The 72089-nt window shown below is 34.7% G+C and overlaps 3 protein-coding genes and 3 non-coding genes across 6 annotated transcripts; 3 read left to right on the plus strand and 3 right to left on the minus strand.

Annotated features, from left to right (window-relative positions):
- The first annotated feature begins 10713 nt into the window (after window positions 1-10713).
- LOC121210170 (small nucleolar RNA R71) lies at window positions 10714-10820 on the plus strand. Its single transcript, XR_005905298.1, has one exon. It is a non-coding gene; the product is annotated as a small nucleolar RNA R71 (small nucleolar RNA).
- Window positions 10821-16474: 5654 nt separating this feature from the next.
- LOC107923039 (CASP-like protein 1E1) lies at window positions 16475-17910 on the minus strand. Its single transcript, XM_016853249.2, has 2 exons — window positions 17548-17910; window positions 16475-17040 (listed from the first exon to the last, which is right to left on the minus strand). Exons 1-2 carry the CDS (start codon window positions 17766-17768, stop codon window positions 16701-16703), a joined length of 561 nt encoding a protein of 186 aa, XP_016708738.1. The 5' UTR covers window positions 17769-17910; the 3' UTR covers window positions 16475-16700.
- Window positions 17911-40551: 22641 nt separating this feature from the next.
- Window positions 40552-40623, plus strand: TRNAE-UUC (transfer RNA glutamic acid (anticodon UUC)). The gene has a single exon. It is a non-coding gene; the product is annotated as a tRNA-Glu (tRNA).
- A 1579-nt stretch (window positions 40624-42202) lies between these two features.
- LOC107922839 (stress response protein nst1) lies at window positions 42203-43732 on the plus strand. Its single transcript, XM_041081086.1, has 3 exons — window positions 42203-42572; window positions 42663-42772; window positions 43165-43732. The coding sequence occupies exons 1-3, from the start codon at window positions 42389-42391 to the stop codon at window positions 43462-43464; spliced, it is 594 nt and encodes a 197-aa protein (XP_040937020.1). The 5' UTR covers window positions 42203-42388; the 3' UTR covers window positions 43465-43732.
- A 1541-nt stretch (window positions 43733-45273) lies between these two features.
- Window positions 45274-49279, minus strand: LOC107924496 (protein TRANSPORT INHIBITOR RESPONSE 1). Its single transcript, XM_016854980.2, has 3 exons — window positions 47973-49279; window positions 46640-47135; window positions 45274-46370 (listed from the first exon to the last, which is right to left on the minus strand). The coding sequence occupies exons 1-3, from the start codon at window positions 48437-48439 to the stop codon at window positions 45576-45578; spliced, it is 1758 nt and encodes a 585-aa protein (XP_016710469.1). The 5' UTR covers window positions 48440-49279; the 3' UTR covers window positions 45274-45575.
- An 8648-nt stretch (window positions 49280-57927) lies between these two features.
- LOC121210336 (small nucleolar RNA R71) lies at window positions 57928-58034 on the minus strand. The gene has a single exon (XR_005905450.1). It is a non-coding gene; the product is annotated as a small nucleolar RNA R71 (small nucleolar RNA).
- Window positions 58035-72089: the final 14055 nt, after the last annotated feature.

Here is a 72089-nt window from a genome sequence, read left to right on the forward strand (position 1 = left end):
TAAATAAGAAACATCTCAGAATAATAAAGAATACAAAACATAAAGAAAACCCAAAACTCCTGAACGGGAAATTGAGGAGAGATCTTCAGTCTTGATGATGAATCCGGCTTCTGAGATGGATCAATCTGCTTCCTTGGAGTAATTCCTTCCTTCCTCCCCGTGTGTCCTCTTTTCTTCCTCCTCTAGGGTGCATTTATAGGCTTTGGAATGCCTAAGAGCCCTCAAAATTAGCCTTTTCCAAATTGGACTCAACTTGGGCTCGGTAGGGACACGCCCGTGTGACATGCCCGTGTGCGATTACTTCAGGCTGTGCTCGAGCCTGTCAAATTGACACGGCCGTGTGGTCTGCCCATGTGAGGAGGTCCAGGCCGTATTGATTTCGTACTTTGGCTCATTTTCTCTGTTTTGGCTTGTTTCTCATTCCTTTCGCTCTCCTATGCTCTCCTAAGTATAAAATATGAAATTAAAGCATTAGGAGCATTGAATTCACCAATTCTAATGGAAAATCATCCATAAAATGCGTTAAACATGGGGTAAAAATATGTATAAATTACGGTTTATCAAATACCCCCACACTTAAGCATTTGCTTGTCCTCAAGCAAAATTCCCAACTTATAATCAAAATAAATTCTTCTCAATTTATAATTTCTATTGATAATATCTCAAAATAATTCATAGGTAATTATACACTGAGAATTCAACTAAAAGAACATAAAAGTTTCAAACATTCCAAGTTGAGTATTTAATCATGCAAAGGTAGGTGTTTCCCCTCATCTAAGTAATTACCTTTGATTCAGAATATCACAGAGTTTCACATCCTCACTAAAGATTCACTCAAATCACTCGAGGTGTTTAAGAACAATAATTGAAGCACTCAATAGTCAATAATGAAAAATTACTACCATAGGCTTGCATGAAAATCAAATCTCCACCATTATAAATTGAGATGATACATCAATCAACAGGTCTGTAGAGGGTTGTAATGAGGCTTGGTTAGGGGGTGTGGTCACAAGCTGAAAGAAAGGGTTAAAATCGAGATTGAATTGAAAAATCACTTAACTAGAAAAAGATTTAATATCACAAGCGTACAACAAAGCTTCTTCTCAGAGTATGGAATTAAGATACTGAAGCTTACAAACAAAAGATCACTACTAATATGTGGACATTTTTTTTATATCAAGTTAAATAACATAGACTAACTATTAAGAACAAGACATAGCTAAGCAATTTATTAAAATCAAATCTCGACAAAAATAGGGATCAAATTAATTTAGGGGATTTCAACACTAATAGGTTAAGGGTTAATATGAAGGGTAATACAAGAAATGGCTTGTTAGCTCAACGGGGTTTACTAAGGTTTAATCGTGGAGGTAGGCTTTTCATGGCATGAGTGGGTTAATCCTAAGTGTCTTGACATGCTAACAATTCAATACTGACGCACTTAAAGCAATAATAAAAGTGAGCATGAAAGAATTAATAGATGCTCAAAAGGCTCAAAAATCTCACAAAAATTATGGCTTTTTGATGTTTAAAACTTGTGAATTCCAACTCAAAGTAATACCTAAACTTTAGGGAAACAACCTAAAATTTTAAATTCTTAAAAATCAACTTATCATACTCGATTCTCTAATGTCTTAAGGTTTAAACAATCAATGCATAAATGTCTATGTTTTAATTCAAGATATATCAATAAAAATCATAAATCAATTAAAATTTATCCTGAATATGATATGAAAGCTTTTCAAAAGAACAAGGCAGTCATTCAGGGATTTCTCTAATAATGAAATGAATACCCCCCCACACTTAAGATGTACATTGCCCTCAATGTACAAAAATAGATATAAAAATATAAAAATAAGATAGGGAGAGAAGTGAAACTTCCTGTATGATGAATTCCTCGAATTGGAGTTTTGGAGAGTAATCGGTGCGAGAGTGGAGGAGGATACTCCGGCGGTGGTAGAGGTTCATTAGTCCATAAGTCCTGCGCCGAAGAATATTATATCTAGTGGTAGCTATGGTCGTGGTCGATCAGGACATGGCAGTCGTGGAGAACCTTTTCCGGTGGAGTTTTTAGTTCCTATGTGATGATGAGCTTAAGAGCTCTATATAACTGTGATAAAATCAAGAACTTTTTAGGGGATATTAGGAAGAATAATTACTCATAAAGAAATAACCGAAAATGATAATTAAAAATAAAATTCTAAAATCTAATAAAAATAAAAAGTAGTTTTAATAAAAATTAAAAACATAAACTAATAAATAAATATTTTTAAACATCTTCATCACTAGATGGGTCGCGAGGTGGGACTAGCGGTGAGATATGTAGGTGCTGACAAATCTGCTGTAAAGTAGCATCAATGTTATCAAATCGTTGAAAACATTGCTGCTCGAATTGAGTGAGGCACTCAGAGATGTCAACATATGAAGCCGCCGCATGAACTAGACGAGAGGGTGGTGGTGGCTGATACGGTGGGTCCTCGTGCTATGGAGGGACATCATCAGGAATGTCCTCGTAGGCCTCCTCCTCGGTTGATTGGGCGAGACGATATTGAGGAGGGTAGGTTTGTAACACCCCCTACCCATATCCATTGCCGGAATAGGGTATGAGGCATTATCGGAGTTTACTGAACATTTTCAGATAATTTCTAAGTCATTTATTATTAATATTTTGAAAATAATCATAACGTCTCTCTACTGGGCCCTCGAAGCCCAAAACATACATTAGAAATCAACCGAAATAAAATCGAGATCATAGAAAAAATTTTCGCAAAATCTTAAATTATATTTTTATCTAAGTATTTACCATTTCAATGCTCCTTATAATTAAACATGTTACCATTCAGTCAATAGCTTGATACTTGTCTAAACGTCAAACAACAACATTGTTAGTATTCTTGCACATATTTCATATAAATTCAACATTGATATACCTATTTTCTCAACATATCACACTTGAGTTTAATAATAGTCTCAACTTACATAATTTCCTTGTATTAACATATCAAAGATAATTATATATGTACATGTCACAAAATATATTATTCTCTTACTGTTTCTTCATAAGTATATATTATTCATTTCGTTATATCAATAGTTCATGCACCATCATTTCCTTATATTCTATGTATATTTATTTCGGTAATAGTTCGTATTAAACTCAACATAAATTAAATTCCATGTACCTATACTTATTTCATTTATCCATCTTCTTCATTATTTCATACAACTATTTTGTACATATATTTCCATATGACCAATTCCTGTAAACATTTCACACAACCATTTTGTATAACCAATTCATATAACCATTTGCCATCTGGTACATATTACCTGAATATTAGTTGATCAACAAATATCTTGGCGTCTCTCTTCCACAATCTTGTTTATCTTCGACATGATGCCATAGTATCTTTCAACTATGGTCTTACTCGTTTTCTGTCATGTTGCCATGGTATCTTTCCACCATGGTCTTATTCATTTTATGTCACGTTGCCATGGTATCTTTCAACCATGGTCTTACACATTTCATATCAGGTTGCCATGGTATCTTTCAACCATGGTCTTACACATTTCATTTCAGAGAGCACACTCCCGCGAACCTCATCCTTACAGTAGGATTACCAGTCCAGGCTAAATCCTCTGTAATATAAACTCATAGAGTATTGTCGGGATTACCAGTCCAGGCTAAATCCCCTACAACGACAATTACTCTAATGAGCTTGGATCTGAATTACCGATCTAGGCTAAATTCAGACCCTAATTCGGATTACCCGTCCGGGCTAAAACCATTTTACACATATTCTTCGGGAGGGCTATATCAGGATAGGATCACCCATCCGGGCTAGATCCTTTTTACCGTCTAGAGCCATTTAACGGAGAGCTCATAAAAAGCCATATCAGAAAGCTAATTCAGGCTATAACGGGAAACTCAATAGAGTCGAAATCAGGTAGTTCACAAAGAACCATATCGTAAAGCTCACGAAGAGCCTATCGGGAAGCTCCGAATGGCCATATATCGGGAAGTTCAAGCGAGCACTATCGGGAGGCTCACAAAGAGCCTATCGGGAAGCTCACGAAGAGCTGTATTTCGGGACGCTCTTAAGAGCTACGGTGTGTCCACAACACATGCGGATCACAACCTATCGGGACGCTCCGAACAGCTATAACGGGAAGCTCGCAAGAATCATATAACGGGGAGCTCGAGAGGGCTAATATCGGGATGCTCTTTCGAGCTATGGTGTGTCTGCAACATATGCAGAACTACAACCAATTTGGGAAACTTACATCCATCGATTTTCCTTTGTTCAACGGGATGTATCATTTTATCGGGTATTATCAAATATATCCATATCAATTTCATATGCATGACAAAAATACAATTCACAAGTATGATATTTAATTCAAGCTTATAATTATGCATAATTCTGTTACACGAACTTATCTGACTAAATTACAAAAATACTAAGATTTAGGGACATTTTGATAAATTTTTTTCATTTTCCTCGATTTTTCACCCGATCTTAAATTGACAATTTCATTCAGTTTATTAATTTAGATTATAAAACAATTCATTCTCTTCAATCTGGTCATTTTTGACATTTTTACAAAATTGCCCCTGAAGTTTTACTTTTATTCAATTTAGTCCTTAAGCCTAGAACATACAAATTAGCCATGCTAGCTGAATATTCATATATATTCTCCTCCTCCTCTCCATTCCACATCCTTAAAGTTTATAACACACTTGTAAGTAACATCATTTATAATTTTTATTATTTATTTTTATGAATATTTAAGCTGTCCATCTGTGTCATAGTCACTAAATTATTTATATCTAGAGCTATAGAAGTCAAAATTAATATCTGCTAATTTTTCCTGAAACTAGACTCATATATCTTCTTACCATAAAATTTTCATAATTTTTGGTTTAGCCAATAAGTACAGTTTATTCTTTAAATTTACCCCTGTTCTGCTGTCTAAAAGTTCTGACCCTTCTTCACTAAAATTAATTATCTCCTTGTACAAAATTCAAATGATATTCCCATTTATTTCTCTTGAAACTACACTCATTCAGGATTCTAAACATATAAATTTATGCCCCTAAATAATCCAATTTTTTTATGATTTTCCAAAGTCAGAACAGGGGAACCCGAATTCATTCTAACCTTGTTTCACAAAATTCATCATATCTCATGATTTACAAATCCATTGTTTACATCGTTTCTTCTATGAGAAATTAGATTCAATAAGCTTTAATTTCATATTTTTTTAATCTTCTAATTCGATTTCTACAATTTATGGTGATTTTTCAAAGTTAGCCTACTGCTGCTGTCCAATATTGTTTTAGTGCAAGTTGTTTATTACCATTCTTCCCCCGAACTTTAATAAATAACAATTCCGTCCCTACTCAATTAGCCTCTCAATTGAGCTTATTTTTCTCAATTAACACTTTATTCTATCACCTTAAACTACTTTACAACTTTTGGAAACCATAATTTCGGCACTAGACTTTAATTCCAAACATTTTCACAATTAGGTCCTAAAATCAATTTCCGTCAATTTTACTTAATAAAATTATCTTATATCAAAATTAAAGCTTCAATACTATGTTTATTCATCATATGCTTCCAGCACTCATCCATAATAATTTTAAATTAGCCTTTCAACATAAAACTTATGAATTACTTTACAATTCAATCCTTATTTCATTTTTAACTTGAATTTCTATCAATTAAACCCTTATTTCATCATTTTACTTAACATGAACATTATCTAGAAATCTAATAACTTTCAAAATATCAACTTAATTTTATCAAAATCTTGTTCCAAAGCTTCTAAAACAGCAAAATTAAGTAAAAAAGGCTAAATTGACTTACCTATTAAACTTCCAAGCTTCACACCTTCAATTTTCCCTTTTCTTCTTTCTTTTCTCTTTTTCTTTCTTTCCTTCCCCTGCTCTCTGTTTCGTTTGCTTTGTTTCTTCCTTTCTATTCTCTTTCTTTTTTTTATATATATATATGCACACATGTATTTATACTTAAATAGTAAGTATTATTTATTTATTCATGTGTATATTATTAGTACATTTGTATCCATTTATAACCATACATTCTTCATTATTTAATATATTTATCATATAAAATATTATAATATAATTATTTAATTAATAAATATCTTTTATAAAATAATAAATATCTATTTAATATCTAATACATGTTTTACAAATGTATGTATTTTTATCCATACACTTGTATATTTTATTTACTATACATTTATCTTTGTACTAATTTATTTATCATATAAATATCTTATAATATAATTATAATAAATTAATTTAATATCATTTATTAATAAATATATATATTTTATAATTTGAAATCTAAGTAAAAATCTTAGATTTTTACTTTATATGCCGCCTCACTTATGCTAAATGGCTTAATTGTCATTTTGGTCCTTTTTATTTTCTTTTAATCTATAATTAAACTTTCACACTTTATTCAATTTAATCCTTTTATCAATTATCCTTAATTAAGCTAAATTCACTTAATTAAACTCTAATTAATCATTCAATTAACTTTTTTAAATATTTTTGATAATTATTTACGGATCTATTTTTCAGTAACGGAGACTCGAAAATACACTTTTTCCGATAACCGTAAAATTTGGGTTATTACAAGGTTTCTTGATGCTTTTCGATCATTCTTATGCCAAGCATGCTTGAGATGCCTTGTGGAGACATCTGGCCAATGAGGGTTAAGGATGATTCTTGAGCTGCGGTGTTGAGAAGCCCGAAGTGTCGAGCCAACTGAGTAACATAGAGGCCAATGGAGATGACCCCCTTCCTATGCCACTCCGTCTGGTGCTGAATTGCGAGGGCGATGAAATAGGCAAGGTCGATGACGTGGCCGTGCGACATACACCATAAAAAGTAGACATCGTGAGTGTTGACAACTCCAATGCTCTATCGTCGTCCTGTAATTGTGTGAGCCAAAATGGCGTGTAGGTACTTCAGAGATGGAGGGAGAGCCGATGCCTTGGAGTGGCTAGGATTGTAGGTGGCCCCGCATGGTACTAGTGCGTCCCAGCACCGTGAAGGAGAACGACAGATGTGGCGGTTGAGAGCATGTAAGTCATTCTCCTCCTTGAATTCCTTCGTATATAAACCCAGCGCCGTACCGAATTCTGAGACACTGAGCTGGCAGACTAATCTGTCTAGGCGAAATTGGACCGTACCGGGATCATCGTAGTTCGTCATTACGGTTTAAAGATGGAACGTTGAACATAGTTCCATCGTGATCTCGAGGTATGTTGGCTCGATGATCCCAAAGAACAGCTCCCAAGGGTCGGTGGTTAGGAGGGCCCGAATCCCTTCAGCCAACTGAACTTATTCTATCGCAGCCTAGTCGATGCAGTGGATCGCAATTAAAGGTCGGTCCCGGAGTATTTGCAATAGTTCTTCTTGAGGCCCAATAGGGAACCTCAAAAAATGGTGACAAACTTCCGCGGTAGGACCCGAGGAAGATGACGCTCCCTTTCTTTTCTTTGAAGCAGGGACAGTGGCCTTTTTACCACATGAAGACGACATTGTATACCTGCAAGTGGAAACATCAATTCGTGTTGATGAGTAGACAAGGAAAAAAAATTTGTGACTAAATTCGAAAGAAAAATGCATAACTATGTTTAGCCACAACTACTAAGTTTAACTAAAACAATAAGTTCAATGACCTATTTTTGTGGCATTAGCATGGTGATATAAGTAAAAATGGCAAAGAATGGAATGCAACATACTATATGAATGAATAGAAATGTCAACACAAAAGGCATGATTATTTCAACTATCCTAACCATGAATATTCACTTCTAAATAATTAAATAGAGTAAAGAAATCATGTAATAAGTAAGAATTTGAACATGAAAAAGATGATAACTTATTCTATAAATGAAATTTGTGTGATAGAAAGATGAAAATAACATGAAAAATATAGATTACTATGATAAATAACATTATAAATCAGTGAAATAAAAGAGAAAGGAGTAAACAAATGCTAAAGGAAAGAGATTGAGCGTCGAGAATGAAGTTGGGAACGGCGCACGGGCGTGGCAGGGAGGGCGTGTGGACTTATAGTGGCTAGGGTTAGGGTTTTTGAGTAGGGAAGACAATGAATAGTACAGGGTATTTATAGATTTTGAGGCACACGGCCAGGTAACACGCCCGTGTTCCCCAATTTCAGTCCGTGTGATTCGCGAATTTTGAATTGGGCACTTCTGACATTTAGTACACGCCTGTGTTCCTTGGGCGTGTGGGTGCACAAGGTCGTGCCGTACGGCCGTGTCTGGCGTTTTTCACTTCTCCCACACCCGTGTCAATCTAACAGGTTTGACCATGGGTGCTAGACATGGGCGTGTCACACGCCCGTGCTGTTTTAACAGGTTCACCCATGGTTCTTCCACACGGGCGTATCGCATGCCCATGTTGTTTTGACAGGCTCGACCATGGCCATGTCGCACGACCGTGGAGTTTTATCGTAGCCCGTGTTTGGGAAAATTGTTTCCCTATTTTTATACGGCCCTAAGCACACCCGTGTGCTTGGCCGTGTCTTTGTAGAAATCCTGTATTCAAGAGCTCCGTTAGTAAGTTAGGTGTTGAAGACTAAATTTTAAAGAAGTTAATACAGTTAGTGCTCGGGTTGCCTCCCGAGAAACGTTTATTTATAGTCTAAGCTCGACTTACCTCTCCGTTGAATAATCATGGTGATTTGAGGAGTTTATACTCCTCATTCTTGCTATCAATCTCATCAAAATAAGGATTTAAACAGGTGTTGTTTACCTTAAAAGTGCTAAACTTGGGATGACTCACCTTGACTGTACCGAATGGAAAAATACTGAGTATCATAAGAGAGATTCTTCATTCGGTGTGGTAGTGACAATGTAGGGATCTGCGGTATCTAATAAGACTCTATCTCCAACCTTAAGTTGATTTGGAAAGGTATTGAGCTCGTCCTGGCGTAGTTTTGGTTTATCGTGTGTTCTCGGTTTATGCGTCCACCATTCATCTAGCTCCTCGATTTGTAACCTTCGATCTTCATGAACAGGTCCTCTACTATTGCTTGAGAATGACTCATGTGCTTCCTTCAGACTCATTTCCTGCAAAGTAGGTTGTACCATATTGTTAGTTTTAGTAGAATGGGAGAAACAATCACCTTCAATTTTTGATGTGTTGCCAGAATTGCGAGCTTGAAAAGTGATTGTTTCATCTCCCACACGGAGTGTGAGTTCACCTCTGCCAACATCAATAATCATTTTAGCAGTTGCTAAAAGAGGCCTTCCTAAAATTAAATGAGTGTTGCTATCCTCTTCTATGTCTAGAACAATGTAGTCCATGGGAAATATAAATTTATCGATTTTAACTAGCACATCTTCAATATTACCCCTAGGAAATTTTATAGTTTTATCTGCTAATTGAATGCTCATCCTAGTCTGTTTGGGTTTCCCAAGACCTAATTGTTTGAACATTTTGTAGGGTATGGCATTAATACTAGCCCCTAAATCAGCTAATGCATTATTAACATCTAAACTACCAATTAAGCAAGGAATTGTAAAACTCCCTGGATCTTTTAGTTTGTTGGGTAGTTTATTCTGGAGAATAGTTGAGCAAACTGCGTTTAGCTCCACATGTGATGCCTCATCCAAATTCTTCTTATTTGCTAAAAGCTCCTTTAAAAATTTCATTGCATTTGGCATCTGCGGTAGGGCTTCAATAAACGATAAGTTAATATGTAATTTTTTAAGAGTTTAAAGAATTTAGCAAATTGCTCATCTGAGTTGTCTTTCTTTGTCACGTTGGGGTATGGCACACGAGGTTTATATTCAACATTCACTGGTTTGTTTTTATTATGACCTACCTCACCTTGACCTTTGCTTACCATAGTTTCTTGCTTTGGTTCTGGCTCAAGCCCAATGACCCATTCTTCATCTTGAATATTAATCGCGTTGAATTGTTCCCTTGGGTTGGGTTCAGTATTACTTGGCAAGCTACCTTGTGGTCGTTCGGAGATTAGTTTGAAAAGCTGGCCTATCTGAGTTTCGATCCCTTGGGTCGACGCTTGTTGATTTTTAAGTGTTGTCTCGGTGTTCTAGAAACGAGTGTCTGACACTGATATAAACTTTGAGAGCATCTCTTCAAGGTTCAGCTTCTTTTCCTGTTGGTATGGTGGTTGTTGGTAGCCTAGAGGTGGTCTTTGATTTCCTTGGCCTCTCCATGAGAAATTTGGGTGGTTCCTCCAACCTGCATTGTAAGTGTTACTATATGGATTGTTTTGAGATCGAGAATTATTACCCATGTAATTTAACTACTCATTATCCATGTTGTAGCCATAAGGTTGGTATTCCGAATTGCTTGATCCACCTCCACTTGCTTCGAGCTGCATTACTGGGTGAACCTGTGAAGAACTAAGAAAACCATTCATTTTCTTATACAAGAGTTCTACCTGATTAGAGAGCATGGTGACCAAATCGACGTTATAAACACCGGCTGTTTTCGTTGGTTTTGTCCTCATGACTTGCCACTAATAGTTATTCAGTAACATCTCCTCTATGAACTCATAAGCATCTTTAGGTGTTTTATTATTGATGGTTCCGCCAGCAGCTACGTCAACCATTTGCCGAGTCGAAGGATTCAGGCCATTATGGAACGTTTGAACCTGAAGCCAAAGTGGTAACCCATGGTAAGGGCACCTTCTCAGTAAGTCCTTGTATCTCTCCTATGCATCGTAAAGAGTTTCTAAGTCCATCTGCACAAATGAAGAGATATCATTACGTAATTTGGCTGTTTTAGCCGATGGGAAATATTTTAATAGAAATTTTCGGTCATTTGTTCCCAAGTAGTGATTAACCCGCATGGTAATGAGTTCAAACACTGTTTAGCTTTATTCCTCAATGAAAAAGAGAATAACCGAAGATGAATGGCATCATCAGAAACACCATTAATTTTAAATGTATCGTATAGTTCCAAAAAGTTTGCTCAGTGAGCGTTGGGATCCTCATCCTGCAAACCATCAAACTAAACAAATTACTGTATCATTTGAATAGTGTTAGGTTTTAGTTCAAAAGTATTTGCAGCTACAGCAGGTCTAACTATGCTTGATTCAGTTCCTGTTAAAGAAGGTTCAGCATAATCATACATAGTGCGTGGAGCAGGATTTTGATTAACCGCAATTACAGGAGGTAGCTGATTGTCTTGGTTTTCAGCCATCTCTTCGGTTGGGGGTTGAGTATCGTCCTCTTGCTCATTCTCTGTGTATCTTAAGCTTCGCCTTATTTCTCTTTGGTTTCTGCGAACTGTGCGATCGATTTATTCATCAAAAAATAGTGGTCCTGACAGGTTTCTTCTAGTCATACTATAAAAACCTGCCAAGAGAAAGAAAAAGTAAATTAATAAATAAAAATTAAATTAAATTGAAAGAAAAATAAATGGCTAAAGTAATAAAAATTGAGCGTACCTAATATCTTGGTTCCTCGGCAACGATGCCAAAAACTTGATCGCGTTATTTCGTGATAGGTTTTAAATATTTATAATTAATCATTCTTGAAGCTAGCTATTATCGCGATGTAGGCAAGTGTGCCTATCGAACAGTTGTATAGTTTTAGCAAGACCGGATTGTCAAACCCAAAGGAACTAAAAGTACTAGTAATGACTGTCTTTTCATTATCTAGCCTAAGAATAAAGAGGTTTTGTTTTAACTAACTAATTATCTAAACTAAGAACTCACAGAAAGTAGAATTAGGGAATTGCTTTTGGGAAAATCGATTGATTAAGACAATACCTAAGGAAAAATCCACCTAGACTTTACTTGTTATTCTGGCTCCGAATCGGACGATTTATTCATTTAACTTGTTCCGTAGAGATCCCTAAGTTATGTTATTATCCTTATTCAAGACTAATAACGTCAAATCCCTAGGTTGAATAATTGAGACCTTTCTCTAATTAACACCCTAGGGTTGTATCTATAGATCCCCTTATTAGGTTTCACCCTAAATCGGCAAAATCTTGTCACCCTATGTCTAGGCACGCAAACAACTCTGCTTAATTATGACAAATATACTCTTAGACAGGGTCTATTCCTCCTCTGAATAATAGCTTATCTTGAATCGGTATCTTGGGATATCAAAACAAGAATTAAAAACACATAATTAAGAACTAGTTAAATATTTATCATACAATTCAGAAAATAATAACAAGATTCATCTTAGGTTTCATTCCCCTTAGGTATTTAGGGGTTTTAGTTCATAACTAAATAAGAAAACATCTCAGAATAATAAAGAATACAAAACATAAAAAAAACCCAAAACTCTTGAACGGGAAATTGAAGAGAGATCTTCAATCTTGATGATGAATCCGGCTTCTGAGATGGATCAATCGGCTTCCTTGGAGTAATTCCTTCCTTCCTCCCCGTGTGTCCTCTTTTCTTCCTCCTCTAGAATGTATTTATAGGCTTTAGAATTCTAAGAGCCCTCAAAATTAGCCTTTTTCGAATTGGACTCAACTTGCGCTCGGCAGGGACACGCCCGTGTCCGATTACTTCAGGCCGTGCTCGAGCTTGCCAAATTGACACGGCCTTGTGATCTGCCCGTGTGAGGAGGTCCAGGCCGTGTTGATTTCGTACTTTGGCTCATTTTCTCCGTTTTTGGCTTGTTTCTCGTTCCTTTTGCTCTTCTATGCTTTCCTAAGTATAAAATATGAAATTAAAGCATTAGGAGCATCGAATTCACCAATTCTAATGGGAAATCATCCATAAAATACGTTAAACATGGGGTAAAAATATGTATAAATTACGATTTATCAACGACTCTACAGAAATATTCGAAGAATTTTTGGCGATTTATGGATCCCAGTTGAACCTTAGGAATAGATAGGATACAAATGACATGTCATTAGGGATTATCATGTTTTGGGTGTTGGTCTCGTACGTCCTACCGGTGGCTGAGTTTTTAACATGTGTTGCAGTTACTTTACAGCTTGTGTGAGTAGTACCGTGTAGCTACGTCTTGACTGACAGCTTGTGTGAGCAGACCCAGCTTTGGCTCGAGAGAAAGCATTGATATGAAATATGAAATCATAGTGGTTTTGACCACGTGTCGGCACATAGTGTGCGAGATACCCGTGTATCCGATATTATTCCAAGTGGTTCAATGGACACAGTGTTGTTACGAGAATTATATGAGTTCAATACGAACAAAGTATTTATGTGAAATACGGGAAGTGGTATATATATTTGACATATGAATTCATGACTAACATGGTTGATAATTATGTGTTAGGCTTTTGGGCTAAATTGAGTTGTATTATGCCTAAATTTTACTTACCTAAATTGTGGTTTATTGGTAAGTTGTATTTTTAGTTATACGAACTTACTAAGTTTAATTGCTTAGTCTGTTTTTTTTTCGTGTTTTATAGTGATTCAGAAGCTCGTTCAGATTGAAAGTTGTCAGAGATTACACCACACTATCAAACACTTATTTTGGTACTTTTGGTTATATATTTTGGTTTTAATGGCATGTATAGGTCTTTTTGGCTAGTGGTAGCCTATATGTTTTGGTCATGTATTTAGCCATTTGATTTGGCTTGTATTTGGTATATTTTGTTATGTATATATGTGTAAATGACCTTATCATATTGGCGTATGTTTATCATGTGAGTATGTGTTAGTTGTGAATTGGTATTTTGGGTATCATTTAGTTGATCTTGATAAGTGACATATATGTTAAGTTTTAGGGACAATGATACATATATTTGTTTGACCATTTAGGTAGATTTTGGAGACATATTTGGCATGTTTTAAATGGCCAATTGAGGTAACTATAAGTATCATGGTTGTATATGTTGATATTACAAGTTTTAAACTTGATTTTAGTTGGTTTTGAATGCCTTTTTATGTCATGGTCATATGCAAATTGTTGTGTTTTAGGTTGGTACCAAGTTGGGTGAAAAATATAGCTTGGAAAATGGCCTATTTTTGTCCACACGAGCAAAGACACAAGTGTGTATCTCAGGTGAAATAGTTGTGTGTCCCCTGTAACTTCTAAAGAAGGCAAGTCAGTAGCCTCACATGGCCTAGCATACGGGCATGTGGCTTGGTCGTGTGGCACAAATCAGTATACCCTCCAATTTTCACACGGCCTAGCACACGAGCATGTAAGATTATTTCGAAGAGCACACGGTTGCCACACGAACGTGTGGTTTGGCCATGTGACCCAAGTCAGTGAGTTACACGGACATGGACACGGGCTAAGACACGACCATGTGTCCCTATTTCAAATGCCCACACTACTTGAGACACGGGCGTGCCTCTCGATCATGTGAGACACACCCCTGCACTTTGGAAAAAATATCAATATTTTTTGAAATATTTTTTGAAAAATTCTTTGAGTACTCGGTTTAGTCCTGATTTGTTTTTAATGTCTATTTTGGGCCTCGAAGGCTCATATTAGGGACTATATAATTAATTATGAATGGTTTTTGAATTGAATATGAGATGAACATGAAATGTATGTTTGTTCGATTGTAAGTTCGGTAATGCTCTGTAACCCTGTTCCGACGTTGGATACGGGCCAGGGGTGTTTCAACTTACAAATTTTATGTTTATGTTTTAGGTATTATTGGAAAAATGAGTTCACCAAGAGGGACTATGCTAAGGAAGCAGCGATCCGTGTTATTATGCATATAGTGGACGTTTTCGGATAATGGCATATTGTAGACTACACCTTGTGAGTTTGTCCTTAGCAAACTTTTGATGTTGTAAGAAGATATAATTAATCTAATGTATTGTGTTATTTATTTTTAAATACTTTTATTTGTTTCTTTAATGATAAAACACTGAATAAAATAATAAGAGATAAGTTTTAAGTCAAAAGTACAAGTCGTCTATTTTGAAAATTTTTATAAGTATTTGTGTAGTAAAATCGAGATCTAGACACGGTAACTCGAGTCGGGTTAAGGGCGTTACAGACTCTCTTAAGGTGACCCAACTTCCTACAAAGCGAGCACGGTGGATATTTTTTCTTTCCACTTTCTCTTTTTTACTTTTCTTTATTATCTAACCAACTCTTTTTTCCGATCTGATTTGAGAAGCTTGAGCTTTCTTTGCCTTTTGCCTGAAAAGTTTCTTCAACGTGCCCCTTTTCTCTACTTGTCCTTTTTTGTTCTTAAGCATACAAAACATTGATCAGTTCTGGTTGTAAGATGGTTGACAGATTCCTCTAATCTGTCAATGAGGATATCTTTGATTCATATCTCTCAGGAAGTGTGGCAATCACCTTCTAAACTACTTGTCTGTCAGCAAAATGGTCTCCTAGCAATCTTATCTGGTTCACCACTGCCATAATTCTATCTAAATATTGCTTTACAATCTCAGCTTCCTTCATCTTGAGCTTTTCAAAATCTCGTCTAAGATTGATCAACTATTGCTACCTTGTCCTCTGCTAACCCTGGAACTCCTCTTTGAGCTTATCTTAAGCTTGTTTAGAAGTGTCACAAGCCATAATTCTTATAAAGATCTTGAAACATCATTTGGCAGGCAAGACATTGCCTTATGCTTTTTTGCACATTCCTCATTTTGTTGTCTCATTTAAGAAAGTGTTGGATTTGCTTTCAAAGTTGGTGGTACTATTTCAGCATTTACGACTTTCCAAAGATCAAAGGCTTGAAGATAAGTCTTCATTTTTACTACTCAACTATGGTAGTTTTCACATGTGAAAACAGGGGGTGGAGGTGGTGGAAAGCTTGCTGAAGACATTTTTATAGAAATAGAGGTTATTTTTTCTTTTTAAACAAAACAAAGGTCCTCAAAGATAATTGGTTCTAGATACCAATTTTTGGATATTTGATGAAAAATGGATTAAGATAGAAAGCAAAAACAAGTTATGATCTTCTGTTTCATTACTTGACTTATAGTTTACATGTACAGCAATGCTTAAATAAGCTAAAAATAATATTAAATAATTACAACTTGGCAAGTCTTGGAACTTGTACAATACAACTTGCCTATCTATTGGCTGATTTTAGTCTAATCAACAACCAAATCAGCTTGTCAAAAAGTTTTATCATTTCGAAGTAAGTTGGCAACTTCTAGAGAAAGGGCTAACATGTATAAGATCACCTAACAAAGCTCACACCTTAGGTGAGCTCGCATCTTTATTGAGCTCACAACTTTGGATGAGCTCGTATCTTTGCGATATGTGTTCGTCATTGCATGGATAAATAGTGTGTAGCTTTTCTAGTCAATGTAGCAATTTATGGAAGTTTTAGACAGAAATCAATACTTTGGGCTAGGATAAATTGATTATAGACATTGCAGAATTTTTGTTTTATTTTTTTTTTGGTGGCCAAAGCAGTATTTATGCATTACATATTGCCGAATTGGATCCTTTCTAGAATGACATTCATGCAGATTAATAAAGAATGGTTGGGGGAGATAGTGCGTCTTGTACTTAGAATATTCCATTTTCACTCACTGTAATAACTAATGAGTTACACCAACCGGCTTGGCTTCAAATTTAACACCATCCACAGCTAATTAAATACGCATGTACTACAGCTAGCTAACCAACTTTTTTCCTACTAAAAGTTAATGCTAAAGCTACATGTGGATGCTAATTAACATCAATACCAGTAATGGCTCCCCATCGACCTCCTTCACTCCCTTCATCTACCTTGATTTCTTGTGAAGGTTGAGAAGGGCCACTGCCACCAGCCAAAAGAAAACCAAAGATCCAACCAAAGATAAGGTTATAGCAGCAGTCATTTGGTGACAGAAGCCACCGAACGAATTGCACACCTTCCTCCACTGCACATGCGAGTTACCATATTGGCCTAAGATACCAACAGCGATTGCAGCCCCATTAGCAGACAAGAGCAACCCCATTATCGCCATATCTAGAATGACGACAACTAATCCTGTCTTGTCTTTGGATGTTCGGACTGCCATTGATGCTACCAGTGATGCTGCCGCGTATGAAAATGCTATGGCATTTGATACGAAGAAGTATCTAATAAAAAGAAATAAAGCTGAGTCAGGCATATATATATATATGTATATGTTTGTTATCAGAATGGAGTTTCTATATATGATGTGGAGTGAGCCAAAACAGGAGTGATTATTAATTTGCATTAAAAAAGATGGCAAAAAACTTTTTTAATTGGAAGCTTCCTCATGGATATCATGGTCAACCACAGGAGAAAATATGAATATTTCATTGAAGAGATCCAATGGGATTTTTTTTAAAAGAAACTTCCGATTTTGAGTAATGTTTAGTTTAGAATGTTGACAGTCATGCTGATAACATTTACCTAATAAGATCATCAAGATTTATGACTAAACACTGAGATCTAATATAAGAAATATGCTAGATGATCTACCTTGGGCTAGTCTACTTTCTTTTGACTACTTAGAAATTGGGAAGTAATTTTTTTTCAGAAAAGAACATCAGCAGTCACAGGGACATATACATACATATATAATCTTGAACGATGGAACTGAAAATATGAAAACTCACACAAAGGCAGACATGTAGTGCCACTTAGCAGTGACAGGGACGTGCAAAGTGGGCAAAGTTTTGGTGATACTTATAGGAATCGTCTTGGTCTCCTTGTGGGCACCCGTCAAAATCGCTGCTACCAACGTAAGGAGTAACCCCAGAACCCTCAATAATCCATCACAGTATCTAATTCTCCTTGAACTCTCTACCACCTTCAAGTTGCTCCCAACTCCTTCCATGTTAATCTCAAAACAAACAAGGAAAAAGTTCAGAGAATGAAGAAGGGGTTTTAAGGTACTATATGCAAAGACTTGTTGTAAGGGTTAAAAAAAGTAAAATATGGAGATGTTTCAAAGGTGTGGGATAGTTAATGGCGTGGAAGTTGGAATAAAGGAGGAAGTTGAGGGTGCATTGAAGGCAACTGGAGCATATTATATGTATGCATTAAAGGAGGTAGAGTGAAATACTGAATTTGGTGTTTAAGAAGATGGTACTGGTACGTAACACCAGCATCAAAGCAGGTTTCGCAAGTCCATTATTACTATCTATTACTTAAATTGCGCCATGATACAGGTGGTCAGCGTCAGGGATCGATCCGGCACAGCAGCCAGCGCATATCGTCACCTACATGCCTTACATTAGATTTAGATGCTAACCAATGCAATGGAGTATCCGATGACACAACGGAGACTGCCTATTACTCGGTTGAGAGCAAATAATGCCACCTACTTTTGCTTCATTAGCTTATCAAAGTGATTATTACTATGCATTTTAGAGATCTGATTTTGCAAATAATGAAAAATGGTACTAATATCATTTATAGTTTGCAGTTACTGGGCAGTATTATCATCTCTTTTTTTCTATGATTAAAAATGGTACGAATATTTAAATTCATAAAAAAATTTGTATGAATCTTTAACGCACTGTCAATGTATGAATTTTATACATCATCAACAAATAATAATACAACATCTCATCACTAGTAAAATATAAAACAAAAAAAATAGTAGAGGACTTATAAATAAATACCAATAACTATATTTAAATATAAATTCAAAATCCAAAACTCGATATAAATCATAAACTCGAAACTGAATAAAAAATATAATAGTTATAATTAATTTTAATTATGCTTAAATATTAGTATTTACTTATAAGTCCACTATTTTTTGCTTTACCCAATGATGATATGTCATGTTGTAATTTATTAATGGCTTATGAAACTTATGTACTTCCAATGCTTCAAACATTATTCTTTAAAAATATGCAAGGTTGACCAACAAGTCTTAGGTATAATAGTAAAGCATATTTTGCCCTCCCAATAAGAGAATTTAGGTTCAATACTTGGATATGATATGGTTAAGAGAGATAACCATGAACCTTGAAAGTAGTGGCGAAGTCATGGGGTTGGCAAGGGTCTTGATCCCTTCTAAAATAATTTTTTTTTATTTAGACCCCTTTATAATTTATAAAATTTTAAATTATTAATAGTAAAATTACACATTGACCCTCTAAAAATGATAAAAATTTGATTTTAATCCTTTAAAAATTATAAAGATATAGACTATTAAAATGGTGAAATTGTATTTTTATTATCGTAAAAATATAAAATTTAATGTCGTCCCTCCCAATAACAATTTTCTAGCTTCGCCCCTGCTTGAAAGGGTCTTCATAGGCAAGGTCGTGGTTAGGGGACTGGCAGGGGCCCTACCCCCTTCAAATGAAAAAAATTTCCATTTAGGCCTTTTAAAATTTTTAAAACTTTTAAAACTTTTAAAATTTTAAATTAGTAAAGGTAAAATTACACTTTGGCCCCCTCTAAAAATGATAAAATTTTGATTTAATCTTTTAAAAATTATAAAGATATAGGATATTAAAATTGTGAAATTACCTTTTTACTATCATAAAAATTATAATTTAATTTCGGCACCCTCAAAAATTTTTTGGCTTTGCCACTACTGCAAAACAGGTTTTTTGCGGCGTTTGAAATGCCACTAAAAATCGAATAGATTGAGTGGCGTTTTTAAGAAAGCGCCGCTAAAGATCGAGCATTAGCGACGTTTTTAAAAAAACGCCGCTAAAAGATTAAGCCTCATCTTTTAGCTTCAGTGGCATTAGCGGCGCTTTGTGAAAAACGCCGCAATAGCTTGAGTTTTAGCAGCGCTTTTTAAAAAACGCCACTATAGATCTAAACTATTTTAAGGTTTATGGATTATGGGTTTAAGGGTTAGGGTTTAAGGTTGATGGTTTATGTTTTATGATTTAAGGTTTGGATACTATAATTAATAGGTTTAGGGTTTAGATTAATTAGTATTTTTTAATTTATATATTAAATAATCTCTTATATAATTATAAAAGAGATAATTTTAATTTTAATATTTTAAAATTATAACAAATTATTTATTGAAAAAAAAAGTAACAGATTGATATGGATAGGTAATTATCTATTTTGGATAGGACCAAATTATAACAAATTAAATAAGGTCTTATTTTTATTTTGAATTCGATTTTATTTTGATTATATCTAAAATCGACTTTATAAACAATATAAATTAACTACACTATTCACTTAGCTATGGGAAAGTTAATTTCATTTTAGTTACTTAATCATGAAAAGTTACACTTTGATAACTAAACTATTTAATTAGAAGTTTTCATTTAATTAAGTTACGAAGCTGTTAAAATCAATGTTATGGCTTTCTTTAAACACTAACCCCTAACCTCTTAAGTCAATAACCTTTTAACCTCCAGACCCTAAATCTCTAATCATAAACCCCTAAAACTATAAACACTGATTAATAACTCTTTAAACAGCAAACCCTAAATCTCAAATCATAAACCCTTAAAACTATAAACGATAAACCTTAATCCTAACACCTGAAACCCTAAATCTCAAATCATAAACCCTTAAAACTCTAACCCTTAAACCCCAACATCTAAATCCCAATTCTTAAACCCTAAACCCTAAAACTAACCTTTAAACCCATAAACTATAGATCATAAATCCCAACCTCTAAACTATAACTCATAAATCATAAACCCTAAAATCTAAAAATAAATTTCATATGGATATTAAGTATATATATAATGATTTAATGTAAGAGCAAAAAACAAAACACAAAAAAAGGGAAAAAAAAGTGAAATGGCAAAATGATTGCAAAATGTTACCGTTTTTAAGCTTTATTTTATATGTTAATTTAAAAATTATAAAAATCTTCAAAAAATTAAAAAATTAAAAACTTAAAAATGTAATATTTAATATTTTAGTTCATATTTCAGTTAAAAAGTTTAATATTCAAAATTTTAAAAAAAATTCTGGAAGATGATAAACTCAATACAAAAATTTTGAAAGAAAAAATAAAAAAAAGTTAAAAATGAAAAAAAAATTAAAATTAAACAATAGTGGCGTTTTTTTTTTATCAAAAACACCATAAAAAGTTTAGCTATAGTGGCGTTTTTGGTGAAAACGCCACAAAGACCAATAATTTTTGGTTACCCGCTCATTACTCCATCTTCTTCTCATCTCTGTCGCGCGCCCTAAATCCCCAAATAAAAGTTTGTACTTATTCCTTTTTCCCTTTTACTCTGAAATTTTGCCCCCAAGTTCGCCCCTCTTCTCTCCCTCGTCTCTGCAAATCAGTTTTTTTTCTTCTCATCTCAGTTCTCGCCCATCGCCGTCTCCTCTGATTTTTTTCAGATCTGACTTGTATTCCGTGTCGAATCGTGTTGACACAGGTACTGCACCCCAAATTACCGAGTCAGGGTAACGAAGCTTACCATCCCCTCTTCTCTCTCTCATATTTACAAATCAGGTTTCTTCATTCTCTTCTCATCTCAGTTCTCTCCCACCACCTCCGCTGGTTTTTGCCGAATCTGACCCGTATACTGTGTTGGATCGTGTCGACACAAGTACTGCATCCCAAATTGCTCCGAGCCTGGGTAACGAAGCCTATACTTATGCCTATAATTATGTTTCTCATAGTGTTGTCTTGATTCATTGGCTTTTTTACTTTGTTTGGTTTTTGATATTTTGGATGCAGAGATGGTTCAAATGGCTCAAATGGTTTGTGGCTTTTGTCGTCAATTGCGTTCATATCCTGAAGGAACTCAGCAAGCTAAATGTTCATGTTGTGAAACAGTCAACTTTGTACTTGAAGGTTTCTTTCTCCTTCTCATGTCTATCTCTTGTGTCTAACATAGCTATGGGTTTACAACCCTTCAAGGACTCTTCAAATACATTTATGTCAGACGCATAACCATATTCTATGCTCACACCTGAGTCTGAGTAAGATAGATTGATTTCACTAATTTTAGGCTTGAATTTTACGTTCTTCAAAGAAAAAGTTTGCTTCCTTCATCAACTGTCATTTTATATGGTAGCAGACATTGATACCTTTGATAGCATTCTGTGGTGTATAGTTTTTATTTTATCTTATATTCTGCAGAATGTTGATTTCACTGATTTTAGGCTTGAATTTTACGTTCTTCAAGAAAAAATTTGCTTCCTTCATCAACTGTCATTTTATATGGTAGCAGACATTGATACCTTTGATAGCATTCTGTGTTGTATAGTTTTTATTTTATCTTATATTCTGCAGAATGGGGATGATTCTGTAGATCAAAAACTGGAGAATGAAACAATGGCAGCTTTTGTAAGTTACTTTTCAAGTTCCCCGACACTTATATGTATCACAAATAAACTTTAAGAGTATTTCCTTCTCTTCATGGTTGTTTAGAGCAGGCAAATATTATTCTTTTTTAGGGTGTATTCTGAGTTTTGCACTCAAATTGATTTGTTTGCTTTGGACCATTGTATGATATTCCGAGATAGCGGAAAAGCATGGGGATTTTCTTATGTTTAGTTATATAGATATTGCAATGATTTAACCGATTTTGATCCTGATTTTACTGATTTTAATTACATTGTCATGCAGGTCCAGGCTCTACTTCAACAGATAGTGAGTTCTTATTTTGAACTATTTTGGTATTCTATAAGGAATTTTAGAACAATAAATTTTAAACAGATTTAGCTAATACTACCCTTCCATTACATATTACAGCAACAAAGGTTCCAAACAATGTCTGACTCCATCATTACGAAGAATATCCTTTTCATCTTATCTAGTTGTTTCTATGCGAAGGGATGAGTTGCATAAGTAGTTTCTATAAAGCATTAGGGAAGTTCTGTTTTGTTGATCTTGTGGTTGTTTGGTGGAGGTTTTTAAGAATTTCACTTTTGCAATAAGCAAAATGTGAAAGCTTTTTTATTTGCTTACACCAAGGTTTTAGTCTGTTTTTACATTGATATTATATATACATAATTTTTAAAGAATATTTATAAAAAACAATATTATTCAAGTAAAACAATGATAAATTAAACCGTGTAACATCAAACGAAATTTATATATTCATCATTTTCAGTTGATTTTCTGTATTATTTTTATATATACAAGTAATTGCATTGTTAATAAATTAAGGTTTATTTGATAGAAACAATATTTTTGAGTTATGTTAGGGTGGTATTAATAATTGCTCTTTAAGATAGACATCTATACTATTTATAAAGCCCTTTACTAAGTTGGTATCACCCATCAACTAAGTCTCAATTCAGTTAAGGAAAAATATTTTAATGTCTCTTCACATTTAAAATAAATTATATTATTTGAGGGTACTTTAATATTTTAATATATGCATATGATGATATTTGAACCCATACTAATTAAGTTAGTAAAATCTTAAATTTATCATTTAACTAAAGTTTTATTTTAGCATTTTATACATTCTAATTTTATTATGCTTACTTTATTAATTTAAATTTCGTTCTACTTACAATAGAATCTAATTTTTTATTTTAATATAGTCCATATTTAACGTGTTATTATTAATTAGTTTAAGCACAAATATATATTTTAAAGACATGATTTCCACTTGCATTAATATTCAATTTAAAATGAAGTGAAAAGTGTACCTTGGAATGCATCAGGTTCTCTTCTTGCGACATGTGGGCAAGATAAAACTGTTTGGATTTGGGAAATCTTGCCAGGGAATGAATTTGAGTGTATTCAAGTTTTCAAGGTCATACTCAGGATGTGAAAATGGTTCGGTGGCATCCCACAATGGATATTTTGTTTTCCTGTAGCTATGATAACACTGCAGTATAAGCTAGATGGATCTCCTTCTTTAACAAGACCATAGAAATCTTGGTTGTTTTTGCAAATTTCATTATATGCCAACAAGATTAAGAAATGTGATCAATTTGTGATACATTTACTTTTCCTTATGGGTTTGACGGTCAGAGGATGCTGATGGTGATTGGGACTGTGTGCAAACTTTAGGTGAATCTAGTAAGTACTAAGCCTAGAACTCTTTCTATCTGTTCTGTTTCAGTTCATTTTCTTGTTCATTGTATTGCCTGACATGTACTTTTATATGTACCTATTAAGTATTGTGGTGATGTCTTTGAAATTTTATTATACCTTAAAGATTTTTGTCCACTAGTTTATTAAGTTTTCGGACTACTAAAAACTCTTGTTCCACTAGTTTATGGTCAGTGGTCACTGTTCCACCGTTTGGTCGCTTGCTTATTACTAATAGTAGAATTTAACCAATCTGATATTTGTTTGCGAAAGAGATTAATTATGCATTTTCTTCCATTTTTGTTACTTTGAATTTGGTATGAGCTTTTTCTTTTTCTTTCTTTCCATAAATGTAAATGTGCTTAAAATTTATCTAAAAATTCTCATCGACATAAATTTTCATAAATTGTATTATCTCTCTGTTACTGCAGTACATCGAAGATGTTAAATCTGGGAAAGTAAAGTTTCACTATGGCACCATTAATAAAAGGTTAAGTGTTCTCTTGCTGCTTTTACTAGGTTAAGAAGCGAATGAAGAAGCCTATCTATGTCTACTACCAACTGGACAATTTCAACCAGGATCATCAAAGGTATATCTTTTCTACCTTTACTATAAGTTTTGCGCTATTGCATGCTGGCTGATCTTTAAAATGATGTTAAGGATATCATTTATTTCATTAGCAAACATCGTGCAATATTTTAACTAATACTATTAGCATTTACCATATGCTTTTTTTCACTATAAGTTTTATTGCACAGAGGTATATCTATGTGCTCTATTGCATGCTGGCTGATCTTTAAAATGATGTTAAGGATATCCTTTTTTTCATTAGCAGACATCGTGCAATATTTTAACTAATACTATTAGCATTTACCATACGCTTTTTTTCACTATAAGTTTTGTTGCACTGAGGTATATCTATGTACTCTATTGCATGCTAGCTGATCTTTAAAATGATGTTAAGGATATCCTTTTTTTCATTAGCAAACATCGTGCAATATTTTAACTAATACTATTAGCATTTACCATATGCTTTTTTTCACTATAAGTTTTGTTGCACTGAGGTATATCTATGTGCTCTATAGATATCGTGCAATATTTTAACTAATACTATTAGCATTTACCATATGCTTTTCTTCACTATAAGTTTTGTTGCACTGAAGTATATCTATGTGTTCTATTGCATGCTGGCTGATCTTTAAAATGATGTTAAGGATATCCTTATTTTCATTAGTAGACATCGTGCAATATTTTAACTAATACTATTAGCATTTACCATATGCTTTTTTCCACTATAAGTTTTGTTGCACTGAGGTATATCTATGTGCTCTATTGCATGCTGGCTGATCTTTAAAATGATGTTAAGATATCCTTTTTTTCATTAGCAGACATCGTGCAATATTTTAACTAATACTATTAGCATTTACCATTTGCTTTTTACATGAATCCATATGATTTTTGGGTTTTATGGAAGTTTGTATCTCTTAAACTGGAATAACAACCATCAGTATGAGTTTCTATTAATGTCCTCTAGATATGAAATCAAATTGTGTTGAATCAAATTGTAAAACCACCGGAATGTTTGTGTCCTCTTAATATCAAACTCTAGAGTCTAGAATCCAGGCACCTCAGTGTGGATAATAGATTGTAACTAGATTTTTCTGCCAAAGTGACGAAAAATTTGATTATTTGGTTTTGCATCCTTTAGAAATTGAAGGTGTGGCAGAGGATTCAATCTCTTCAAGCTGGAAAAGCCAAGGGTTAACACTTCTTCAAGTGGAACGCTATTTAATGTTGCATTCCATGGTCATTCATCTTAGTCGGAACTTGAATTTTGTGTTATGGAAACAGGGATTTGTAGCTACCTTGTGTACCAGCTTCTTTAACCATGATGGTTAATTATTACGAGTTTTGTAGCTTCTTTTATAATTGGCTTAGCTAATATAGATCAGATGAGCTGTGAGTTAGATTGCCCATTTATTTAAACATAATATTTAAATTCTAAATTTAAATTCATTAATTTAGTTTTAAAGTTAAAATTTTAATAGAAAATTTAATTCAATAAATATTTTTTTATTTATCCTTAAAAGTATATAGTTTAAAAGTTCAAATTTCAAAAATAAAACATAATATAATATTTATCATAGAAAATAAATATTATTTAATTCAAAAATATTTTTTAAAGTTTATATTCTTTACCGGCGTTTGTAAAAAAGCGCCGCTAAAAGTCTGTTATATAGTGGCGTTTTTAGAAAAAGCGATCCTAAAGGTTATGTTTTTTACGGCTCATGACCTTTAGCGGCGTTTTGGGAAAAGCGCCGCTAAAGGTCATGGTCTTTAGCAGTGTTTGCGGGAAAAGCGTCGTTAAAGGTCAAGGTCTTTAGCAACGATTGCGGGAAAAGCGCCGCTAAAGACCATGACCTTTAGCGGCATTTGCTATAACGGCGTTTTTTTCGGCGCTTGTGAAAACGCCGCTAAAAGTCTGTTCTCCTGTAGTGCACCTCTGTTCATAAACCATAAAACGAATATGAACGATACCTTAACTAAATTTGGGGTTTTAGTTGTGTGAAGTCTTGAAATTTCTAGTGTTCAAATTCAAGTTTACCCTATTGAATTTAACTTGGCTTATATGACATGTAATAAGACCATTGGTCATGTTATGAAATAGTTCATAGGTATTTGTAAGGTATATGTATTGTGCATTTGATATTATGGTTTGGGCAACTAGTTAAGATATGCATGTTTAATCCTAAGTTTGTGCATAAATGGTCAAGCATGAAATGGTAAGTTGGTCATAAATGAAGTATGGCATGTTGGGTTGAATATGATATGGTAAGTTTGGCTTGAGTTAAGTAAGACATTTCAAGATATATTGTGAGTCATTTGAAGCATGTTTTGACTTGTATTTGTAGTGAAGGAAATGAAATGTGAAAGTGTTGTATTGTGGTGTCAATACGGGCACATTGATAAGTTATTTAGGTGTTTGGATGGATAAATTGTTGTCTTTAGTGGTAAGGTGACTTTTTGGCATGAACAGAAGTTGCTAAGATAAGATTTTTACCATTATTGGGATAAGTATCAATACTTGACCAAATGAATAGTATACAAATAAAACAAAATGCCAAAATAGCATCGATTTTCAATTGAGTATCGATACTTTTCATAAAATATCGATACCACCAACTAATTATCATTACCATTGCTTTTCAAGGAAAACATAATTGAATTTTGGTATCGATTTTTATAAAGGTATCGATATCAACTACGAAAGTTTCATTTTAGTGTTAAAACTTATTGCTTTTGAGATTTAATTCTATTATATGACTAAAGTTCATAAATAAATCCTGATAAGCTATAAAAGTAATATATTTTAATCTCATTCTTAATGCGTTTTTGGATGATTAATTATGCAAATTAGTGAATTTGATGCTTCTAATTCTTTAAATTCATGTTTCTATACTTAGGAAAGCATTTGGGAGCGAAAAGAGTGAAAAACAAGCCAAAATCGGATAAAAGGAGCTGCTTTAAGGATCCACATGCCAATAAGCCAGCTTGTGTTGATTCCGCACTCTGCTTCCCAAATATGCGAAAAAAACTCAATTTTTAGTCTTTCTGAGCATTCTAAAGACTATAAATACCAATTAGAATAATAGAGAATGGAGCAATCAGAGAAGATCGAAGAAAACACTCAAAGAATGCCATCGGTGTAACGCCCCAATTTTCGGGAATTCTGTGAATGTTGGCATAGGTTTAATTATGTTAGTGGGCCTCTAGAAGGCTCAAGCTTAAGATAGAACCCGGCAATTTTAGTTAATTTTTGTTCCATAAGAAAAAGGGGGTGAAATTATGAAATAGAACCTATGTGAAAATGTTTGAAAATGCTATAGGCTAAATTGAAGTGGCCAAATAAATAGGAGTGCAAAATAGGAGGATTTGCATGACAAACCTCCCATTTTACATGAAGTGGCCAGCCATCATGTTGTTGTAGACAAAATGTGCACTTGATATCCATAATTTATGGTACAAATTGATACAAATTGATAATGGGTTAGGTAAATGTTCCATGATAATGGGTTAGGTAAATGTTCCATGATAGGAATTTCATGTCTTTTATATTAAAGAATTAAATGGATGAAATATGAAATTTTATTAAAAGAAAAAGGGGTGAAAAGAACAAAGTTTTGTCCATCTTTGTTCATCATAGCCTAAAGTTAGAGAAGAGAAACGAGAGGAGAAAGTTCTTGAATGTTCGGTCACTTGGGGAAGAAAATTGAAGGTAAGTTCATGGTAGTTTGCTTCTATCTTGATGTTCGTGAGTTCTTCTTGATTCTACCTTAACTCTTGAAGCATATTTTGGTTTTATTTGTGTTGTGAGCATTTAGTCATGAATTAAAATGAAGGAAATGGTTGTTGTTTCATGTTCTTTTGATGAAAAATGGAAGATAGGTGAAGTTGAGCCAAACAAATGAGCATGCACGTGCCTTAAATGCTAAGGGGAAAAATCGGCTAACATGTTGTGCTTTAAAATGATGAAATGGAGATTATACTTAAGTAAAATCATAGATATGTGATGATTGATTGGTGATATACATGTTTAAATAACAAGCATTCAAGTTAGGTGTGAAAGAGTGATTTGGTAATAAATCTGCTTGGGACAGCAGCAGTAACGTGATTTTAGAAAATCACCATAAATTGTGGGAGATGAGTTATAAGCTGAATAAATTATGTAATTAAAGCTTAATGAGTCTAGTTTCAAATGGAATAGATGAGAACATATTTTGAATTCTGTACAATGAGAAATTTGATTCGTAATGAAGAGTGGTCAGATTAGTCAAACAATGAAACATGAGAAACTTTAAGAAAAATCTGGTATTGATTGGCCATACCAAAAATTCTGAAAATTTTATGGATAGAAGATATATGAGTCTATTTTCAGGAAAAATTAACGGCACTTGATTTGGAGTTTCGTAACTCCATTTATAAATAATTTAGTAACTGTTGCTCAGGAAGACAGCTTGCAGTGAAATTATGATTATGTGGTAAACATTGACAAAAATTTGTTCATGAGTTGCTTATTGTTTTCTTATAAGCTTACTATGATCTGTAGGTGTGGTTGGCCGAATATTGTAAGGGGTTAATACATAGTTCGTATTTGAATAGTTAGATTAATGTGTTAGTAATCCAATTGTAGGCAGTTCGTGTGTGGATCTCGTCAGCATATCGTCACAAACAGGTGTGTAACTAACACCCTCTTTCTTAGTCTGGATCGGCAAAATTCGAAAACCCGAAATGCCGAAAATCGGTATTTTGTAGATTTGCGAGTGTGCGAATGCTCGTGAGGTAAATCGATTAATGTTTTTGGTAAACTGCAAAATTTGGACTGCAAATTGCATAATTTTTGTGCCCTCGATATTTTTGGGCTTAATGGGCCAAAATTGGAATGATGGGCCAACGGGCCCAATTCGGTAAGAACCCTCGGTACATGATTCTGTTAGTACGTGAAAAGTAGGAATATGCATGAAAAACCCTAAAATAAATAAATTACTGAAATACCTTTAAAAGTAGAAAATTTACAGTTTTACCCCTAGTAGATAAATTATCGAAATACCCCTAGGGTTAAATTGACCTAAATGCATGTTTGACTGTTGTTATTTACTGCATGCCATGTTGTTATTATCTGATGCATGGGATTGGGATATTGATGGAGGAAGTACTGAAAGTGGCTTGTCCACGTACTAGAGGCTTTGCCTCAATTTACTGTTAACTGAGCAGCAAGGCTGCAACTGTGGAGTGTTGGGCTGGGTGGGTTGAGCTATTCCCCACATGGAGTGTAGGGCTAGTACGGGTGGAGTGTAGTGGTTGGTGGGTTGAGTAGTCTCCCCAAATGGGCTTGCATATGTTATTGATGTTGCATGTCTTTTGAAATGGGCCTATGGGCCATACTGTTATCTGAATAAAGGGCTAAGGCCCAGTTTATTGTAATCTAAAAAGGGCTCTGGTCCAGTACCACTGTTACCTGAATGGGCTTAGACCCAATAGGCTTGAGCTGACATGGGCTTTGAATGGGTTTTCCTTACACACTGAGTTTCCCCAAACTCACCCATTTTATTTTCATCCACGTAGGTAATCCCCAACCATAGTGGGCTTGGAGCTGTGAGGGAATTCGGAGTGGCCACCCGTTCTGAAAGTTTGATTTTCTTCTGGTGAACTAGACATCCTTTTATTTACGTTTGAAGTTTTGGGTTTTTAAATGTAATAAGGCCGCTTAATTATTTTTTATGGTTTTAATATGTATTACTAAGATAGGTATTACTTATTTTAACTGTTGAAATTGGATAGCTTTAGGGCGCGTTTTCAAAAACAACAATTGATTTCAAAATAACACGACAACAAGCAAAGCTTCCGCAATGAAAGTATTTTCCAAAATTAATCACTTTTCCTAAAAATGACTTAATCAAATCGGTTTCCTAGAAATATCCATGACGTTAAGGTGTGGTAATGGCGGTATGCATGTCTAGGATTGGATCCGAAGGGAGCTTGGTACTTAAGCAGTCCGATGGACTCACCACCTCTTTTCCGGTTTCCTACCTGGTGCACAGCTTCCATTCACTTTAACCTATAATGAAATTATCTTTTAAAACACTAAGTAAGTTTTTCTAGATCAATAATATAAAATGTTTTGAACGCTTCGATGTGGCATGTCGGATCCGGTCATAACGTCTGGGCCGGGTTTGGGGTGTTACATTTAATGGTATCAGAGCCTAGGTTACAACAACTCAGCTGTGGAATGGGTTTACAAAAATAAATATTTTCGAAAACGAAAATTTTATAAAGAATGCGAAAAACTCGATTTTCAAAATTTAGATATTTAGAAGGTGACATTCCGAATCTCCGGCTCAAGTCTGTAAGTATTACTCTGAACTTCTCTGAATATTTTTCTGAATTATCTGTCTGTACTAAAATCCTGCTAGGATACTCTAGATAGGATGATACTGAAACCATAGAAAAATTTGATAAGAGACTGAAACTGTAGCTAGACTTCGATTCTGCGAAAACAAACTCTGAATTACTATCTGATTCATAAAACATCTATAATAAACACTGGAATATTGAATCAATGCATAAAAAATCGTAATCAAGATAATACGATATGAGTATAAGAGTCGTTCGTGGAAGAGGCCGTGGATAGGGCCGAGGAAGTGCTCGAGCGAGATCTTCGTCTTCGAGACATATGCCAGCGGTGGATGCACCGGTACCACCGGCAACAGAGGTAGAGTCTCATGACCGCGGTGTCGAGGATGATGCCCTGTCACAGGCAATGCTTCGTGTTCTAGAAAGGGTTACCGGGGCAAGTACGGGCAATGGAGTTCGAGGATCTATTTCTGAACGACTTCGGGCTAACGGAGCGGAGATCTTTAGAGGCGTGTCTGGTATAGCCCCGAATATGGCGGAATATTGGTTGGAGGCCACAGAACGGATTATGGACAACTTGGACTGCTTTGAGAAGATTGTGAGTGGGGTATCTGTACTAAGTCCTTTGGGTCACTCGGTTAGGGTAGACAAACTGTATAGAGATGTACCCTTAGAAACTCAAGGTAGGATTTTCCCTGGAGATCTGATAGAGTTACCGTTCGGAGAATTTGATCTCATTTTGGGAATGGACTGGCTTGTTAAGCATAAAGCGACCCTGGATTGTGCTGCTAACCGAATGGTGTTAAGGACCACAAAGGATGAGGAGGTTATGGTGATAGGTGAGCGAAGGGATTATTTGTCCAATGTGGTGTCGGCATTAAGAGCCGAGAAGTGGATTGGGAAAGGTTGTGAGGCCTATTTGGCATTTTTAAGTCAGTCGAAAGAGGAGGGACTGACAGTGGATAAGGTTAGGACCGTAAAGGAGTTCCAAGATGTTTTTCTAGAGGAGCTTCCAAGATTGCCTCCGAATCGAGAAGTTGAGTTTGGAATAGATTTGTTGCCTGGAACGGCCCCTGTGTCCATCGCACCGTATAGGATGGCACCTATAAAGAATAAGTATCCACTGCCAAGGATTGATGATCTATTTGACCAGCTTAGAGGAGCTTCTGTATTTTCCAAGATCGACCTTCGATCTGGATATCATCAGTTAAGGGAGAAGGAACTCTTTGTAAAGTTTAGCAAGTCTGAACTTTGGTTGAGGGAGGTAACCTTCTTAGGACATGCGGTCTCTGCTGAGGGGATTAAGGTGGACCCTTGGAAAATTGAAGCGATTTTGGAGTGGAAGCCGCCTAGGTCAGTGTCGAAAATACGGAGTTTCCTAGGATTGGCAGGATACTACAGAAGGTTTGTGGAAGGTTTTCCTGTGATGGCAGCACCTCTGACAAAACTCATAAGGAAAGGAGTACCGTTTGTATGGACTGAGAAGCAGCAGGAAGCTTTTGAGAAGTTGAAGAAAGTTCTAACTGAAACACCTGTGTTGATTCAGCCAGAGTCTGGGAAGGATTTTAGTGTGTACAGTGACGCATCACACGTGGGTTTGGGCTGCGTGTTAATGCAAGAGGGTAAGGTGGTTGCATATGCATCACGACAGCTTAAGCCTCATGAGGGGAACTATCTGACTCATGATTTAGAGTTGGCAGCAGTGATATTTGCACTTAAGATTTGGAGACATTACTTGTACGGAGAGAGGTGTATTATATACACTGACCATAAGAGTCTTAAGTATTTGTTGACTCAAAAGGAGCTGAACCTTAGGCAAAGGAGATGGATTGAGTTACTTAAGAATTATGACTGTTCGATCGAGTATCACCCAGGCAAGGCTAATGTGGTAGCCGATGCTCTAAGTCTTAGAGCTGTATCTGATCTAAGAGCAATGTTTGCTCGTCTAAGTCTGTATGATGATGGAAGTCTGTTGGCTGAGTTGCAAGTGAGGCCAACCTAGGTGGATCAGATTAAGGAAAAGCAGTTGAACGATGAGTCTTTGGTCGCTCGTTTCCAACAAGTTAAGGAAGGGGAAACTTCTGAGTTTGGGTTAAATGGCGAAGGAGTTCTGTGTTTCCGAGGAAGAATTTGTGTTCCAAAGGACTCTGATTTGAGGCAGACAATATTGAAGGAAGCTCATGGAGGACTTTATGCCATGCATCCTGAAGGGAACAAGTTGTATCACGACTTGCGAGAATTGTACTGGTGGCCTGGACTTAAACGAGAAGTAACGGAGTTTGTAGGGAAATGTCTGACATGCCAGCAAGTGAAAGCTGAGCATCAATTACCTTTTGGACTGTTGCAGCCAGTGAAGATACCACTTTGGAAGTGGGAGAGGGGAACCATGGACTTTGTGAGTGGGCTGCCCTTGACACCATCGAAGAAAGACTCAGTGTGGGTGATTGTGGATAGGTTGACCAAATCGGCCCATTTTATACCTGTATGTACTCACTTTTCACTTCAAAAGTTAGCCAAGCTGTATGTGGCGGAGATTGTACGACTTCATGGAGTCCCAGTTTCGATTGTCTCTGACCGGGATCCCAGATTCACATCTCGATTTTGGCAAAAGTTGCATGAGGCGTTGGGGACGCGATTGAACTTTAGTACGACTTTCCATCCCCAAACTGATGGTCAGTCAGAGAGGGTTATTCAGATTCTGGAGGACATGTTGAGGGGATGCGTGATTGACTTTCGAGGTAGTTGGGAGGATTACTTGCTGTTAGCAGAATTTGCGTACAATAACAGTTACCAGGCGAGTATTCGAATGGCACTATATGAAGCACTATATGGACGAAGGTGTCGTACACCTAATTGTTGGATTGAACTAGGAGAGCGACAAATTCTTGGACCAGAGTTGGTAGCTGATACTGAGGATAAGGTCAGAATAATTAGGGACCGGTTAAAAGAAACATCTGATAGGCAAAAGTCGTATGCAGATTTGAAGCATAAGGAGATTGAGTACTCAGTAGGTGATATTGTCTTCTTAAAGGTTTCTCCTTGGAAGAAGATATCAAGGTTCGGTAAGAAGGGCAAGTTGAGTCCGCGGTTCATTGGGCCTTATCGGGTTTTGAAGCGAGTAGGCCCAGTGGCTTATCAGTTGGAATTGCCTCCAGAGTTAGACAGGATTCACGATGTTTTTCACGTCTCCATGTTAAGGCGTTATCGTGCTGACCCTGCTCATGTCCTGCCAGTTGCAGAAATTGAAGTTCAGACTGATTTGACCTTTGAGGCGGAGCCTGTGCAAATATTGGCTCGAGATGTTAAGGTTCTCAGAAGGAAATCTGTCCCATTAGTGAAAGTACTTTGGCGTAATCATGGAAGGGAAGAAGCTACTTGGGAATCAGAAGAGACTATGCGTCAACAATACCCTCAACTAGTTGGATCAGGAAAATTTCGAGGACGAAATTTCTTTAAGGAGGGTAGAGTTGTAACGCCCCAATTTTCGGGAATTCTGTGAATGTTGGCATAGGTTTAATTATGTTAGTGGGCCTCTAGAAGGCTTAAGCTTAAGATAGAACCCGGCAATTTTAGTTAATTTTTGTTCCATAAGAAAAAGGGGGTGAAATTATGAAATAGAACCTATGTGAAAATGTTTGAAAATGCTATAGGCTAAATTGAAGTGGCCAAATAAATAGGAGTGCAAAATAGGAGGATTTGCATGACAAACCTCCCATTTTACATGAAGTGGCCAGCCATCATGTTGTTATAGACAAAATGTGCACTTGATATCCATAATTTATGGTACAAATTGATACAAATTGATAATGGGTTAGGTAAATGTTCCATGATAATGGGTTAGGTAAATGTTCCATGATGGGAATTTCATGTCTTTTGTATTAAAGAATTAAATGGATGAAATATGAAATTTTATTAAAAGAAAAAGGGGTGAAAAGAACAAAGTTTTGTCCATCTTTGTTCATCATAGCCTAAAGTTAGAGAAGAGAAAGGAGAGGAGAAAGCTCTTGAATGTTCGGTCACTTGGGGAAGAAAATTGAAGGTAAGTTCATGGTAGTTTGCTTCTATCTTGATGTTCTTGAGTTCTTCTTGATTCTACCTTAACTCTTGAAGCATATTTTGGTTTTAGTTGTGTTGTGAGCATTTAGTCATGAATTAAAATGAAGGAAATGGTTGTTGTTTCATGTTCTTTTGATGAAAAATGGAAGATAGGTGAAGTTGAGCCAAACAAATGAGCATGCATGTGCCTTAGATGCTAAGGGGAAAAATCGGCTAACATGTTGTGCTTTAAAATGATGAAATGGAGATTATACTTAAGTAAAATCATAGATATGTGATGATTGATAGGTGATATAAATGTTTAAATAACAAGCATGCAAGTTAGGTGTGAAAGAGTGATTTGGTAATAAATCTGCTTGGGACAGCAGCAGTAACGTGACTTTGGAAAATCACCATAAATTGTGGGAGATGAGTTAGAAGCTAAATAAATTATGTAATTAAAGCTTAATGAGTCTAGTTTCAAATGGAATAAACGAGAACCTATTTTGAATTCTTTACAATGATAAATTTGATTCGTAATGAAGAGTGGTCAGATTAGTCAAACAGTGAAACATGGGAAACTTTAAGAAAAATCTGGTATTGATTGGTCATACCAAAAATTCTGAAAATTTTATGGATAGAAGATATATGAGTCTATTTTCAGGAAAAATTAACGGCACTTGATTTTGAGTTTCGTAACTCCAGTTATAAATAATTTAGTAACTGTTGCTCAGGAAGACAGCTTGCAGTGAAATTATGATTATGTGGTAAACATTGACAAAAATTTGTTCATGAGTTGCTTATTGTTTTCTTATAAGCTTACTATGATCTGTAGGTGTGGTTGGCCGAATATTGTAAGGGGTTAATACGTAGTTCGTATTTGAATAGTTAGATTAATGTGTTAGTAATCCAATTGTAGGCAGTTCGTGTGTGGATCTCGTCAGCATATCGTCACAAACAGGTGTGTAACTAACACCCTCTTTCTTAGTCTGGATTGGCAAAAGTCGAAAACCCGAAATGCCGAAAACCAGTATTTTGTAGATTTGCGAGTGTGCGAATGCTCGTGAAGTAAATCGATTAATGTTTTTGGTAAGCTACAAAATTTGGACTGCAAAGTGCATAATTTCTGTGCCCTCGATATTTTTGGGCTTAATGGGCCAAAATTGGAATAATGGGCCAACGGGCCCAATTCGATAAGAACCCTCGGTACGTGATTCTGTTAGTACGTGAAAAGTAGGAATATCCATGAAAAACCCTAAAATAAATAAATTACTGAAATACCTTTAAAAGTGGAAAATTTATAGTTTTACCCCTAGTAGTTAAATTACCGAAATACCCCTAGGGTTAAATTGACCTAAATGCATGTTTGACTGTTGTTATTTACTGCATGCCATGTTGTTATTATCTGATGATGGGATTGGGATATTGACGGAGGAAGTACTGAAAGTGGCTTGTCCACTTACTGGAGGCTTTGCCTCAATTTACTGTTAACTGAGCAGCAAGGCTGCAACTGTGGAGTGTTGGGCTGGGTGCGTTGAGCTATTCCCCACATGGAGTGTAGGGCTGGTACGGGTGGAGTGTAATGGTTGGTGGGTTGAGTAGTCTCCCCAAATGGGCTTGCATATGTTATTGATGTTGCATGTCTTTTGAAATGGGCCTATGGGCCATACTGTTATCTGAATAAGGGGCTAAGGCCCAGTTTGTTGTAATCTGAAAAGGGCTCTGGTCTAGTACCACTATTACCTGAATGGGCTTAGGCCCAATAGGCTTGAGCTGACTTGGGCTTTGAATGGGTTTTCCTTACACACTGAGTTTCCCCAAACTCACCCATTTTGTTTTCATCCAAGCAGGTAATCCCCAACCATAGTGGGCTTGGAGCTGTGAGGGAATTCGGAGTGGCCACCCGTTCTGAAAGTTTGATTTTCTTCTGGTGAACTAGACATCCTTTTATTTACGTTTGAAGTTTTGGGTTTTTAAATGTAATAAGGCCGCTTAATTATTTTTTATGGTTTTAATATGTATTACTAAGATAGGTATTACTTATTTTAACTGTTGAAATTGGATAGCTTTAGGGAGCGTTTTCAAAAACAACAATTGATTTCAAAATAACACGACAACAAGCAAAGCTTCCGCAATGAAAGTATTTTCCAAAATTAATCACTTTTCCTAAAAATGACTTAATCAAATCAGTTTTCTAGAAATATCCATGACGTTAAGGTGTGGTAATGGCGGTATGCATGTCTAGGATTGGATCCGAAGGGAGCTTGGTACTTAAGCAGTCCGATGGACTCACCACCTCTTTTCCGGTTTCCTACCTGGTTCACAGCTTCCATTCACTTTAACCTATAATGAAATTATCTTTTAAAACACTAAGTAAGTTTTTCTGGATCAACAATATAAAATGTTTTGAACGCTTCGATGTGGCATGTCGGATCCGGTCATAACGTCTGGGCCGGGTTTGGGGTGTTACAATCGGAATCAACTCGGAAGAGGATATCTCTCAAGATCGAAGATCTCCATTTAATTTCTTTCAAAGTTTTATTGAGTTTCTTTATGTCTTGTGGTTATCTTAACTTTGAGATGTTTCTATTCAGGATTATGAACTAAATTCCCTAGATACCTAGGAAGGATGAAACCTATGATGAATCTTATTATTTGATTTCTAATTTACATGATAAATAATTTATTCTTGTTCTCAATTATGTATGCTTATTTCTTGTTTTAATATTTTCAGGATATTAAATCATGTTTAATGTGCTTATTTCAGTGGAGCAAAAGTCCCTATTTAAAAGGAGATCTAGCATAATTAAGTGGAATTGCATGCAATCCTAGAAATAAAACGACATAAATCTACGGATTAGAGTCAAATCTAATAAGGGAATCCATAGATCGAGTTAATGCGACGATAGGGTTTTTAATTAGAATGAAATTTCAATTAATCAACATAGAGTCAGTTGTTCTTACTCTCGAAAGAGATATTAACATAATTTAGGGATTTCTACGGATCAAGTCATAAGTAATAAATTGTTTAATTCAAATTCATAGTAATAGGTGAAATCTAGGTGGATTCTTTCCTGAGTATTGTTTATATCATTGTTATCTTTGATTATTTTCCTATTTCATTCTTTGTTGCGTTATTAGATAAATTACTTCAGTAATTTTAGATTAAAACACATCACCCCAGTTTGTGGCTAGATAATAAGAAGACAGTAATTACTAATACTTTTAGTCCTCGTGGATGCGATATTCCCTACTCACCATAGTTATACTATTATTCGATAGGTGCGCTTGCCTTTGCCGTATTTATTGTTAGTTTAGTGAACATCGGATCCCCTTCAAATTTTAAAATTTAATTATATATATTAGTTTACATGTAATTGATGTTTTTAATATTAGAGTTTCGTGTATAATAAAGTGATTATCAATGATCTAGCTTTGTCGTAACATCACTTGCTCAGGTCCAGCATCCGGGTTAGGTAAGGGGTGTTACACCCACACCCTTGGTTGCGACCCTAACCCAGTATTTTGCTTACTGGGGATCTGCGATGGGCCGCGGCCTTCGCCTTCACAGATCCTCCTATCTTGCCACTTGTATTTTATTTTAATAAGAATTTAGGTCGTACAAATTTAACAATATGTGAATGTGAAAGTTCATTAGTGACTATACGTGTTAAAGTAAAAACTATAAGTTATAAGTTAATTTAAATGAGTTTATGTTTTGAAAATGAATTAAAAGTTCAAGTATATCAGTGAAAGAAATTGTGTGAATAAATATTATTAAAATTAATATATATATAAAAGGTAAGATTGAATTCAATCGAGTACTTACTAAACTATTCACATAACTTAACACGTTTGTTTAACATGTAGGTGAAACAAAGTAGATTGAAAGTATATGGATAACTTTTTTTCATGAAAATTGCTACTTCAACTTGAATCACATAATTAATCCAAGCTACAAAACCAAGTTTTTTTTTTTTGGTATATATATAAATTTTAGACTTTAGAGATGACATATACTTAGGTTTGGTAGTGTAATATGAACTATAAATGTATAACAGAAATGTTATAGTGTAGTATATGAATATGATTTCAAAAGATGATTATGTGCTTAAATGTAACTTCTCTTTTGTTATTGGATTGACAATAATTTTAAATTTAATTAGTATTCTTAATATATTATTGAAAAAGAAACTTATATTAATATTTTACTCAACTGTCGCCGACTTCTCTCCCTTACCGGCGACCTAATCGGCCATCTCATCAACTCTATCACCGGCGGTCTGACTCCAGTCAATTAAGTTCTGCTTGTTGTCTTTATTTTTGCTGTTTTGCGTCAGTATAGAGGCTGTTGATCTCTGGAAACTCCATTACCATCGACCTTGTTTTATTCTTCATCTTCTTATATTATTCAGTTTTGGGTTCAATTTTCTAGTTTCTTTATTGTAGATCTGTATTATTATGGTTGAGAACAGAGATCTTGATCTCTATGAGCCATTGTTAAAAAAACAAATTACATAGTTGTTGATCTCTATTGGCAGTCTCCTACTAATGAAATGAAGCCCCCAATCTTCTCCACTTGTTTGCCTACATTTGCTTCTCCTCGGGGATTTACCATTTTGTCTTGAATTTGGGTTTAAAAAAAAAATACAGACATCGTCGTGATCTCTCTTTATGCATTTTGCCGACATTAACAGGGTTCTTGATCTCTATTAGTAGTCTCCTACTAATTAAAACAACATTGAAGAATCTAAACCGCAGATAATACAACTCATTAAATGGTTTCGTTACAAGCAAATTCGTTCTAATTCTAATTAGTAACTTATATGTAATATATTTAACATTTTTTATTATTAAGGTTATATAATATATTAATTATTATAAAATAAATTTAGATTGATAAATATATTTATGTCGAATTTATTTTAGGGTAAATTACATAATCAGTCACCTAACTTTGGATTAGATACATAAACCTCATGGTTTTGTTCCACAAAAGATGCCATAACCAAAGTTTCTGCATATGTATTGTAGTAGATCCTCAAAGATTCTCAATGTAGTTTTCTATTCCTTGTTTCCTTATGCAAAAATACCGTGTTACCTTTTGCAGAAAACTAGCAAAAACTTATCCAAAAAATTAAGTCAAAAGCCATGAGGCCCGGTGTGGCATTAAAGCCCGGAACACCAATTGAGAGGTTTATCGTGGTCTCCTTCTTCTTCTCCTCCTCCTCCTCCTCCTCCTCCTCTTCTTCTTCTTTTTTTCTCTAATCCTAAAATGGTGCTGGTAAGGTTGTTAAATTAGAGTAACTGGCCAGCTGGACGGTTTTTTCATACCAACGACACCATCAACTGCTATGTCACTTTGCCGTGACGTCTATGACGAAAAACGGAAAAAAGAACTGTTTTACAACTTTTCAAAAGTTGAGTGACTGAAATGAAACTTAGGTGACTGTTTTGTCAGCTACCCCAAAGTTTTGAGTGACTATTGGTGTAATTTACCCTTTGTTTTATTAAGAATAACTTTAAAAAATTATTTTTGAAAATTTTTTCAAACAATAACAAAATAAAATTATGCAGAATTACTTAAACTTTCGAAAAATATTAATTTTTTAAAAATTAATCAATTTTTATTAGCTTTTAATCAATTTTTTTAAAAATATTAATTTCAGATATTAGTTTTTATTCTTATTTTAAAAACAAACACGGTATAAAATCAAATCCATTGTCGTCCAGTGGTTAGGTTATCTGGCTTTCACCTAGGAGACCCGGGTTCAATTCCCGGCAATGGAAAAAAACTTTTACAACTTTTAATCTCTCCTCTTCTCGAGCTCTGATTTTCTTCTTCTCTGTAATTTTTTTTAAATTACTTGAAATCTCTCATCCTGTTTGAAAAACCTTCTTCTCGAGCTCTCTGCTTTTCTTCTTGTCTATGATTTTCTAAATTTCTTGAGATCTGGACATTACAACAAATTTAAGGTATACTTCTTCTTTTCTTTCAAAATCTAAGTTTAAATTTTCTTTCTTTCATCCAAAATCTGGATACTTTACCAATTTATTAAAACTTGAAATATTTTGGGGAGATTAAGGTTTGCATTTTTGTTTATATTTTTCACTTTCTTTTCTACTAGTCAATTTTGGCTGTAAATTTACTTGCTACTGGCAATTTTGCTAAAATAAATATATTCTTTATTATAAAAGAAATCACGATTTAGCTATTCAACTATATTTATTTTCCCACCTTAGTTTTCTATTTTGATATTTAAACTTTGCACCGTTACTCATTTTGGTACTTAACAGCCAATGACATTAAAATAAAGTTGGCCAATCAAGATGTGCCTTGTTACCGATGACATTGTAGGTTTGATATGGCACATTAATTGGTGATGTGGCATGTTGATCGGCATTGGCTGTGTTGACTAATTGTTGATTGATGTCAACCAACATTAACCTACTGTTGGCCTACGTTGATAGATTGTTGGTCAGTCAAAAAATTATTTAAAAATTATAAAATTATTTTAAAAAACTTGTAAAAATTATGAAAATAGTAAAAATTATTTACATAATTTAAATTTTATTTAAAAATTTTTAAAAATGTTTTTCAATAAAATGCTTGGAAAATTTTGGTAACTACCTTTTACAATTATTTTTAAAATTATTATAATTTTTTAAACAATTTTGGTTAATATTTTTTACATTTTTTTAAATTATTATAGTTTTACAATTTTTAAATAATTTTTATAATTCTTTTTAAGATTATTATGATTTTTAAAATTTTTAACAATTCTTTTGCAACTTTTTAATATATTTAAATATTTTTATTTTTTAAAAAAATAAATTTTAAAGTTTTCTAAATTTTTTTTACTAATTTTTATATTTGTAAAGAATTTTTACAACTTTTTAAATTTTCTAAAAATTATATATTTTTATATATTCTAAAATAAAAATTTTGGAAGTTGTAAAATATTTTTTTACTAATTTTTATAATTTCCATAATTTTTTTTTACTTTTAAATATTTTTATCAATTAACAACTTATCAATGTTAATCAACGTCATACAACACGGATCAATAAGTGATTAACGTTCAATCAATTTGATTTATGTACCACATCATTTATCAATCTACCTTGTCATTGATGATGTGATGCACTCTAATTGGCCAACCTTTTTTTTAACTCCATTAACTGTTAGGTATTAAAATGGGACAAAAAATATTAAAATATCAAAGTAAAAAATAGATATAATTTAAGAGTTAAATCGTGAATAAAGCTGTAAAAATAATAGCATTGGATGGAGTTAAGATTAAGAAGAAGAATATAGGCCCAAGTGAAGAAAAAAAAGGAGAATAGAGTTAACAATATGGGCTGCGACCTAAGACATGTGGGGCACCATTCGGCTCTGGGGACTCTTGTTTTGTGCCCTCGACGTTTCACTTTGTAAAAATTAAAAATGGGAAAAAGTAAATAGGAATTAGGGTTTTCATTCCAATATCAAAAACATAGAACAAATTAAAATTTTCTGCAATTCTTGGTGTTGGACTCTTTTCTTTTTTCGGCAATGAAGAATCGGAATCCCAAAGGAAATGGAAACGGCGAAGGAAGCACAATGGATGGCCCAAAGCCGATGACTATGAAGAAGAAAAAGAACATGAATCGATTGGGAGGAAGTGGAACTGGTCTTTCGCTTCAAGCATTTGTCAATGCCAAATCCACTAGCAATCACTACAATCCCGCCTTAATTAGTATGTATTTTGTAGTTTTGCTTTTAATTTTTATTATTGGGTTTTATACTTTTATCTCCTTGTTTATTCGCAACTTTTGCTTCTCCAGAGAAAAAAAGGAGTTCTATAAAAATGCTAAGTATGTTAACAAGTATAAGAAGTCATTAAAGCAACAAAATCAGGGGAAAAACAGTCTTCCTTCAGCCCAAAGGACCATAGAGGTTTGTCTTCATTTAATTCTAAATTATGATTAACTTAAGTTTCTTTTTCCTCCTTTTCTGTTTATATTATACGAGGCATTTAGTAGCTCTAACTTGGTTTGAGGCCTAATATGTTGAGAATTTGAAATCTGTTTTGTGGAGTTAATTAGATGAGTTCTAATTTGGAGCTTTATTCGATGGCATATTGATTTGTGATTGTGGATCTAGCCTATACATGATCGAGTTCCAAAATCTAAAACTGCTCCTTGAATGATTAGTTCAAAAGTTACTTCATATTCTATGAAATGCTCTGTTGGAAACATGTAACCCGAATCCAGATCGATATCCTTGCATGCTACTACACATAGTCTTCATAGAAAAGGACCGAGTTTGATATGCGAGGATTGTTACAGGATGAGAATGAAGACATAAACGGTAGTCGGGCAAACAACATGAACAAGAAGAAGAAGAAGAATGGTTCACAGAGTTTGAGACAAGTGTACGAGAAGCAGTGGGAAGAGAAAGAAAAGGCAAGGATGGAGAGAGAGGCGGCTATGCAAGCAAAGAAGGAACAGAGAGAGAAAGCTGAAGCTCAGAGGAAGGTAGAAAGGAAAGAGATGTTCAAAAAGACACGACATGGTCAGCCTGTAATGAAATACAGAATCCAGCATCTTTTGCAGTCCATACAGGGTTCATCTAGTGCTTCCAGTTAATACAAATTAGTGATCTAGAAGTTGTTATTTCTTGTTTTGTTCTTCACTAGTGCTTATGGTAGCTGATGGTAGAGAACATGTGCAACAGTACAATTGCCCAAAGCAGGGGATTTACTCCATGCTGCTGTATACCATATTTCACAGCCAATCCGAGTATTTACCTGTTCACTGCGAATGTTGATTTAGTATTTTACCTGTATCAACTTTTATCTGTAATATTTCAGGGTAATTCTCTCTTAATATGTTACAATTGTTTGTTTTTTCTCAATTTTTTTCTTTGGTTCATAAATAAAAAATTGTTTTTTATTATTTATTATTTTGTAAGACTAGTCCAAAGATTGAATTGGAAATAGGTATCAGCTAAAACTTAAATACAAACCGTAGCCTTATTTTTGAATTAAGGTGATTTAGCTGAACAAATTTATTGTTACTGGATGTACGAAACTAAGCAAAAATAAATGAGAGTAAATAAATAATGAAATGGACAGCTTTGGGTGTGCAAAAAGGCAACTAAAATGATAAATTCACGTACGTAGAGCATAACAGAGAGGAGCAGAGGCATTATCATTGTCACTGATTATTGATGGTAGTAGTAATGATTTTTGCAGCTGAGGGGCCACTTTCAACAATCATATGATTCTCTAATTACACCAACTTTGGCCGTTTCTGTTTCAATAATGCTACTCCTATTTATTAAATAGAGAGACAGTAGTAAGGGTCATCTACCTCTTTTCTTTTTTGCCTTTTTATTCAATTAAAATATTTGAGTAAGAATACTGGGGGATCACTTTTTACGGAACTCAACCCTCACCTGGTGGAGACAGTGTAGCGTCAAGAATTAAAGAATTTTTGACCCTGTGGTGTGATATCATGATGAGGATGTTAAACAGTAATATATATAAATGTAAATAAATGAGAGAGATGAAATCGGCTTCCCCAATAATCATACACAACACAACATAGAATATTAATGATGATTTTGATGATCCATCATGAATACATGCACCCACTATTCCACTCATCGGGCGTCATCCCTTGCTGAGCCATTTCCGTTTGTTGCTTCTAATGTCTTTTAACTTCAAACTACATTTATTATGATTAGCTACGGTTGTTTCGATTTCGTTTTAGCATTATTGTGTTACACGTACACAAAAATACAGTTATAAATGTTTGATTTTCTAAAGATTAAAAGAAAAAGTTCTTCTAGAAAATGAGCATAATAACATAATACACCTGATAAAGAATTAATTTTGATGATCCACGTTTGAATTAAAAGCCGAAGCGGGGTGGAGTGGTGATCAGAGAGCAGATGAGAAATGTAGAAAAGAAACAAAAATTGTGGACGCTAATCAATGTCACCGAATCTATCACGTGTCACAACAATCGAGGAGCCTCGTACACTTGGAAGCAACGATAATAATAGGTGAAAGCTACCTTACCTCGACTGTGAGCCTGGAGGGAGACCACCATGCTATTGCTACCCTTTATCTTTTTATTCTACTTTCAAAATAAATAATGAGCGAGTAGCGTTGGATTGCTCCATTATGGTCAGATTTAGGATGAGGTTAGATTTAGATATCGTTTTTTACAATGATTGCTCCGTACAACATGTTTAAAAAGTCTTAAATGCAAAAAACCTGTTTTCTGATCAAAAGATGGGAACTGTTGTGATACCGCAAAAGCAGTCGTCTTTAAGCAGGGCTTTCCTTTTCTTTTTAATTATTAAATATCCTCCTCAATGCATGCTTTGACAACCTGATCGTAAGTAAGAGCAACCAAAGTGCAAATACTAGGTACCAACCACGAGAGTCAAATAAGCTCGCATCCATAAGGCGAACAATTGACACTAATTAAAAAGGGAAATACAAATATGCATAAACATCCAAATGTCTTAAAACTAGTATACATGGTAGTAACAACTGGAAAACAAATAAATACACTTTATTCACCATTACGTTTGAAATTGATAGCTCAGCCAAGAGTATAAGGAACGGCAGTCGAGCTCAAGCCAGAACAATGAGTAGGAGCATGTACCTGATACATTCATTCTTGAGATCAAATAAGCTCTTTCACACACTGCCTAGTTCACAGGTGATGTCTCAAGCAAAGCTTCAATGCAGAATCCTCACTGCTTCACCCATTGTCCACACAAAAGGAGGCATGTCAAACCTCGGCCCAGCGACAGACCTATATATGTAGAGCTTATCAACTGGGCAGCTTTCAGGTCTTGAATCTGGAGGTTCTGTCTCGTCTATAACTTCAACATTCAACTTGGGCATCTTCTGACCTAGCAGCTTACATGCTCCGAAACTCACGGCACAAGAAGACATCCAAAGGGATCGCATTGTCTCCAGCTTTGCAGCATTGGCCAAAAGAGCCTTGTCTCCGAAAGGGCAGTCCCTAATCTCTAGTTTACGGAGGCTTTCACAGCCAGAAAGCACATGATGGAGTCCTAAATCACTATCTCCTGCAAAAGCCACGGACAGCATCTCTAGCTTTTTCCCATATGTCCCAATATATTCAAACACATGATCTGTGAGGAGACCAGACAAGGAAAGCCGCCTGAGATCCTTGCAGTGCTCAACAATGGCTCCAAAACCAACATCGAGTGGCTCAAGGGTCAGGTAATCAGGTGTTTTAGGCTCAATTATACATAGACGAAAACGGGTCAAGTTCGGACGATTCTGGGCAATGGTGACTAACGCTGCATTAGACATCCGTCGGCAGAAATACAGAACTGACCGTAGCTTAGGACAACCCAAAGAAACAGCAACAAGGCCCTGTTCCGTCAAGGATACATTTGGCTCTGCACCAAATGGGTCAGATGGGAACACACGTAACTCCTGTAGGTCCTTACAACTAGAAGCAAGTTCTTCAAGGCCACTATCTTCAACATAATCAAGTACCTCGAATAAAAAAATTCAGCAATCAGAAATTCAGACCATAAGTACAGAGAAACAAGATTCAATTCAGTTATCAGAATGTTATGTGAACAGCTTATTTTTAAATGCAATCTTCAAACCAGTTAATGTTCACAACATGTTGAGGATTGGAATTCTATCTCAGCAGTGCTTAATCCTTTCACTATAGTTAGCTAGCAAGTCAAACGGAAAGGAGAAAAACTAACAAGAAATTAATAAATAATTAAACCAATGGTACCTAATAATAAGCTTACCAAAAGACGCTGCAACCTTGGACAGTGGCTTACAAGCTTGATGAGATCAGGACTTTGTATGGTAGCATAGCTCAAGTTCAGCGATGTTAATCTAGGGCAGATAGAGTAAAGAGCTGGAAGATAAGCCGGGACCACATCCCAAAACCCTGACAAGCTCTTTAGCTCCTTGCAACTAGAAAAAGCTCCAGCCAAGTTTGAGAAGACATCAGGCTGTAGCTCAGCTGCATAGTAACCGGTGCCAAAATCAACCAACTGTGGAGCACGGCGTAAAATGTTGGCAATCTTATCAAGGGTCACTGCACGGTTGAGCCGAAGAGACCTCAGGTTAGGACATCTACCAACCAGGCGCTCCAAGGCAGAGAAACTTACTTCATCAGATCTTAAGCAAGAAATGTTAAGGGACACTAAGGATGTGCATGTCTCAGGAAAATGAGCAAGCCAATGCCCACTCAAATCATCCACTTCACTTTCCCTCAAGTCCAGCTCTCTCAGATTCCTGCATTAGTAAATAGACTGGTTCATAAAAACAGCATACAAGACACAGAAGAAAGTGAAAAAAAAAAACCTAAATGTGAACATAGGAAATCAAGAAGCTCACTACTGTCATTATCATTGAAAACGACTAGACTACCACACTATATTTACTTTCCTTTTTACAACTGAACTTGCAAGAATCCCAAGATGGAATTTACAGCAAACAAACAAAAAAAAAACCTTGGAAAATTATTCGCCTCAAACATAAATCAACAAAAGTTGACAAAGAAAACATCATTAATAACAATAAATCAACGGAAAAGGAATCTAGTTAAAGTGCAAAAAGAAGTCCACAGTCCGCAGGAATTAAACATCCAAAATCCGGAAAGAACCCCAAAACGAATCTGCTAGATGAAAACCAACAAGGTATCCTAGAATGAAAGAGAACAAAGTAATTCTCACTGGTTTTTCCACCTTAGATGTTCTTTTAAAAAAAAAAAAGTAGCGCAGCTCAGATCTGAGTAAAGTAAAAGCCTAAAAATAGAAGGAAGACAACTAAAACAAGAAACCAAGCTTCGAATCTACGAGTGAAGGATTCAAAAGCTGTTCTCCCCAATCAAGTTACAATCCTACGTAACATTTAACCCAAACAAATATTCATCTTTTTAGGAACATCCCAAAATAGAACTAAAACTACTCCATTGTGAAAAATCTAGTTAAAAGAAAAGCAAATAGCAGCAAAGCTACTTCAACACCAGCAAAGACAAAATTTTTTAACTTTTTTTCCTCACTACAAAACCAAACAAAAGGAGAAATAAGAACACATAAAAGAGAAATGAAACTAGTTCATAAAACTAACTTGCAACTAGCAGCAATAGCAGCAAGTCCATCAGTTGAAAACCCTTCACAAGAAAAAAGCACCAGCACTTTGAAATTCTTAAACGACTTAGCGATAAGCTCTAAGCTTTCATCCGTAACTACCATCCGCTTAAGTCGAATCTCCTCGAGCCAAGGATAGGCGCCAGCCATTTCCGCGATCCACGGAAGAACGTAACCGCCCCAACCGTCTGGCACCAGATTGAAGTCAGCAAAGTGTGGTTTCCCTTTCAGCTTAATGGATCTAACTTCTGGGAATCGCCTGATAACCATCCTAGGGCTAACAGCGTAACAGTTCCCGATAAACACCTTCCTCCGACACCAACGTTCGATTTCGTCCCACGATTTACACACCAGCGACACCGCGTTTCGGTCTTTATCTGATTGTATGAACGAGAAGACCTGCTCCAGCACTTCATCTGGGAACGAATATGCCATTTTCTTCTGCATTAATTAAAAAATGCCCGCAGGAACAAAGATGAAACCTTTTGATTGGAAAGACTTTAAACTTGTTTGTCTTAATGCTTTTAAGTTTCGACGATATTTTAACTCTGTCAAGCTCTAGAGTTGGCTTTTAGATCTGAAACACCATTAACGAAGCATACAAGGAGCTATAGATGGAGAAAGTGAAGTGAAAAGACAGATACATGATAGGATAAGGAGTTTTCTTTATTTTGTGTGTGTGTGTGTGTGTGTTGAGAAGAAGGGTTAGATTTTAACCATGATTAAAGAAGTCGAGCTAGGAGGGGTTCCAATCTTCTTTACGTGGGAATACTGATGGACGTATAGGATGATTACACGTGTCAAAGGAGAGTTGGGAAGGGACGATCTTATCCGTCGGCGACGAAACTTAGCCGCAGAAAAACGGGTAGGGAGAGAGACGAGTGAGGAACTATTGGGGAGTGGGGGATAGATATAGTGTGATGATGTGCAGGGAATCTCATGATTCGTATAGCAGGGCTGGATGATCGGAGGGATCGTTTTTCGCGGGGACCTCTAGAAATGGGTACGAAATTAAAAAAATAAAAGGGAGGAGGAATGATCTAATGTGAAACTGGTTAACATAGCCGTCATTCAAAAATATCGGGCTCACCTGGGATAGCCGTGATTCATGATTTTAATTATATTTTTAAAATTAATAAAAAGGGAAATATTGTCAAAATTTTAAATTAAAATCCAACTGCATAAGGTTAGTGTATAGGAGGAAATAAAATATTAAAATGATATTATAAACTATATTTCTGCAAACACGGAAATTTAGATGGTAAATTGTTTAATATAATAGAATTCAATAAAAAAGATGAGTGGTGATGCACGTAAAGCTGAAGGTTGAGGGTGATTAAATGAGATTCAAGTAATAATTGTTTATTAAGCCCACGCATGGTTCTCCGGGAATCTCTCCTCCTCATCATCAACTCCAATGGTTTGGACTTGGCGGTATGCTTGTTACTAGTATCCCACACCTATGAATTTTCCAATAAAATCCATACATTTCAATTACAATTATATTTCCTTCTAGTGATGGCTTTTATAATCTAATTTCAACTAACCTTGTTTAAATGCATATAATGAATTGAACGTGAAGCGGTTTGTCCAATGTGGGAGAAAGAGATGTCTATTAAGCTACTCTAGCATTGACGGAGGACCGAAATCTATGCTGCTACACATGGGGCACTCGGAAATTACATTAATATAATGAACAAAAATCCTCACCCCAAGCCAATATTTCCTTTTTAATTCTTCTTAATGTTTGAGATGAAAGAAATTCATCCCATTATGCCTTTCAATTTTACTTACCACAATCTGTCATTTTTTTTCAATAATTAACTCTTCCCTTCATTTAGGGTTGAAAGAATTTGGATATTCATCTTCAAAACCAAGGATGGAAAGTCACAAGACCTAGGGACCAAATCTCAAGACCTTGGAACAATTCCTTTCATATATGAGTTTTCAGCCTCAACTTTCTACACACATCTCAACCCCCAAGTCAAACACCGAAAAAAAGTCATAATAGAAATTCAAAAAAAAAAATGGTAAACTTAAATGGAAATCACCAATTGGTTTTTTTAATAACTAACCCAAAAATAAATTTTTTAATGAAAATGACCCTAGTACTAGATTATTTAGAAAATTGAATTTCTACTGTATCAAAGGGTGCCTCCAATCATTACTTTATAATTTCAGAAATAATAGGATAAAAAAATTATTTTTTCAGTGCTGGCAGAATCCGTATAAATTTTTTATATTTTCCCGTGTATTTTCAGAGTCAATCAAAAAAAATAAAATATATTTTTTTATTATTTCTAGTGCCACCTCCCTTAATGGAGGCACCAAATTGGATTAAAAAAATTTCTAGTGCCGCCTTCTTCCATGGAGTGACCAATATCTGTAAAAAAAAAAAATCTCTAATGACTAATTAAGAGATGGTGGCACAAATATTAATTTTGGAATTTTTTTGGTGCTGCCACTTTACATGGTGTTTCCAAAACAGTTTAAATTTTTTTCCATGGTCCCTACTATAGAATGATGACAACAACCTTCACCCCCAATGGCAAAGAAGGCCACCTCAACAGTACACCCCACGACATACCCTGGGCACAACTCTAGGCTCGAATGTATTTTGAATGTGGAAATGTTATTGATGAAATATTGTATGTAATTTGTGTTAATGCTTAAATAGAATGGAATTAATTTCCATAAATTATGTATTAATAGATGGTCATCTATAATTAGTAAATTCCATAGATATCATAAATTGAACAAGATTTTAATTTTGCAATAACCCCAAACAAAAGAAAGAATAAAACTCTTAAAAAATGTGCAAGAAGTGTTGTAACACTCCTAACCTGTATCCGTCGACTGATACAGGTTACGGGAATGCTACAGTAAGTTAACAAAAATAAATAGGTAAAATCATGATCATTGCAATATAATTTCTCAAATACCATAAAGTAATTGAATTACAATTATAACTTATGTTAGAATTAAGTGACCCAAATTCTTATTTAAATAAAATACGATGGAAAATAAAATAAAAGTAAAATCCATATAGAACTAGACTTCTTTTATTTTATTTTAGAATAAGGTTTTTTAAACCTTATTAAACTCCATCTATTTTATATTGATTAGGATAAGGTGTTTCAATCCTACTAGAATATGGCTTTACAAGCCTATAAATAGACATAGTTTATTCCTCTTGTATTGATTTAAATTTTCGACATAGTGAATTTTCTTTTTCTCTGCCCGTGGTTTTTTTCCCGAAAGGGTTTCCACGTAAAATTTGTGTGTTCTTTATTTTATTTATTTTATTTTATTTTATTTTTCACAAATTGGTATCCGAGCTTCCGGGTTATTCATCTCGATCACGGTAATGGCGTCTTTGAAGTATGAAATTCCGCTGTTGGATCGCAACACCAGATTTGCGTTGTGGCAAATTAAGATGCAAGCAGTTCTTGCACAGATGGATCTGGAGGATGCCTTGCTAGGGATAGATAAGATGCGTTCGACATTAACAGGTGAAGAGAAGAAGCGTAAGGATCGAAAGGCATTAACACAATTACATCTGCATTTGTCCAACGAAATTTTGCAGGATGTGGTGAAAGAAAACTGTCGCTGCATTATGGAAGAGGCTAGAATAAATATGTATGTCGAAAACTCTAACAAGCAAGTTGCATATGAAGCAGCGTCTTTATGCTCATCGTTTGGAGGAAGGTGCGTCTGTACACGAACACTTAACAGTGTTTAAAGAAATTCTCTCAAACTTGGAGGCCATGGAGGTTCAGTATGATAAGGAAGATCTAGGGTGGATTCTACTTTGTTCGTTGCCCCCGTCTTATTCAACCTTTAGAGACACGATTTTATATAGCCGAGAGTCTCTCACAGTTGATGAGGTTTATGATTCTTTAACCTCGTATGATAAGATGAAGCATCTTGTGGTTAAACCCGACTCTTAAGGAGAGGGTCTCATTGTTCGTGGGAGACAAGATCGAAATGCTGATGATGATCGTGGTAGGACACAGGAACGGAATCCTCGTGGTAAATCTAAGGGTAGATCGAAGTCTTCAAACAGAGGTAAAACTTGCAACTTCTGCAAGAAGAAATGGCACATTAAATCTGAGTGCTATAAGCTACAAAATAACATTAAAAGGAAGGCTGCGAATCAAAAGGGAAAACAACCAGAAAATTTCGGTGAAGCTGATGTTGTAGAAGACTACAGCGATGGTGAACTTCTAGTCGCTTCTGTCAATGATTCTAAAGTAAGCGAGGAGTGGATACTTGATTCAGGCTGCACCTTCCACATGAGTCCCAATCGGGATTGGTTTACAACTTATGAAACAGTATCTAAAGATGTTATTTTGATGGGAAATAATGCTTCATGTAAAATCGCAGGTGTTGGAACAATTAAAGTTAAGATGTTTGATGGAGTTGTCAGAACACTTAGTGACGTGCGGCATGTTCCAGAATTGAAAAGAAATTTAATTTCGTTGAGTACTCTTGATTCAAAAGGGTACAGATACACAGCTGAAAGTGGAGTTTTAAAGATTTCCAAAGGGTCCCTTGTTGTGATGAAAGGGCAGAGAAAAATTGCCAAGTTATATGTTTTGCAGGGTTCTACTGTTACTGGTGATGCAGCTATCGCTTTCTCTTCCTTGTCAGATGATGATATTACTAAACTTTGGCATATGTGCCTAGGGCATATGAGTGAGAATGGCATGGCTGAATTAAGCAAAAGAGGACTTCTTGATGGGTAAGGAATTTGCAAACTGAATTTCTGTGAGCACTGTGTTTTTGGGAAGCAAAAGAGAGTTCGATTCACTAGAGGAATCCATAACACAAAGGAAACGTTGGAGTATATTCATTCTGATCTGTGGGGGCTATCCAAAGTGCCTTCGAGAGGTGGAGCTAATTATATGCTAACCTTTATTGATGATTTTTCCAGAAAAGTTTGGGCGTTCTTCCTGAAGCAGAAAAGCGATGTGTTTTCCGCATTTAAGTCTTGGAAAATTATGATTGAAAAACAGACGGGAAAACAGATAAAATACCTCCGTACAGATAATGGCTTAGAGTTCTGTTTTAATGAGTTTAATAGATTGTGCAAGTCAGAAGGGATCATGAGACACTTGACAGTTCGTCATACTCCACAGTAAAACGGCGTTGCAGAACGAATGAACAGAACGATCATGGAGAAGGTTCGATGTATGTTGTCAAATGCCAACTTACCAAAGTCATTTTGGGCAGAAGCAGCCTCTACTGCATGTTTTTTGATCAACCGATCTCCATCCGTTGCCATTGAGAAAAAGACTCCACAAGAGATATGGTCTGGTAATCCTGCTAATTATTCTGATTTAAAGATTTTTGGGTGTCCTGCGTATGCTCATGTTGATAATGGAAAATTGGAACCGAGATCCATTAAATGCGTTTTTCTTGGTTATAAAGCTGGTGTAAAAGGCTATAAGTTATGGTGTCTTGAAAATAGAAAAGTTGTGATTAGTAGAGATGTTGTTTTTTGATGAAACTGCTATGCTACCTAATTTATCTCTTAAAGACTCTTCTAATAAATAAAACCAAAAGCAAGTGGAGCATCAGATTAATACAGAATCAACTCCTCAAGCCAGTACAAAAATTGAGAATAGAGTTGCTTCTTCACCGCAATACTCTATCGCCAAGGCTGAGAAATTAAACCTTCAAAGAAGTATGCCGAGGCTGATCTAGTTGCTTATGCTTTAAATGTGGCTGAAGATATAGATGCGAATCAAGAGCCATTTAATTATTCTGAGGCGATTAGCTGTGAAGACTCAGAAAAGTGGATGTTTGCAATGCAAGAGAAGATGGAATCACTCCACAAAAACAGAACATGGGATCTTGTAAAACTTCCTAAAGGTAAAAAGGCTGTTCGTTGTAAATGGGTGTTTAAAAAGAAAGAAGGGACTCTAGGAGTTGAAGAACCCAGATATAAAGCAAGGCTTGTTGCAAAGGGTTACAGTCAAATTCCAAGAGTGGACTTCACAGATGTGTTTTCCCCAGTTGTTAAGCATAGTTCGATTCGAGCTTTGCTTGGTTTGTGGCCATGCATGATTTGGAGCTTGATCAGTTAGATGTAAAAACTGCATTTCTGCATGGAGAACTTGAGGAGGATATTTACATGCAACAACCAGAGGGTTTTACAGTCTCAGAAAAAGAGGACTATGTTTGCTTGCTGAAAAAGTCCCTTTACGGTTTGAAACAGTCACCAAGACAGTGGTACAAAGGGGTTTGATTCCTTTATGACTTCTCATGATTTCAAAAGAAGTAGTTTTGACAGTTGTGTCTACTTTAAGAAAAACAGTGATGGTTCTTTTGTGTATCTACTTCTTTATGTTGATGACATGTTGATAGCAACAAAAGATAAAGTAGAGATAAGAAAGGTCAAAGCCCAACTAAGTGAAGAATTTGAGATGAAAGATTTAGGACCAGCAAAGAAGATACTTGGTATGGAGATCCTTAGAGATAGAAAAGCAAGTAAATTGTACCTAAGTCAGAAGGGGTACATTGAGAAAGTTCTTTGCAGGTTCAATATGCAGAGTGCTAAGCCTGTTAGTACTCCTTTAGCAGCTCATTTCAGACTTTCATCAGCTTTGTCTCCACAATCAAATGATGAGATTGAGTACATGTCACATGTTCCATACTCTAGTGCAGTAGGATCTCTCATGTATGCTATGGTTTGTTCACGTCCAGATTTATCATATGCAGTCAGTGCAGTTAGCAGATACATGGCGAATCCTGGTAAAGAACACTGGAAAGCAGTTCAGTGGATTTTAAGATACTTACGAGGTACTACTGATGTTTGCTTACAGTTTGGAAGAACTAGAGATGGAGTCATTGGGTATGTTGATGCTGATTTTGCTGGAGACCTTGATAGAAGAAGATCTCTCACAGGTTATGTCTTTACAATCGGAGGTTGTGCAATCAGTTGGAAAGCCACTTTGCAAACTACAGTCGCTTTGTCTACCACTGAAGCTGAGTACATGGCGATTACTAAGGCTTGTAAAGAAGCTGTTTGGTTGAAGGGACTCTTTAGTGAAATTAATGAAGACCTTCAAATCAGTACAGTATTTTGTGACAGTCAGAGTGCCATCTTTCTTACAAAAGATCAAATGTTTCATGAGAGAACAAAACACATTGATGTTCGGTATCATTTTGTTCGTGATATTATTGCTCGTGGTGATATTGTTGTGAGCAAAATTAGTACTCATGAAAATCCTGCAGATATGATGACTAAGTCACTTCCTATAACCAAGTTTGAGCATTGCTTAGACTTGGTTGGTGTTCATTGTTGAAGTTAAACCCTTAAGGGGTTTTATGGAAGAGGTGGAGAACTTGTTTATTGAAAGTTCGCGATGAAGAACTTGTTCATTGAGAATTTGTGTCAAGGTGGAGATTGTTAGAATTAAGTGACCCAAATTCTTATTTAAATAAAATACGATGGAAAATAAAATAAAAGTAAAATCCATGTAGAACTAGACTTCTTTTATTTTATTTTAGAATAAGGTTTTTTAAACCTTATTAAACTCCATCTATTTTATATTGATTAGGATAAGGTGTTTCAATCCTACTAGAATATGGCTTTACAAGCCTATAAATAGACATAGTCTATTCCTCTTGTATTGATTCAAATTTTCGACATAGTGAATTTTTTTTCCTCTGCCCGTGGTTTTTTTCCCGAAAGGGTTTCCACGTAAAATTTGTGTGTTCTTTATTTTATTTATTTTATTTTATTTTATTTTTCACAACTTACATTTACGAGGCTTAAATCGAGTTTAAGGGGCTATAGAAATTATCTTAAAACCCTTAAGGGCTAATTTGAAAAAAGTAAGGAAATTTTAGGAAAATATAAAAATTTTCAAAAATAGGGGACACACGGCAGTGTGCCCAGGCTGTGTGAGTATTTGAAGTTGGGACACATAGTCGTGTCCTAATGACAAACCATAAAAGTAACATGTTTTTAATCTCATTCTTAATGCATTTTTGGATGATTTATTATATGAATTAGTGAATTTGATGCTCCTAATCTTTTAAATTCATGTTTCTATACTTAAGTGAGCATAAGGGAGTGAAAGAAGCAAAAAACGAGCCAAAATCAGGCAAAAAGAGCTGTTTCCAGGATCCACATGGCCTGGGCATTTCCACACGGGCTGGCCACATTCCCTTGTGTCAGTCCGTGTCGATTTCGCACCCTGCTTCCCTATTATGCAGAAAAACCCAATTTTTAGGGTTTCTGAGCATTCTAAAGTCTATAAATACACACTAGAAGAGGACTTAAGGGGGCACACAGAGTATAAAGTAGAAATTACTTGAAGAACGCCAACGGATTCAACTCGGAAGCAGGATCTCCTTCAAGACTAAAGATCTCACTTCAATTTCTCTCGAAGTTTTTGAATTTCTTTATGTTTTTTTGTTTTCCTATTTTTGAGAAGTTTTTCCCTAAAATTATGAACTAAATTCCGTAGATACCTAGGGAAGATGAAACCTATGATGGATCTTATTATTTAATTTTCTGAATTACTTGATAAATACTTATTCTTGTTCTTAATTATGTGTTATTAATTCTTGCCTTAATATTTTCAGGATATTAATTCAAGTTTGATGTGCTTATACAGTGGAGAAAAAGTCCCTATTTAAGAGTGGATCTAGCATAATTAAGCGGTGTTGATTGCAATCCTAGAAACATGTGACATAAATCTGTCGGATTAGAGTCAAATCTAATAAGGGAATCCATAAATCGAGTTAATGCGACAATAGGGGTTTTAATTAGAAAAAGATTTCAATTAATCAACCTAGAGTCAGTTGTTCTTAGTCTCAAAAGAGATATTAACATAATTTAGGGATTTCTACGAATCAAGACAAGTGAATAAATCATTTAATTCAGAGTCAGAATAATAAGTGAAGTCTAGGTGGATTCTTCCTTGGGTATTGTCTTTATCATTGGTTTATTCGATTATTTCCTTCACTCTCTGTCAAGTTCATTAGTTAATTAGTTTAGTTAATTTTAGATTAAAACAAATCCCTTTTATTGTAGGCTAAATAATAGAAAGATAGTTATTACTAGTACTTTTAGTCCTCATGGATACGATATTCTGGACTCATCGTAGCTATACTACCACTCGATAGGTGCGCTTGCCTTTATCGTGATCGTAGTCTAGGTTAGTGAATCATAAAACGGTCATCAAGTTTTGGCACTGTTGCCGTGGACTGAAATATTAGGAACACTTAATTTTTATTACTTTAACCATTTTTTTTATTTTTTTATTGTATTTTATTTTTGTTTTTACTTTAATTTACTAACTTTTCTTTTATTTGCTTCTAGCAGGTTCCTTTAGTTTATAACTAGAAGAAACCCGTCAGGACCTCTAGTGTTCGACACTGAGATCGAAAGTACAGCTCGCAGAAATTGTAGAGAAGTGAGGCAAAGTCAACAAAGTACAATAGAAGAGCAAGAGGATATTATTATTAATACTGAGGAGATTACAGAAAATCATAATAATCAGTTACCTCCTATGGTTGTTGTAAATCCTGTAAATCCGAATCCTGCTCCTCGTATTATGTATGATTATGCCAAGTCCAATTTAACTAGGGCTGAATCGAGTATTGTTAGACCTGCTGTTGCTGCAAATAATTTTGAACTGAACCCTAATACTATTCAAATGATTCAATAGTTTGTTCAGTTTGATGGTTTCCAGGACGAAGACCCAAATACTCATTTGGCTAATTTCCTAGAATTCTGCGACACATTCAAGATAAATGACATTTTTGATGATGTCATTCACCTACGATTATTCCCCTTCTTGTTGAGAAATAAGGCTAAGCAGTGGTTGAACTCCCTATAACGAGGTTCTATCACTACTTGGGATCAAATGACCGAGAAGTTTTTGCTGAAGTACTTTCCACCTGCTAAGACAGCCATATTGAGGAATGATATCTCTTTCTTTGTACAAATGGATTTAGAGACTTTATATGATGCATGAGAGAGGTATAAGGATTTATTGAAAAGGTGCCCTCACTATGGGTTACCTTTATGGCTACAGGTTCAAACTTTTTACAACAATTTGAACCCCTCAACTAAGCAATTGATCGATGCATCTGTCGCTGGGACTTTGAATAACAAAACACCTACAGAGGCTTACGAGTTTATAGAAGAGATGTCACTGAATAATTATCAGTAGCAAGTCATAAGGGCAACGCTGATGAAAGCAGCCGGTGTTTTTAACATTGATGCGGTCACCATGTTGTCAAATCAGGTAAACTTTTGAATAAAAAGATTGATGGTTTATATGGTTCTATGTTGGTACATCCGGTGATGCAATATGGCACAAATAGAGGAGGGAACCATCCAGAAAATTGATCCTACAACCTAAGCACAGAAGACGAACAAGTCAACTATATAGGTAATAATTCTAGACCTTAGAATAATCCGTATAGTAACACTTATAATGCAAGTTGGAGGAACCATCCCAATTTCTCTTAGGGTAGTCCAGGCTTTCATCCACTTTACCAACAGGAGAAGAAACCGAACCTTGAGGAGATGTTGACAAAGTTTATTTCAGTGTTAGAAACTCATTTCTAAAACACCGAAACGACACTAAAAAATCAACAAGCGTCGATTCAAGGGCTTGAGAATCAAACCGGTCAATTGGTAAAGATGATTTCAGAACGATCACAAGGTAGCTTGCCAAGCAACACCTGAACTAACCCAATGGAGCAGCTTCATGGGATCACTGTTCGATATGACAAAGGGTTAACTGAATCTGAATCTGAATCGAAGCAAGAAACTATGGTAAGGTTAACTGAATCTGAATCTGAATCGAAGCAAGAAACTATGGTAAGCAATGGTAAGGTTGAGGTAAGCCAAAGTAAGCAAAATTCGTTCAGTAAGGAATATAAACCTCATATGCCATATCCAAATACGGCAAGAAAAGACCACATAAACGAACAATTTGGTAAATTCCTTAAACTGTTGAAAAAATTACATATTAACTTACCGTTTATTGAAGCTCTTTCGCAGATGCCAAATTCCGTTAAATTTTTAAATGAGCTTTTAGCAAATAAGTAGAAGTTAAATGATTCACCGCGCGTCGAGCTAAATGCAGTGTGCTCAGCCATTTTGCAGAATAAACTACCCAACAAATTGAAAGATCTAGGGAGTTTTAGTATTCCTTGTTTAATTGGTAGTTTAAGTGTTAATAATGTTTTGGTTGATTTAGGGGCTAGTATTAATGTCATGCCCTACAAAATGTTTAAGCAACTAGGTCTTGGGAAACCCAAACAAACTAGGATGAGCATTCAATTGGCAGATAGAAAAATTAGATTTCCTAGGGGTATTGTTGAAGACGTACTCGTCAAAATTGATAAATTTATTTTCCCAGTTGATTTTGTTGTTCTAGACATGGATGAGGACAGTGACGTAACATTTATTTTAGGACGGCTCTTTTTAGTAACTGCTAGAACTATCATAAATGTTGGTACAGGTGAGTTAATACTTCGTATAGGTGATGATACGATTAAACTCCAAGCTTGTGATTCTGTTAGGATATCTAGTGATCAAGATGATATTACGAGTTTTGTTAATGTTAATAACCTTGTGGCTCAATATTCTTTGCAGGAAACACCTCAGAAAAACGTGACAGAGCCGCAGTCCAGTTTACATAACAAAAACAGAACAAATCATGATGAAAGAAGATTACAAATCGATGAACTAAATGAATGGCAGACACACGTTAAGGAGAAACCTAGAGTACACGATGAACCAAAGAGACTCCATGACGAGCCTAAGGATGGGACGAACCAATTTAAGATTGGCGATCAGGTATTGTTGGATAAAATGGACCCTTGAATCGCCACTTTAGAGTTTAATGCAAACGAAGCAACTCCTTTTACGGTACTGAATATTTTCTCATACAGTACAGTCGAGGTAAATCATTCTAAATTTGTCACTTTTAAAGTAAATATTACTCGGCTAAAACCTTATGTTGATAATAGAATTGACAGTGAGAAAGAGGAGTTTCGACTCTGTTGATAAACCGTAATTTATACATATTTTTAACCCATATTTAACTCATTTTATGGATGATTTCCCATTAGAATTGGTGAATTCAATGCTCCTAATGCTTTAATTTCATGTTTTATACTTAGGAGAGCATAGGAGAGCGAAAGGAACGAGAAACGGGCCAAAAATAGAGAAAATAGGCCAAAGTACGAAATCAACATGGCCTGGACCTCCTCACACGGGTAGACCATACGGCTGTGTCAATTTGGCAGGCTCGAGCACGGCCTGAAGTAATCTCACACAGGCGTGTCCCTGCCGAGCCCAAGTTGAATCCAATTCGGAAAAGGCTAATTTTGAGGGCTCTTAGGCATTCCAAAGCCTATAAATACACCCTAGAGGATGAAGAAAATGAGACACAGAATAGGGAGTAAGGAATTACTCTAAGAAAGCCGATTGATCCATCTCAGAAGCCGGATTCATAATCAAGACTGAAGATCTCTCCTCAATTTCCTCTTCAGGAGTTTTGGGTTTTCTTTATGTTTTATATTCTTTATTATTCTAAGATGTTTTCTTATTTAGTTATGAACTAAAACCCCTAAATACCTAAGGGGAATGAAACCTAAGATGAATCTTGTTATTATTTTCTGAATTGTATGATAAATATTTAACTTGTTCTTAATTATGTGTTCTTAATTCTTGTTTTGATATCCCAGGATACTGATTCAAGATAAGCTCTTATTCAGAAGAGGAATAGACCCTATCTAAGAGTATATTTGTCATAATTAAGCGGAGTTGTTTGCGGGCCTAGACATAGGGTGACAAGATTTTTCCGGATTAGGGTGAAACCTATTAAGGGGATCCATAGATCGAGTTAATGCAACCCTAGGGTGTTAATTAGAGAAAGGTCTCAATTATTCAATCTAAGGATTAGACGTTATTAGTCCTGAATAGGGATAATAACATGACTTAGAGATCTCTATGGAACAAGTTAAATGAATAAATCGTCCGATTTGGAGCCAGAATAACAAGTACAGTCTAGGTGGATTTTTCCTTAGGTATTGTCTGAATTCAATCGATTTTCCCAAAAGTAATTCCCCAATTCTATTCTCTGTGAATTCTTAGTTTAGATAATTAGTTAGTTAAAACAAAAACCTCTTTATTCTTAGGCTAGATAATAAAAAGACAGTCATTACTAGTACTTTTAGTTCCTTTGGGTTCGACAATCCGGTCTTGCTAAAACTATACTACTGTTCGATAGGTACACTTGCCTACATCGCAATAATAGTTAATTTCAAGAACGATTAATTATAAATATTTAAAACCTATCACGAAATCACGCGATCATCCGTGAACCACCGTAACCGTGCGAATACGAGGTAAGTTGAAATTAGACTTTAAATAAGCACTTCTCAAGAGACAACCCGAGTGTTAACACTGCTAATTTTCTTAACATTATTTCATGATTTTTTTTTAAAAAATTAATTAATTTTTTAAATCTAAAAAAAGTGTGCTTTTGACCTACATGGCCTGGCCACACGGGCATGTAGGATCTCACATGGGCATGGCAGAAGCGAAGGAAAACACACACGGCCTGGCGACATGACCATGTAACCCACACGGCCTGGCCATACGGGCGTGTCCTAGGCCGTGTGAAACCTGGAGCTAATTTTTTTCAAAGTCAGAGAGTTATGTGGTTTAGCCACATGGGTGTGTGGAGCACACGGCCTGGCCACACGGGCGTGTGGGATCTTAATGATCATGGGAGAAGTGAAGGAATACACACACGGCCTAGACACATGAGAATGTCTATGGCTACGTGAAAACTAGGTTAATCACCCCAATTTTATTTTATTTTATTTATTTTTAATTGTTATCTTATTTATCTTTATTTTACTAATTAATTAATTAAATTATTATTCTTATACTTATATTTTTACATATTTTTAAATTTTAATTTTCTATATATTTTTATTATTTTTATTTTTATTTTTATTTTGCTATTTCTTTTTTTTCTTTTTTTCTTTTGTATTTTTTTACTATTATCATTACAATTACCTTTTAAGTTTATTGATATCATTGAGTTTATTGTTTTTTTATCTTTCTTTTTAATTTTGTTTTAGTTGTTTTATTATTATTTTTTCTCTTCAACTTATTTTCATTATTATCTTTTGAAAGATTTATGGTTGTTTCTAATCGAGTTATAACCCCTTAATCTTCTTTATTATTTGTGTTTATTTTCTTGTTAGCTTGCTCGGAATCATGAGTTGCATTTAGATTTGATTGCAATTCCGTTTTTCACTATTCTGAAGATTTCATCCAATATTCAGGGCAGTTTCAGTTTTCTCCCTCTCTTATGATATTGTGTTTATACTGTGATTATATGTTTATACATTGAGGACAATGTACATCTTAAGTGTGAGAAGGTTATCTATAGAATTATTAGAAAATCCCTGAATTATGTCTTGTGTTCAAGTAATTTTCTCACATTACTATTAGAATGAATTTTTATTGATTTATGATTATCATTGATGTGTTTTAGATTATATTCATAGGTAATTGTGCATTGATTGTTTAAACTTTAAGACACTAGAGAATCAAGCATGATAAGTCTATTTTCAGAATTAAAAATTTTAGGTTGTTTCCCTAAATTGAAGTATTACCTTGAAGTTTGAGACTTGCAAGATTAACATCAAAAAGCATAATTTTTGTGAGATTTTGAGCCTTTAGAGCATACACTTTTCTTGCACACTCTATTATTGGTTATGAGTGTGTCAATACTGATTGGTCATTCTAGAACTTGCTTCGATTATACATGTCGAGACCACACCTTTGATTTGATATACTGAGATGATAAAGGCACCTAGGTTTTAACCCACTTATCCCATAAGCCTACCTTCATAATTAACCATTAGTGAACCCCCATTTAAGCCTAACAATCTGTTTCTTGATTTACCCTTTAATATTAACCCATAACTTTTTTTTGATTCATTGGGAATTGTTTCCTGTTTTATTGACTCCCTTTTTGTCGAGATTTGATTTGGTTAGTTGTTTAACTATGTTCTTTTGTTTCAGTTGTTAAATTTTCTCTTATTATTATCCATTGTTCTAAAAAAAAGTGAAAAAAAATACATTTATGTTGATTATTACTAGTTCTATTTTTTGACCTTAAGTAGTTAATTTCATATTCTGAGAAGAAGCGCGTGTTATTCTGTAATAATTTCGATTGATGTAATTATTCAATATTAGTTTATTTTTCTAGTTAGGTAATTTATCAATTCGATCTCGATTCTAACCTTCTTTTTCAGCTTTTATCCACACCTTTAACCCGGCCCCGTTACAACCCTTTAAAGACCTACTGATTTGTGTATCATATCATTTTATAGTGGTGGAGATTTGATTTTCATGCAAGCCTATGGTAATGACTTTTCATAATTGACTTTTGAGTGCTTAATTTTTGAACCTTAAACACTTTGAGTGATTTGAGTGAATCTTTAGTGAGGATGTAAAATTTTGCCAATTTTTGAGTTAAATGTAATTACTTAGATAAGGGGAGATACCTATGTTTTCATGTCTTAAAAAAATGTGTGACTTGGATTGTTTGAATCTTTAGGGCTTTTTTAGTTGAATTATCAAGGTGTGATTATCTGTGAATTATGACAAAACATTATTGATGAGAATTACAAGTTGAGAAAGATTAATTTTAATTGTGAGTTGAGGATTTTGCTTGAGGACTAGCAAATGCTTAAGTGCGGGGATATTTGATAAGCCATAAAAGTGACATGTTTTTAATCCTATTCTTGATCCATTTTTGGATGATTTATTATATGGATTAGTAAATTTGATACTCCTAATCTTTTAAATTCATGTTTCTATACTTAGGTGAGTATAGGGGAGCAAAAGGAGCGAAAAAATGAGCCAAAATCGAGCAAAAAGAGCTGTTTTTAGGATCCACACAGCCTGGGCATTTCCGCATGAGCTGGCCACACACCTATGTACCAGTCCGTGTCGATTTCGTACCCTGCTTCCCTGTTACGCAAAAAAACCCAATTTTTATGGTTTCTGAGCATTCTAAAGTCTATAAATACACATTAGAAGAGGACCTAAAAGGGCACATGGAGTAAAAAGTAGAAATTACTCAAAGAACGCCAACAGATTCAACTCGGAAGCAGGACCTCCTTCAAGACTGAAGATCTCCCTTCAATTTCTCTCGAAGTTTTTGTATTTTTTTATGTTTTGTTGTTTTCCTATTTTTGAGATGTTTTTCCCCAAAATTATGAGCTAAATTCCCGAGGTACCTAGGGAAGATGAAACCTATGATGGATCTTATTATTTAATTTTTTGAATTACATGATAAATACTTGTTCTTGTTCTTAATTATGTGTTATTAATTCTTGCCTTAATATTTTCAGGATATTAATTCAAGTTTGATATGCTTATTTAGTGGAGCAAAAATCCCTATTTAAGAGTAGATCTAGCATAATTAAGCGGAGTTGATTGTAATCCTAGAAATAAGACGACATAAATCTGTCAGATTAGAGTCAAACCTAATAAGGGAATCCATAAATCGAGTTAATGCGACAATAGGGGTTTTAATTAGAAAGAGATTTCAATTAATCAACCTAGAGTCAGTTGTTCTTAGTCTCGAAAGAGATATTAACATAATTTAGGGATTTTTTCGGATCAAGACAAGTGAATAAATCATTTTATTCAGAGTCAGAATAATAAGTGAAGTCTAGGTGGATTCTTCCTTGGGTATTGTCTTTATCATTGGTTTATTTGATTATTTCCTTCACTCTCTGTCGCGTTCATTAGTTAATTAGTTTAGTTAATTTTAGATTAAAACAAATCCCTTTAATTATAGGCTAAATAATAGAAAGATAGTTATTACTAGTACTTTTAGTCCTCGTGGATACGATATTCTAGACTCATCCCAGCTATACTACCATTCTATAGGTGCAATTGCCTTTATCGTGATCGTCTAATTTAGTGAATCATAAAACTATCGTCACCCAACCTGTGTATTAAATCGTGAAACTCACTGACTTAGATCACACGGCTGTGTCGTAGGCCATGTATCACGCTGTGTAACTCTCTGACTTGATACACACAGCCATGTCACAAACCGTGTGACTCACTTACTTGATACACACAGCTGTGTCGCAGACCGTGTATGGCACACAACCGTGTCGCAGACCATGTATAGCAGACGGTTGTGTGGCAGCCTGTCTCTTAGGCTGTGTGCACCTACATGAACCCCATACATCAATTTTACCATTTCAAGATTTCTTGGACACTAAACAATCCACTTACCAGCCATTAGACCTATTCAAAATACCATTAATCATGATCAAATCAAGCTAATTCAACCATCTTAAGTGCCTAACCAATGTACCTGTAATACCCCGAAAATCTTTACAGTAATATATTATCCTTGATATAATAAAATAAGGAAATAAAGTGATAAAAAGGGAAGTTTTGAGTTATGGCAACATTGGGAAGTAAATTATGATAACTTGATTCAGGAAAGGACTAAATTGTAAAAGTCAGAAAAGTTTTGTTGCCTACGAGTAAATACTCAAGACTTAAGGGGTTAAAGTGTAAATATGAAAAGTTGAAGGACCAATAGTGTAAATATTTTAAGGGTAGAATGATCTAGAAACTAAGGAAAATGGATAAATTAGGACCAAATTGAATAAGTGAAGAACTATGAGGGACTAAATTGCAATTTTACCAAATTAAATGATGACTTAAGGATGGAATTCTAAAAGATCATGAAGGGAAAAATGGTCAATTAGTAAGAGAGAGAATTCTAGAATGTAATGATTATGTTGATATTTTAAATTAATTAATTAGATAAATATTATTTTATTAATATTTTATGAGATATTTAATATTATTTTATTATTATTTATTTAGTATATAAGGAAAGAAAGATGAAGAATTTTCATCATCTTTCCTTTCCATGCAAACCAACGTGAGAAAGAGTAAGAAGAAAAGAAGTTTTCTTTACAATTTAGTCCTTTCACCAAAAATTCATTATTCTCACCTAAAAATTGAAAGAATTTCCATAGCCATCAAGAGAGAAAGATAGCAAGGAGGTGATGGGGAGCAAGAATATCAAGTTGGATTCAAGAAATAGAAGCTGGAGGAGAGAGAAAAATCAAGTTAAAGATTGAAGTTAATAAGAAAAGGTAAGAACATTAAGATTTCAATATATTTTTAAGTCTAATATTGTTGAAAAAGCATGGAATTGATGTTAATGTAGAGTTTTCTTTTATATGGTTCCATGTTTTTGATATATTAGTGAAGGGAAATGAGAGAAAATAATGGGAAATATGGTAGAAAATGGAAATAGGAGTGTTATAAACTTGGTAATCAATATGTTGCACTAAAGTAGTTTTAGACAGTAGTAATAGGCTAACTTTGAAAAATCACCAAAAATGATAGAAATTGAATTAAAGCTAAGGTTGATATGGAATTAAAGCTTATTGAGTCTATTTTTATATAAAATAAATAGAGAGAGTAAAGTAATTCTGTATTCTAAGATATTTATATTTTTGTGAGACTGGTTCAGAATGATTTCAAGATCCCTTGTTCTGACTTGGAAAAATCACTAAAAATTATACAAAAATAATTTTGTTACATACTTTATATGGTTAAATTCCTTAATGAGTCTATTTTTATAAGAAACAAATTATAACATCATTTGAATTCTGTTTAAAGATATAATTAAACTTTAGTGAAGAGTGGGCAGAACTGCCAAATAGCAAAATAGGGGAGACTTTAATGAATAAACTGTACTAATTGGCTAAACCAAAAATTCTAAAAATTTTATGGTAAGAAGACATGTGAGTCTAGTTTCAGGAAAAATTAACGGATCTTAATTTCGAGTTCTGTAGCTTAATATATAAATAATTTAGTGACTATGATGCAAATGGACAGTTTTGAATGTACATATAAGTAAATAGTGAAATTATTGATAATGTTACTTGTTGCATGTTATATAAATTAAGGATGTGGAATGGAGAGGAGGAGGAGGAAAATATGTATGAATATTCATCTAGAATGGCTAATTTGCATGTTTTAGGCTTAGGGACTAAATTGAATAAAAGTAAAACTTTATGGGCAATTTTGTAAAAATGTCAGAAATGACTAAATTGCATGAAATAGATTATTTTATTATTTAAATTACAAAATTTAACGAAATTATCAATTCAGTTCAAGATCGGGGGAAAACATGTTTTAGGGATTAAATTGAAAAGTGTTGAAATTGTGAAAAATTTTGATATTTTATAGAATTCATGGACTGTTATCGATATGTATGATAATACTAGCTAGAAATAAGGATTAAATTGCAAGAATTTTATTTTCTTGACCCTAAGGATGAAATCATCATTAATTAAAAGTTTAGGGGCAAAATGGTAATTTTTGCCTGGAGCATTAATTAAATGCATTAGAATATGAAATGAATGAAAATGATGATCAAATTTATTTATAAAGATCCGGACGACACAAATACGAGACTTGATCATGGAAAAGAAAATATATCAGAATAATGAAATCATAAACACGAACAATCAATGAGGTAAGTTCGTGTAACTTGAATTATATTCTTAAATGCTTGAAATGCATGTTTTTTATATGAATATGATTTGAATGTTCATTATATGAAAATTGATGAAACATTGATATATTTGATAAAATGGGAAGAAATCCCGGTTGAATGAAAGGAAAATTCGATGGATCTCTGAAAAGGAATTGACGGTAAAAAGGATCTAGCCCGGATGGGTGATCCTAACCTGATATAGCCCTCCCGAAGAATATGTGTAAAATGGATTTAGCCCGGACGGGTAATCCGAATTAGGGTCTGAATTTAGCCTGGACTGGTAATTCAGATCCAAGCTCATTAGAGTAATTGTCGTTGCAGGGGATTTAGCCTGGACTGGTAATCCCGACAATACTCTATGAGTTTATATTACAGGGGATTTAGCCTGGACTGGTAATCCCATTGTAAGAATAAGGTTCGCGGGAGTGTGCTCTATGATAGAAAATGTGTAAGACCATGGTTGAAAGATACCATGGCAATCTGATATGAAACGTGTAAGACCATGGTTGAAAGATACCATGGCAACCTGATATGAAATGTGTAAGACCATGGTTGAAAGATACCATGGCAACCTGATATGAAACGTGTAAGACCATGGTTGAAAGATACCTTGGCAACCTGATATGAAATGTGTAAGACCATAGTTGAAAGATACCATGGCAACCTGATATGAAACGTGTAAGACCATGGTTGAAAGATACCATGGCAACGTGACATGAAATGTGTAAGACCATGGTTGAAAGATACCATGGCAACATGACAGAAAATGAGTAAAACCATAGTTGAAAGACACTATGGCATCATGTCGAAGATAAATAAGACCGTGGAAGAGAAACGCCAAGATATCTGTTGAACAACTAATATTCAGGTAATATAACAAATGGTTAAATGAATTGGTTATACAAAATGGTAATGTGAAATGTTTACAGGAATTGGTCATATGGAAATAAATGTACAAAATAGTTGTATGAAATAATTTATAAGATAGATAAATGAAATAAGTATAGGTACATGGAATTTAAATTATGTTAAGTTTAATACGAACCATTACCGAAATAAATATACCTAAGATATAAGGAAATGATGGTGCATGAAATGTTGATATAATGAAATGAATGATATATGTTATTAAAGAAACGGTAAGAGAATGATATGTATCATGACATGTACATATGAGATTATCTTTTTTATGTTAACATAAGGAAAATATATAAGTTAAGACGAATATTAAATTCAAATATGACATATTGAGAAAATAAGAATTTATATGAAATGTGTAAGTACACTAACAAGTGTTGTTGTTGATGCTTAGGCAAGTGCCAAGCCATTGATTGAATGGTAATACATTTATTGATGCATTGAATTGATAAGTATTTAAGTGAATTTTTTTTAGTGATTTGCAAGTGGTAGTAATGCTCCGAAACCCTATTCTGGTAGCGGATACGGGTTAGGGGCGTTACAGTACTTTCATCATCAACCAAAAATATGTCAATTCATACAACTTAAACTTCTAACCAATATGCTTATCATAGGCTCCTCAATTCATAACAATTCAATACAACCTATAGTCATACATATGCTAAAAGTTTGTACCAAAGACATCTTTCGTCATTCATAACTCATAATAAGTTATCAACTAAACATTTACCAAATGAACTCCAAAATCATTGTAATGATGCTTATGTTTTCAAATTGCATTTAGGCACTCTTTATATATTTACATAACAAAACAAAAGTAATGACATAATAAGCCTATTACATGTCTATAATCCAAAATTAACATTCAAAATCTACCACAATTAGATGGATAGTGTGACTTGAGTGCTGATCTGATCATCCGACCCTCAAAAGTATCTACAAGAAACAGAAATTAACACAAGTAAGCTTATTGATGCTTAATAAGTTTGATGGATAAAAATTGTAAATCTTACCAAATAAACATGATAAATTTAATCTAATATAGTTTCAAAGATTATTATTTCCTGTCAAGCATAATCCAAACCAACTAGTTATATAGCTCGATTTAAAGATTCACATGATAATCCAAAAATATTATTCATGTCCAAAACAGAATTATCTCAATAGTTCAATAATGTTTCATAGTATACTAGTCTTTATACAAGTAATAATACGATATTCACAGCCTGATGAACGACGTACAGATAGGAGTACCCTTGTAATCCAACTGAACACATCATATGCTCAATAGAGCTATTCCAACCAATAACACACCTCGGCACTGAATGCCTAGCCTGTAGGCCAACATCCTTCCAAAACATACCTCAGTACTATATGCCAACTCGAAGGCTTTACATTTGCCCCCAGTAACACGCCAGAATAAGGGAGTAATATACGATGGCTCGTAACAAATGTTGAACATTGGTATACTCAAGAAATATATAATTCATGTAACATCTCTTCCTCTCCAAGGCCCGTATAACACGCCATGTAATCAGTCGTACTCTATCTTATATTCATCTGGCCCATACATAGTAATTTAATAGGCATTTTTGAGTAATTTCACATCATTAATATAACAATTAATATCCATTATTTCATAGCATATCATTATACAATTCATATAGATATTAAATTACAAGCCGAACAAACTTACCTGGACTAAATTGTAATAGTTGCGGAGTTCAATGACTATTCCCTAATTTTTTCCTTTTTCACGTAAGTCAATAGGGTCTTGATCTAAAATATAAAATTTTCCAATTATTAGCTTACATTTCATATTCCAATTTATTCTACAATTTATACCCTTTTATTTTTAAAATTTATACAATTTCCCTTAACTTTTACAATTTATGCAATTTAGTCCCTTAACCCGAAAATCATCCAATTAACCATTTCTAAAAACTCAGCATACCAACCGAATGCTCAAGGCTTCTAAACAATCCTAAAAACAACTTTTATTCACCAATAACCATGTGATTTTAACATTTTAACAATTTAATCCTTTAATTAAAAACTAACTAAAATCACTTTACAAAACAACCAAAAATCACAATCAAAGCTTCAAACAAATAATTATCACAAAAAAAAATCAAGGTTCATCGATGGAAACTTCTAAAACTTTTAACAGATTCAAAAACGAATGTACGGGTTAGTTGGACTTAGTTGTAACAATCTCAAAAACATAAAAATTATAAGAAATATATGAGAATTTAGCTCACATGTACCAAGGAAATGAAAATCAAAGCTTGAAGTCCTCCTTTAATGGTGTTTCGGTAATGAGTTGAAGAAATGGAGAAGAGAGTGTTTCTTTCTTCAAATTAATTTGTTTTAATATTGCAAAATTTACAAAATTGTCATTACCATAATTTTCTTTCAATTTTCACTTCATTACCATCCACTATCTATGTCTAATTGCCTAACAAACCCTCCCTCATTTATTAATTAATCTATTAAGTCACCTAATTACAATAATTACTAAGTTTTGCACATTTTCTTTAATACCCCTACCCGTATTCATTGCCGGAAAAGGGTACGAGGCATTACCGGAGTTTACGAATTAATTTTTTTTATATTCAATATAGCCCTTTTATAAATATCTAACCTTCCCTGTAATATTAAATCGAGACCAATCCACATCAACCAAATCAATTCAACATATTTTCATGATAGATTCATGCATTTATATAAGATAACGTCATCACATATCTATAACCAGGTTTGTTAACCATACTAATGGCTAACTTTACATTCATTTCACGTTAACATTTACTTTGTTAGCTTATACATGCCATTGATTTCCAAAATAAAGTTTCTTTATATACCCGAATCCTGAGGTTGACAGTGTGATGTGTCTCCGACCAAATCCGACCTTCGAGCTCTTAACACTACAAAACAGGGAAAAAGGAAACGGGGTAAGCACTTTGTGCTTAGTAAGCTCATGTAACAAAAATTATACTTACCTAATATTTTCAATACAATACAATAAACATCCATATATCCATTCAATGCATTATTACCCTAATATGCACAAACTCCACATTCAAGTTAGTACAATAATTTCCATGTACCAATATTATATACCATGATTGATGAGCTCATCAATATCATAATTTCCATTTCCTTGTTATTTTATTATACTTATCCCGTTGAATTTATCGGAATTTCGATGGATTTTCAGAGGTACACTTTTAGTGTACAATTCCGGGTCCGTCAATTCATATTCATGTGCGCACATTTCCATTTCAGAGAGCACACTCCCGCGAACCTCAACCTTGCAGCGAGATTACCAGTCCAGGCTAAATCCCCTGCAATATAAACTCATAGAGTATTGTCGGGATTACCAGTCCAGGCTAAATCCCCTGCAACGACAATTACTCTAATGAGCTTGGATCTGAATTACCAGTCCAGGCTAAATTCAGACCCTAATTCGGATTACCCGTCCGGGCTAAATCCATTTTACACATATTCTTCGGGAGGGCTATATCAAGATAGGATCACCCGTCCGGGCTAGATCC

The sequence above is a fragment of the Gossypium hirsutum genome, chromosome A11 (assembly GCF_007990345.1).
Source record: "Gossypium hirsutum isolate 1008001.06 chromosome A11, Gossypium_hirsutum_v2.1, whole genome shotgun sequence".
Lineage (NCBI taxonomy): Eukaryota > Viridiplantae > Streptophyta > Magnoliopsida > Malvales > Malvaceae > Gossypium > Gossypium hirsutum.

Bases quoted from the DNA above. Each gene is read 5' to 3' on its own strand.
- LOC107923039 (XM_016853249.2), bottom strand. From the start codon at position 17,768: ATGGAAGGAGTTGGGAGCAACTTGAAGGTGGTAGAGAGTTCAAGGAGA. The intron at 17,041-17,547 runs GTGAGTTTTCAT...TCTTTTTATTAG, and splicing joins CACTACATGTCTGCCTTTGT to ATACTTCTTCGTATCAAATG.
- LOC107922839 (XM_041081086.1), top strand. From the start codon at position 42,389: ATGAAGAATCGGAATCCCAAAGGAAATGGAAACGGCGAAGGAAGCACA. The intron at 42,573-42,662 runs GTATGTATTTTG...GCTTCTCCAGAG, and splicing joins CTACAATCCCGCCTTAATTA to AAAAAAAGGAGTTCTATAAA. The intron at 42,773-43,164 runs GTTTGTCTTCAT...GGATTGTTACAG, and splicing joins CAGCCCAAAGGACCATAGAG to GATGAGAATGAAGACATAAA.
- LOC107924496 (XM_016854980.2), bottom strand. From the start codon at position 48,439: ATGCAGAAGAAAATGGCATATTCGTTCCCAGATGAAGTGCTGGAGCAG. The intron at 47,136-47,972 runs GTTAGTTTTATG...TTACTAATGCAG, and splicing joins GCTATTGCTGCTAGTTGCAA to GAATCTGAGAGAGCTGGACT. The intron at 46,371-46,639 runs GTAAGCTTATTA...TTTTTATTCGAG, and splicing joins CAAGGTTGCAGCGTCTTTTG to GTACTTGATTATGTTGAAGA.